A 72089-nucleotide genomic window follows, 5' to 3' on the forward strand; every position below is an offset into this window, starting at 1 on the left:
TGGTGGTGGTGGTGGTGTTTTTTTTTAAAGAATCAGTTTGGTGTACAAATCTTGAAAGTTTATGTGTGGGTTTACACTTCTAAGCTTGATTTTCCTCATCTGTTTAAAAACAAAGAAGATAACATTATCTCCCTAAACCCAGAGAAAGTATTATATACCTGAACTTTATTAACAATATAGTATTAACTGACTCAAACTCCTTTTAAAAAAATATTGAAAGCCATATAGTTTAATAATACGTTGAAGTGTTAACAAGCTTAGAATTAAAGGAAGAGACCTTCAGTATTAGGTACAAATTAGTGGGCTATAAATTGTTTCTATTAGGATTTTTTCTATTTGCCATTTTTTCTTGATATTTTCTAGTTGTCATAGTCCCAAGATATTCTTAAAAGTACACCGTTTCGATATGCTTAAAAGTGATGGTGTTTCATTCTCTCTGTGGCATAACGTAATTTTCAGGTGAACTCTTCATTACTCTGGGTTATAACCTCACCAGATAGCGCAGGATTCTGAGAGGGGAGAAAACTATAGTTTCCTTTCGTAAGCCAGTTTATTGTGGCTAGGATGTCTTCCCCGTTCTTACACCAAAGAAGGGATTTGCGTCCAATCCGGAAAGGGCAGAGCTGAGTCGTATTATCCCACTCCTTTTCCCAGGACCGTCCTTCGTGCTTTCCCTCCTACCGCAGTCTCACCTCCTCCACACCCGGTGAGCTCCCGCCGCTGCGCCTCCGGGGCCCCGCCCCCCCGCGTCTGCGCTCTCGCGAAGGGGTGGGGCGGCGGCGCTCTGACACCTGGCGGCCGCGGGGGGCGGGCCGAAGGCGAGCGTGGGCTGGGATTGGCTGGGGCGGCGCGAGGAGGGCGGGGTGGAAAGCGGGGAGACGGTTGTAGGGCTCGTGTTGGTGCGGGAGCCTGGGCGGCCTTAGGGGCGCGGAGACTCGGCGGGGGAGGGAGGCGGCAGCAGCATGGCGGCCGGGCACGAGCCGCCCAGCCCTCCTCTTTCCGGCTGTCGTCGCCGCCACCGCCGCCGCCGGAGTCGCTGGGACCCTTTAGTCTGCGTGTGTTAGTTGTAAGCCCGCTGCCTCCCCGTCAGTCCTCCGGTCTACCCTCACTCCTTCCTTTCACCGCCACTGCCAGCCCGAGTGTCGGGCCGGCGGGTAACTCCCACTCCCACCCCACCCCACCCACAAGCCCGCGGGCCGGGACCATGGAGGACGTGAAGCTGGAGTTCCCCTCGCTCCCACAGTGCAAAGAAGACGCCGAGGTGAGTCTGTCAGTGACTGCCCCGCACAGGCCTCCCCCTGTGGCTCCTCGGCCGAGGGGCGACCCCAGGCCCCAACCGTCGAAGCCTCCGGCTCCCCGGAGTCCTGTTGCCTCTTGAGGGCGTCCCGGGACCCAGGGGCGGAGCCTCGCACTCCGGTGCTGTCAGCCCAGACCCCGGTCACTGAGTTCCTCTTCCCCTCCTGAGTCTCCGGCGCCGGAGCCGGGTCTGGTCAACTGCATTCAATGAGATGAGCAAAAGCAGCCCTTTCCCCCCAGGTTTGGCGTCGAGGCCTTACTTGGAGTAAGGTTCCCCTTTTATTGCCAAAGCAATGCGAGGGTAATGTTTTTAATCTCCTTTTGAGGGGTAATCTTTGGTGTCGTCGATTCACTTGTGGGACACACGGCCCCACGTGTGGAATAGGCGTGGGCCCTGAACTTGCTAAGTGTGCCTTCAGAAAGTTTCCCGAAGTAGTTGGTTTGTTTTGTTTTGGTTTGGTTTTTGGTGTTTTTGAGGCAAGCCGTGACCAGCAGAGTAAATGTCACAAAGCTAGCTCGTTCGAATCTGAAAACTTCAATCCAAAACCTTGCCCTTTGGAGGGAAGTTAATATGGGGAATAAAATTCTTTATAACTTGTTCTCCTGATTTCTAATTTGGGGTTCTTTTTACCCCACCTTACTTCTTCCTTCCCTAACGTTTGTACTGAGTTTTCTCCCATCTATTCCTAATTTAGAATACTTTATGGTATTGCAGAATACTAAATTAGAATTTTTCTGAAGACTCAGTTATAACAGGACAATGATATTCAGATATGCTTTAGTAGGATCGAGAAAGAAAGAAATCTAAAATCGCTATTTTTAAGAGATCATTCAATTTATACCAAATATTCTATTGAGTGTCTTCATTTGCGGTTCACGTTTTTTATTGGGGGCGGATCTTTTGCTTGTGATAATAATCCTTGAGAATTTCATGTTTTAAGAGTAGACTCTTAAATAGGAAAAAAAGTAGAATTTAGGTTAAAAATGAATTTACACTTTTTTCTTTGTTTCATATGGAATAACGGGAATGAGGAGTATGCTTTTATATCCTCAAAATGATTCAGAAATTTCATCACTGGAAGCAACCTTAGGAATAATGTAGAGCATTCCTACTTTTAAGGTGAAGAAATTGTGGCTTACTAAGAATAAATGATATGCTTAGCACAAGACACAAGTGAGGACCTTGGTCTCCTCATTCTTAATTCATTGTCCTTTTTACTACACCTCAATTCTTCCCTGTTCTAATCTTAATAGTTCTAGTTTAAAATGTTTACAGACTTTGTATTTCATCTTTTATTGTGTAAATAATATAGCTTATCTTTGCAAAGATTATAAAATCTTACGAGGAATATAGCTTACTTCTTTCCTGTGTCGGACAGAAGTAATGCTTAAACCTAGTACATAATGATATTATCTACTGAAAGCCAGTTCATTCCTTATTTCATAGCATTGGATGTTTGTTATCTCTCAGTTACAAGTGACAAAAACCAGAGGAGCTTAAGCAAAAAAGAAAAGAAGTAACTAAATCCAGAAAGTTTGGAGTGCATCTGGTCTCAGGGACTTGACTAGATGGTATTATAATGCATCAGAGCTGCCCCTGCCTTTCATTAGTGCTTGTCTCTACTTTCTGTCAGGATCTGTTCTTTTTCTTGGGCTTCTGCACAGGTATGGAGTTTGGCCATCAGTTGCTCGAGGGTCATATGCTTACAGCATACACATTGAGGAACAAAAGTGCCTTTCTCTAACCTTCAGTGTTTAAAATCTAGAAGATTGGCCCAATTTAGGTCATATGCCCATCCTTTGGATCAGTCAGTAGAGCCAGGAAGGGGTGAATACAGTGAGGGGTCCAGTCTAGGTCAGATACTCACTTTCTGGGCTAGGGGAGTGAAGCTTATCATTAGTAGCCCTCCCACCAAAACCAGAGGAGCATTTCACGAAAGATGGAGGATGCTTTCTGGACACACAAAACTGTAAATAACCATTAAATAGGGCATATAGTTACTCATGATAAACTGACTAATAAAACAGAATGTAATTTTCTAATTTGCAGTGAGATACATAAAGTGGCAAACAGTTTTACATGGTTATGGTGACCAGCCAGCATACTTCCTTCCACATAGGAAGCACTACCAATCACAATCCAAATCTTGCTTAAGTAAAAAAAAATTCAAGTACAGAGATTTCAGTGAAGGCTCTTAATGATTGTTGTGATCAGGCTATGGTAGCTTGATGACCCTGTCACTTCTATAAAAATATTACTTCCAAGTTTCGTGAAACACTGGTTAGAGCACTCTTTACAGGATAGTTGTTAGCAGAAACTTAGCTGTGTTTAGATGGGTTTGCAAAAAGATCATCATTCCTTTAAAACTGCTGTGATTTCCCATTGTTTTTTGTTTTTTTTTTAAACATCTTTACTGGAGTATAATTGCTTTACAATGGTGTGTTAGTTTCTGCTGTATAACAAAGTGAATCAGCTATACATATACATATATCCCCATATCCCCTCCCTCTTGCGTCTCCCTCCCACCCTCCCTATCCCACCCCTCTAGGTGGTCACAAAGCACCGAGCTGATCTCCCTGTGCTATGTGGCTGCTTCCCACTAGCTATCTATTTTACATTTGGTAATGTATATATGTCCATGCCACTCTCTCACTTCGTCCCAGCTTACCCTTCCCCCTCCCTGTGTCCTCAAGTCCATTCTCTACGTCCGCATCTTTATTCCTGTCCTGCCCCTAGGTTCTTCAGAACCATTGTTTTGAGGATGAAGTTCAAACCCTTAATGTCATCAGCATGGTCCCGTGTGAACTGGCATCACCTGCCTCTCTAATCTCATTATGAGCTACTCTTCCCCTTGCTCCATTCTCTGTGTGCCCTATCCATAGTCATCTTCTCCCAATTTCTGGAATGCTTCAGTTGTTTCCCCCTATCTCAGAACCTTTACGTTACTATTTTCCCCTACCACAACTGCCAGCATTCCCCTTGCCCTCTCCTCATTAACTGTTTGCTCTTAGGTTAGATCTCACTTGAGGCATCATTTCTTCAGAGAAACTTTCCCTGATTTTGCCAATTCCTCCTGTCCCCTCTCCCATTCTCCAGACTAGTTCAACCCCCCAGGTTTATAAACCTCTGTAGCACTTGGTACTTTTACTTTTATAACTACCTTTGTAACAGTTATCATACTTATAATTTTGATCAATGTCTGTTTTCCACTATAGCCTAAAAGTTTCATAAGGAGGCTTGGTCACCAATAAATTTGTCTTATTTGCCACTGTTTCTTTCATTTAACAGTGTCTGATATATATCATAAGCTTGACGAATGTTTTTTGACTTAATGAAAGAATCTTGATTAGTTTTGATAGTAGAGTCTTACTTGTGGCAAGATTACAGTAGTTTTTTTACATGTGAAGAAAAAAAGCAGCTTACAGTAACAATTTTTAAACAAATCAGTTACATAGTTAGGGCTGTTGCTTTTACAATTCAAGATTAATGTTTTATCTTCTTTTCAGTTAGAAAATGAGATATTTATTTCAGCTGCAGTTTGGCAACTTAAATGTCACCCTTTCCATTTTTTTTTCTCTTTTGATTCTCTTAGTACAGAAACAAAACTAGGAGTTGCTTAATGTGTCTGACTGAGGATCCCTCTCCTAGCTCCTTTAAGTTTAGAATGGTGCTTTTTTAACCTGACTGTAGAGTAGAATCACCCAAGGAACTTTTAAAATAACCATGCCTGGGCCCCTATTCTGATTTAATTGGGAGCTAGATGATTCTAATGGCAGCCAGGTTTAGGAATAACTGACTTAGAAGCATCTTACTTTAAGGCTCCTCTGTTTCTCCATATCCCCCCAACCCTCTCATTTTTGAGTAAAAATCTCTTTTGGTCCTTTGGTTTAAGTAAAGCTTGAGTTAGGCATGGGAACTAAAGGAAAGAGCTTATTCTGAAGAGGACTATTTTTTTTGGAGGAGAGAAACTGTAATACTACTTTTTCTGTTGTGTGAAGTGTACCAGCTCAGGTATAGTATTCTGATGTTTTGTGTTTTTTTTTTTTCCTAACTCCCCCAACCTGTATAAAAAAAAAAATCCTCTTGGTATTTCTAAAAGTTACATGTTTCAACCACCCTAATCCATCTGATGATAAGAATTTTTTATATGTTACAGCCCGTGTCCTTTGGTGAATTTATTTATTTGTTTATTGGTCTTTGAACATTTTTGTAGCATTTTTTCCTGTCTCCTAAGTGTGATTTTATAGATTATGTAACTGCATTTGCTTGAGAAGATTTTATAGATCATGTAACTGCATTTGCCTGAAAGGTGCTTTAATATGTGGTACCTTCTGTCTCATATTGATGATTGAAGGATTTTCACTTGTGAATTTCTGTCAGAAGCATGGTGTATTTCACAATTAAGGATATTTTAGCTTAGCAGGCTTGCTTTGGTTTGAGAAATATAGTTGGACTGCTTTGCTAATCATCGAATTTTGGGAAGTTGATTCTACTAATTATCTACAATAGTAATTCAACATAGATCATTGGCAGTTATAATGGGAGTCTGACCCATTAATACTCCCATCTCTAAATTGATGGATTTTAGGAACTGTGGGCAGGTTGAGATTAAGATTGAGTGTGAAAACCCAAGACTTGGTTATTAGAGACATGTTCAGACAGATGTGTGTCTGGTAGAGCACGACTGTAAGCATGAATGACTTTCAAAATCTTGATGTAGTACACTAAAGGCAGAATTGGTAGACAAGGCAGGTTTAAGATTTGTTCTGTAGGTAGTAATCAGAACTAGATAAACAAAGAGGGTAAACTCCTGAGATCAGGAGTATTGCCTATTACAGCAAGTCATGCTCACTAAAGAAGGCTGCATGCTTCTCTGTCCTGTGAATAGGAGTAATTTTTCATTCTCTTCTATACAGCTTGCTTTTTACTCTTGTAATATTTCTTCTATAAAGAACAACATACATGTTCTATTGAATACAACCTTATGAGAAGCTCAAAATTTATTTGAAGCCTGTTTCACTTAAAAATTCATGTAAATTTTGCATTCTATTCCATATGTTCATGTTTGTTTTAATGTTTTAAATTGGTGGTCAGTGAAAATATTTTTTTTCTCCAGGGAAAACAAAAAACAAAAAACAAAACTTCTGATAAAATTGATACACCAGAAAGAAGCACATGTTTATCCTGTGGCTTTAAGTGCCATCTGGCATATTGCGTAGTATTCCCTGGAATATATGTACACCATTTCCCTATATATGTTCCTCTGTTTTTCTTCTTTCATCACACATAATATAGAGATTTCATTTTAGGTAAACTCAAAAGTACACATTTCTTTAATCGCTTTCTTCTTTCTCACAGCTCTGACGAGTTTTTTCCAGAAGATAAGGCTGACTGTTAGACTACTAGAGAATCTTTAAAAAAAAAAAAAAAAGAAAAGAAAGAAAAAGAAAAGAAAAGAGAAAGAAATAAGATCCATAGAATCTAGTACCGTGGATCTCCTCAGTGCTTATTCTCTGGAAGGCACTGTGCTCAATGGTTAGCGGTTCTGTGACTAAAATGACAAGAATCTTTGACCTAACTTCTTTAACAGTTTTTCAATATAAAAAAGTTATTACATATTGGTAAGTTAAAAAAGCAGGTAAACATTCAGTCTGTACAGTTTGATTACATTTCCCCCTCTACTGGCTTGTAAATTACATACTTTTTTCTATTCTATTAATCGCTATAAACTAATCATTATTATTATTTTATGTAGTCAGTATTTGTTTAAATATAGCTATATGTTTGCCTTATAGTTCATTCTTACATTGAGAAGCTGTATAGTGTCGCGATTAAGAGAATGGACTCTAGAGTCAGACTACATGAACTTGAAGTCAGGTTATGTAGGCTCTCTGGACCTAAAATAGAAATGTAAAATAGAGACAGTAGTAGCTTTTCTTCAAAAAAACATCTTTTAGAAGTTCCTTTAATAAGAGTCTGCTGGTAGTAAACTCTTTTGTTTGTTTGTTTTTATGGAATTGTCTTTTATTTCACTCTTGTTCTTGAAAGACAGTTTTCTCAATATATATTCTAAACTAACAGTTATTTATTTCACCACTTTGAATGTATTATTCCTCTGTCTTCTGCCTTTCCATTCTTGTAGTTAAGAAGTCAGGGTCAGTCAAATTGTCTTTCCTTTATATGTAATCTGTCTTTTTTGTCTGGATGCTCTCTCTTTTTTTAATAGAGATAAAATTTACATAGAGTGTAATGCACAGATAATAAGTGTACAATTTAGTGAGTTTTGTTAAATATATACACCAGTGTAACTACTGCTTGTATCAAGATGTAGACCACTTCTCCCAACATAGAAAGTTACCTCATATCCATTTCCAGGCAACCCCTACCCCACCCCACATTAGGCAACGAATATGATGATTTCTGTGACCATAGTTTAGTTTTGTCTGTTCTTGAACTTCATGTAAATTGAATCATGCAAAATGGACTGTTTTGTTTATGGCTTCTTTCACTGAACATAATACGTGTGAAATTCATCTATATTGTGTTTATGGGTAGTTGATTGTTTTTCATTGCTGAGTACTGTTTCACTGTATGAGTATACCATGGATAGACATTTGGGTTATTTGGGGTTATGATGAATAAAGCTGCTTTGAATATTTTTGTACAAGTCTTTTTGTGGACGTATGTCTTCATTTCTCTTTGGTTAATCTTAGTAGTGGAATTGCTAGATTAATAGGGTAAGTGTATTATTAACATTTCATTTTATACTCAGCAATGTTTGAAAGTCCCAGTTGCTCCACGTCATTACTAACATTTGGTGTTGTCACTTTTTAACTTTAGTCAATCATGAGTATGTAATGGTATCTTGTGCTTTGAATTTGAATTTGTTGTTTTAATATAATTTGAATTTCCCTAATGTTGAGCACATTTTCATGTGATATTGGCCATTTAGCTATCTTCCATAATGAGATGTCTGTCCACTTCTTTGCCCATTTTAAAAATTATGTTTTCACTTTATTGTTGGTGTGTATTTTTGTATTTTGGATACAAGTCTTTTGTTGGATATATGTATTACAAATGTTTTCTTTCAGTCTGTGGCTTGATCTTTCATTTTCTTAGCAGTGTATATCCTTGAGCAGAAGTTTTTAATTTTCATGAAATTGAGTTTACTAAATTGTTTTTTCCCTTTGTGCTTAGTACCTTTTGTGCCCTCTTTAAGACATCTTTCCTTTTCCCAAGGTTGCAAAGATATTCTCCTATGTTTTCTTCTAGAAGTTATATCATTTTTGCACTTATGTTTATACACACACACACATTTTTCTGTCATTCAACAATTATTTATTGCGTGCCTACTATGTGCCAGGCACTGTCATCAAGTGCTGGAAATAGATACAGCAATGAAGACAGATGAGTTGTTTGTGTGTGTGTGTGTGTGTGCGCGCATGCACGTGCATGCGCGCACACACGTGTGGTCAGGATCAAGATACATTTTATTTTCCAGACATTTATCCAGTTGTTCCAGCACCACTTGTTGAAAGACTTTTCTTTTTGCATTGAATTGCCTTGATGTCTTTCAGGAAAAGTGACTGCATATATGTAGGTCTTCTGGCCTCTATTCTTTTCCAGTCTTCTATTGGCTTTTAGTCTGGAAAAAGAAATTCTCCTTTCTGGGTTTGCTGTGCTGCTGTTTCACTGTTTACCTGTGCATTTCTTTCCTTTATCCTGCTTGGGATTTACTGGGCCGCCTATTCCTGAGGTATCTTTAACTATTGGAAAATATCTCTCCTTTATTTTCTCACCCCTCCTTCTGGAACTTAGATTCTGTGGATTTAGACCATTTAATTCTATCTTATATGTCTATTAACTGCTCATATTTTCCATCTCTGAATTTAGGTCATTTCATTAGTTCTATTTTCCAGTTCACAGATTCTCTCTCTAACTGTGTCCTTCTGTTTAGCCTATCTGTTGACTTTTCATTTCAGTTGTACATTTTCAGTTCTACATATTCCTTTTGGCTCCCTTAAAAATTAGTTTCTTAATTTTTGGTCATACTTATGGTATTCTTATTTCTTTAAATATATTAAATGTGTTGTATTTTTCATTGTAATAAATATCTGCCGTCATTGTGGCTGTGATTCAGTTGTATCGCTTTTCATGGTGATTCGCTTCCTCTTTTTTTTTTTTAATGAATTTTATATTGCGAGTTCATTGGAACCTATCTGTTTGAATTATTTCTGATCTAGGTTTAGGGTATGTTCCTCCAGAGAGAAAATGCATTTGCTTCTCCCAGGAACCCATGGACACTATTTACCCAGGACCACTTGACATTAAATTTTCACTTGGCCTCACAAAGATAATTGCATTCTAATGCCAAACCTTAGTGAAGACCAGATTGGTTAGGAAGACCCCACCCCACTACTACCACCACCACCACCTACTCAGAACCAAAGCTGGGAAAGGCAAGAGTACTCATTTTTATGGGGATGAAGTGAGGCCCCACTCCCTCCACTTTATCTTTCACTGAGGGTGTTGCCCTTTGGGGGTCCCAGCTTTTTGGTCATGATCTGACTTTGAGCAGGTCCTAGGCTTTGTCTCATGTGCTGTGCTATTTAAAATTAAGGCCATCATGAGGATGGGGAACAACTAGAACTCCCATACATTCCTGGTGGGAGTGTAAATTGCTCTTCTAAAACTTTTGACAGTGTCTAGTAAAGCCAAATATAGGCCTACTCTGTGATTTAGTCATTCCATTGCCACTTATATATCCAAGAGCAATAAATGCATATGTCCACCAAAGAGCATATAAAAGAGTTTTCATTGCACCTTTATTCATAATTGCCCAAACCTGGAAGCTACTTAAATCTCCACCAACAGGAGAATGAGTAACTTGTAGAATATTTATACAATAGTATACTGCACAGCAGTGAAAAGAAACAAACTACTGGCATACACAACAACATGGATGAATCTCACGGACATTAGGTTGAGTGAGATAAACCAGACATAAAATAGTACTGCTGTATGATTCTATTTACATGAAGTTCCAGAACAGACAAAACTAAAATCTGTAGTGATGGAAGTCAGTGGAGATACTGACTGAGAAGAAGAGTGAGGGAACTTTCTGGGATGATGGAAATCTTCATCTGAGTGGTGATCATATGGGTATGTATGTTTGTAAAAACCGATTGGGCTCTACATTCAGATTTGGGCATTTTAGCACCTCATTATAAGTTCTTTTATACCTACGTTTTAAAAGAACAGAAAGAAATAGAAGGCCATGAAGAGACTAGCAGATCTTCTCAGTATGCTCCGTTTCAGCGCTTACTACCCTTGCTGGTTTTGTGCTTTCTTGTGTTTATGAGTGTGGGTCTCTCTGGGGATTTCCCTCACTTCTTAGTTCAGCTATGCATTTAAAGATACTTTTAAAAATATATTTTAACAGTCATTTCATAGATGGTTTCTCAGGGTTTATAGTCCACTTCTACTACATTGCTGAGACCAGTTTTCAAGATTGGAAACGAAAAATGTATTTTGTTTCTCTATTTAAAAAAAAAATGCTGACTGTCTTTGTAGGAGTACTAGTCTCTCTTTCCATTACAGAGATACAACACTTCTACCTTATATGTTAAAAATACTTTTCTGACTTGAGGAATCTGGATGGAGGGTAAAGGGAATTCCTTATACTATTTTTTCAACTTTTCTGTAATTCTAAAATTATTTGAAAATAAAAAGTTTTTTTTTTTTTTTTTTTTACTTTTTGCAGTTTTAACTTTAGAAGCCTAATTACTGTTTATAATTCTGAGTTTTAAGCAACCAAGCTAGAAACTTTTGGAATATAGTCCATTTACAAATGAGGACTATCTGTACTATATTTGATTCTTCATTTCAATTCACTGTAATTGCTTTTTTCTTTTTCTTTTAAAATATTTTCTGTCTTTTGCCATTTTGCATTGGCATTTTGCATTATTTTCCAACTTCTTTATCTTGGTCTGCATTCCAAGAATGAACTCTGTACTTCGGTGAAGTGTATCTGTAAAGGAACTTGAACTAGACAGAATCTTAAGCCCAAGTGAGATATGGGAAAGGCTGTTGGATGAGCATCTGGCAGTTTAGATCAGGAATGGCAAATACATACTTATCACATTCTGTTCTTCTTTCATCATTGCAGATATCGCTCAATGACCACAGCACTCTTTCCTTCCTTGAGTCTTTCTCCACACAGGGTTTTAGCTATCTACTGCCAGTTGATTAGAGTTGGCACGAATGACAAAAAGTCTATTTGACATCTCTGATTTAGAGGATCATTTTTGAGAGAAACTTCTGGAATACCTATCCTTATAATTATTGAACTATTCCGTCCATTATAAAGTAACATAATCATAATTTTGGAAGCTCAGTTATTTAAAGAATTACCTTAATCATTGTTTCCTGTCACTTAGTTTTAGGTGTTTGTGAAGCCAATTGAATCTGCTATTTTTATAGAACATTCTATAAGTATAATGTATTTTTTAAAAATCCATACACTTGGGCCTCCCTGGTGGCGCAGTGGTTGAGAGTCCGCCTGCGGATGCAGGGGATACGGGTTCGTGCCCCGGTCTGGGAGGATCCCATATGCAGCGGAGCGGCTGGGCCCGTGAGCCATGGCCGCTGGGCCTGCGCGTCCGGAGCCTGTGCTCCGCAACGGGAGAGGCCACAACAGTGAGAGGCCCGCATACTGCAAAAAGAAAAAAAAAAAAAAAAAGAAAAAAAAAAAATCCATACACTTGTATATCACATCTTTAACCTTTAATTGGGTGACATTTTTCATAATGTTATTTACTTTTCTTATGTTTTCCTTCCATTTTTAAGGAGTGGACCTACCCTATGAGACGAGAGATGCAGGTATGACAACCTTCTCATTTATTCCAGCCAGCCCGTGTTACTGTTACTATCATTGTTAAATAATTTAACCTCATTTCACAAAGGATTTGAGTCCTGTTGACTCATGATCTGTAGGTTCATCACTGAGTATTTTAAATATTAACATATTTAAAGTTAATCGTGGCTCTTAAAAAGATGGGAGATGAAATTTCTTTCTTAGATTAGAACCATGGACATGGTAATATATGTTTGTGCTTAATGAGTCACTTTGTTTTTCTTCATCTGAAAAATTGGGTACAATATTTGTATTATTTCTGTAAGCAGTTTACTTTCTGTGTTTGTCTAGCTTAGATAAACTCAGGAGAGTTGACTGTAAAGCACATCACCCTTTTGACTAATTGCTCATCTTTGTGTCTGATTCCCAGTCAGCTTTCATAGTGAAGTTCTCCAGAAGATTGAGTTGAATACTCACAGTATGGAATGAATGAATTAGTGATAGCTAACCCACATAGCAGTACTTTTTTTGTTTTGCATTTCAACTTTGCTACTCCCAAGATCAAGCAATGTCTCCCCTTCTCAGGAATCCCTTGACTTTTAAAAATCTGTTTCCTTTCTCTCTGTGAAAATTCACTTTTAAAAAATATGTGATTACCCATGGGGCATTTTACTTGGGGCTATGGAGAATGCAAATATGAGTAAAATTTAGTTTCTGCCCACAAGAAGCTATTAGAAGAAGTCACACCTATACACAAATAATTCTGATGTCCCATAGAACCGAACTACAAAATTATATTAGTGTATAGAGTATGATATATACTCTATATACTAAAAACTTTTTATATTGAATTCACATAGAATTCACACTGAAAGCTTTCTATATTGAATTCACATAGAATAAATTTTAATTCACCATTCAGAAGTTATTTATTTAAATTGCTGAAGCTCTGTCAATAGTCTTTTTTTTAAGCTTTGCAATAATACTTTACATAGGTAAAAGTTGTCATTGTTTTATCCTGTACTACTTTTGATTTGACTGAATAAGGTTTTGTGTAATTCCAAAGGGATGATTTTCTTTATACCTATTTTATTTCTGAACTATAGCAGAGAACAGAAGTAAAATTAGGGGTGTTTTAGTAATCTAAAAGACAACAATACAATATAGTAATTCTACTCAAACTGCGTATAAAAAGCACTGTGGAAGTTCAAATATCTGACTTTTCAGAACTACATTTCAACTTTAAATGTGTCATTTGATTATATAAAGCACATCTGCATTTCTCTTCCCAATCATTTGCTCAGTGTGGCTAGAAAATACTCCCTAAATAACAAGCTTTTTAGCAAATTATTATAACAGCTATGAAAACACTCAGCTAATCCACTTATATGGTACATATTTTGTATAGATTTAAATTGCTGATGGTAAATAGCTCAATTTTTTTTCCTAGGAAATTTTGCCTGGATTGTTTTTAGGCCCATATTCTTCTGCCATGAAAAGCAAGGTAAGAACTTTAGATTCATCAAGAGACCTTATTAACCAACTATTTAGAGTAAATTTTTTTAGTAGAAAGAGTTTTATTTGAGGAAGGGTGCACCGATATTGCATATTAACAGTAGTTGTCACTCTGGAGCACCTACTTCTTTCCAAATTTTACTGGACCAGTGATTCTCATGTTTAACCACAAATCACAAATGAGTTTTTGTATTTTTTTCCTCATGAAATCCATATATTTAAAAGACTTACCGAAAACTGACCTTTAATAATTTATTTACCCTCTAAGATACTAGACATCTGTAATTGCTAATCATAGTTTCTGAAAAATATGAGATACAATTAAATCCCAAAATAAGGTTATTTAACATTTTAGTTAAAGGGTAAGAGAGTGTGCATGCACGAGTGTATACGAATGCACTCATACACACCCACATATTTTAATTGAAGTGACTCAAATCTTACTTCTCTTCTTCCAGACTTTAGAGGTCTGGATGTTCCAGGTTGTAAAGTATTGTACTATATATCTAGATGTCCTATATAGTTAAACTGAAATGTATTTCTTCAGTTACACAGTAAAAAGGGTAGATCTCATTCAAATATATGTAACAGTGTTATTGTCACTTCTAGAGGATTCAGCCCTATGAATTATAACAGTGCTAATTCTCTTTGAATTATAATGTGAAACATTGTATGATACTTACCTGCAGTAGGTTTTATAAAAACTTTAGAATTTAAAGCTTTTATGAAATAATTTGATGTATTTATGAATTTTAGGTGATTGGGAGTTTTTAAAAGTTAATGTCATTCCTTTTGGTACTGGAAGGCTTTTTGACTGTTGAGGACTATCTAAGAGTAACCCTAGTCATTTTGATGGCCTACAGCTAAGTTGGAAAGGTGGGATGTTGATTAAAAAATATCTATATAAATAAATACTAAGGAAAGAATATGGTAGATAACTATAGAATTAACTGTGACTTACTTTGTAAAAACGAAGTTCTGCCCAAATAATGTAATATTCACAAATACTGGCTTTCAGGATGATTTTAGACTATTTGCTTTTTGTATTCTCACTGCACTTTATAAATATACCTGTTATACTCTTTCTCACATTAATTTATAAGTGTTTGTTTATAGATATATCGTCTCAAAATCTCTCCCCCCTAATTTCACCATAAGTCGCATTGGACTGAAGAAAAGCTTCTGTGGCAAAATTTGATTATTTCGCACCATGAGTCATTATAGTACAGCCCATATTTCTTTTCATTTCATCATCCAAAAAAATAACAAAAGAATAACAGAGATAAAGAAACCTTAGGGAATAAACTCCTGTTCTAATAAACTCACTTAGTTTAGCCTATCTTTTATTACATTCAAATACAGTTTTAATAAAAGGGACATATTTAGGCTCTTTGTAAGTAGTGAACCATTTCTTTTTCTAAAATTTTTCTGTTGTTTGTAGGTATGAGATAAGGTCATAATTTGCTTTGTATAAATGAAAGTCTGTTGAAAAGTAAAAACTATTTTGTGTGCTATTACTTTTGGGTTCTATCTTAAGGTTTGTTTTTCACTTAGTAATCTAATGTGCCTTCCAGGCTTGTTAAAACATGTTTTTATCCCTAATTTTATATATGTCTTCTTGTAGTTTCCCACATTAATAGAGTAGATATGAAAACGTCACATATCATAGATCAATCATAAACAAAGGAATGAATATTGAATTTACTTTGGAGTTTCCGTAAATGTGAATATGGAACAATTGATTTTTTTTTTAAGATTATTTTTTGATGTGGCCCATTTTTTTTTTAAGTTTTTATTGAATTTGTTACAGTATTGTTTCTTGTTTTATGTTTTTTGGCTTTTTGGCCATGAGGCATGTGGGATCTTAGCTCCCCGACCAGGGATCGAACCTGCACCCCCTGCATCGGAAGGTGAAGTCTTAACCATTGGACCACCAGGGAAGTCCTCATTGATTCATTGTTAATCCTACCAAATGCTTACCTCCTTTCCCCTGTCTCAGGATATACTCAGAAAATACAAAGATAATTTAACTCTAATCTATGCCAGACATAGGAAACCTAGCTGCAAAAATTAACATTGAAAAACCACATTTTCTTAGCTTAGGCTGCTATAATAAATACCATAGACTGGATGGCTTCAAAAACCGACATTTTTTTCTCACAGTTCTGGAGGCTGGGAAGTTTGAGATGAGAGTGCCAGCATGGTTAGGTTCTGGTGAGGGCCCTCTTCATAGTTTGCTGCCTTCTTGCTGTATCCTCACATGGCAGAGAGACGAAGCTCTGATGTCTCTTCCTTTTCTTATAAGGGCACTAATTCCATCATGGGTGCTCCACCCTCATGGCCTCATCTATATCTAATTACCTCCCAAAGGCCCCACCAACTAATACTGTTACCTTGGAGGTTAGGGCTTCAACATAGGAATTTTAGGGAGACACAAACATTCAGTCTATAACAAATAGAAATTATTCTTTGACTTCTTTCATGAATTATTAGTATTGCTGTTCTGGACTGTTTATTACAGAAAGGGAATTAAATATATAGGATTATAAACTGAAAATAGAAAACTCGAGGTTCTTAATTCTGATTCTTCATGATTTGTTCATTCATTTCTTGAACATATAATTATTGAACAAGTTCTATGTTCCAGGCACTGTTTTATACATACTTAGCATGAATCAGTGAACAAAGTCCTTATTCTCATGGAATTTATATTTTAACTATTAAAATAACATGTTAGGGGCTTCCCTGGTGGCACAGTGGTTTCAAGTCCGCCTGCCGATGCAGGGGACACGGGTTCGTGCCCCGGTCTGGGAAGATCCCACATGGCGCAGAGTGGCTGGGCCCGTGAGCCATGGCCACTGAGCCTGTGCATCCGGAGCCTGTTCTCCACAATGGGAGAGGCCACAACAGTGAGAGGCCCGCGTACCGCAAAAAGAAACACAAAAAAACATGTCACTTGTAAATTTCACTGAAACCTATAGTCACTTGCAAATAAAAATTTATTTGATAGTTCTTAGAGTTGTCATGTTAAATTGTTTTAAATGTAGAGCCCCAAAGCACCACAGAATATAATATCCTTTGGAGTTGCCAGTTTTAACTTTAGGAAAATTTTTAAACCCTAAAAGGTTAATTAGATTTTGTGAATTGTATAACTTAATTCTGGCTTATAGTAGAAAAAGTGTACTGGTAGAGGCAGGGAGTAGTCTAGAGATCAGTGATGTTGAACAACTGTTTATGTCATAGTAGTCCTCTCTAAAAAATAAAAATTGTAGTCAATATATGTAACTGCCATTTACTGAAAACCCTTGCTGTGTGTCCCAGGCAGTATGCCAAACATATTTTCTTTTTTATTATTATTATTATTATTTTTTTCTGTACGCGGGCCTCTCACTGTTGTGGCCTCTCCCGTTGTGGAGCACAGGCTCCGGACGCGCAGGCCCAGCGGCCATGGCTCACAGGCCCAGCCGCTCCGCGGCATGTGGGATCCTCCCAGACCGGGGCACGAACCCGTGCCCCCTGCATCGGCATGCGGACTCTCAACCACTGCGCCACCAGGGAAGCCCTAAACATATTTTCTTATATAATTCTCACAACCACTCAAGTGAATAGGTAGGGTTTTCCTTATTTTCATGTGAGAAAATTGAGCCACAGTGCTCAGGTCATGAGCAGAGCTGGTATCTAGAGCTTGGGCTCTCATGACTCCAAAGCCCATGCCTTTAACCACTATATAGTATTATAAATAAATAATAAATAGTATATAAATGTAAATAATAAATAATAAAGCATATTACACATGATACAAAGGTCAAAGTGACAATAAGGTATATAATGAAGGTGTAGTATTATTTCCCAAATAAATTATCTTTAAGGTCATATCAAGCTCTAAAATTATAGATATAAAATAATCCTGTTAGCCTTTTGAGGACATGTGGTGTATTAACCTTGAATCATTGAAATATTTTGATCACTTCAGGTATGTTATTATGAAATTAGCTTTGATCCCCTGTACTTAAAGCTCAGATGTGGCTACATTAGTTCTAAAGTTGAGTCCTGTGTATTTTCAATATCTGTTTTACAATAAGGTGATGTTTTGTATTTTAAACTATTTCTCTCCCTTTTTTTTATAGCTACCTATACTACAGAAACATGGAATAACTCATATAATATGTATAAGACAAAATATTGAAGCAAACTTTATTAAACCCAACTTTCAACAATTATTTAGGTAAGAATTGTTGCTATAATTTATAAAAACATTAAGGGTAGCAAACATGTAATGTTTTTATTTCAAGTTGATTTTATTATATCAGATTTTTCTCCTGTATATATATGTTTTATAAAGATGGGTCATACAGTACATCATTTAAAGAATAAACTTCCTTTAAAATATTTTTAAAAAGTAATTCATGCACAGAATGTGGAATTCTAAATGTTCAAAAACATGTATACTGAAAAGTAGGTTTCCCTATTCCTGTCCCCTAGATACTCAATTCTCCTCCCTGCAGGTATCCGTTGTTTTTGAGTATGTTTCCAGAGGTATGTTACATATATAAACATATTCTTACAGATCAAGTTAGCCTTTTTTAAAAATTATGTATTTTAAAGATGGCTTCATATTATTTCTTAGCTGCGTTCTTCTTCTTTCCCCCACCCCCCACACTGCAAAGCTTGTGGGATCTCAGTTCCCCGACCAGTGAGGGCCCAGAATCCTAACCACAAGGCTACCAGGGAACTCCCGCATTATTCTTTTTAAGTTGCACAGTAATCCATTGTATTACTGTTCTAAAATTTATTCAACTCATCTCCTCTTTTTGGACATTCAGATTGTTTCCAGGCTTTTGCTAATGTAGTGAGTATCCCTGTATATATCATTTAATTCATATGTGAATACATCAATAGGATAAATTTGTAGAGGTGGAATTGCTGGATTAAAGAATGTGAGCATTTAAGTGTTAATAGATGTTACAAATTGCCCTCCAGTGAGTTGTATCAGTTTACATTCCCACTGTGAAGTAAATGAGAGGTACTCTTTCCTTGGTATCTCTCTACGACAAAATTATGAAACATTTTTAATTTTTCCCAATCTCAAGGTGTCTTGTGTAGTTTTAATTTGCCTTTCTCATTTATCTTAAAATGATGAGGTTGAGCATCTGATGGTTTTTAATGTTCTTTGTTTTAGCTTCATTTAAAAAAATAAAGCATATATTACACATGATACAAAGGCCAAAGGGTCAAAAAGGTATATAAGGAAAATGTCTCTTTCCTCCCCTAAACCCAACTACCTAGTCTATCTCTAGCTAGGAGGCAACTACTATTAACTCTTTTTTTGATATCATTCTAGAAATATTTGTATAAAAGCATATATGTTAAAACTGTTTTAATGTTCTGCTTTATTGTTTGTAAAAATGAAAGCAACCTGAATGTCCATCAGTATGAGAGACTATAAAATATATTGTGTGAATACACAATAGAATACTATAACCATGAAAAAGAATGAAGTATTTCTATGTGTGCTGATATGGACTAATCTTCAAGATTTATTAAATGAAAACAGCAAGGTGCAGAGCCATGTGTTTAAAAATATATGCAGTACATTAGGCATATATTCTTATATATGCATAGAAAATTTCTAGACTGACAAACTAGAAACTTGATAGTAGTTACTTCTGAGAAGGGAAATTTAGGGTCTGGGATGGTAGAGAGACCTAGGTTTCATTGCAGATGTCTTTATACTGTTAGAATTTTTTACTGTGTGTACACATTTTTCAGTTAATAAAAACTAGTTTTAAAAAGGGAATATCTGTAATCTAAAATAAACTAGATCGAATTTTTTCTAATTGCAGAAGAAATACTTGTTCTTTATAGATATGTTGGAAAATACAGAATGACACCAAGAAAAATATTTAAAAAGTCATCCATAAATCCACAACCCAGAGGAACATAACTTTAACATTTTGGTATATTTCCTTCTAAACTTTTTCTACTGTATATGTGTATTATGTATACACACATATAGACTTGTGTATATTAAAGAAAATGAAAATGTTGTATTTTAAAATGCCATACTATATAGCTTTCTAATTTGTATAGAATTTTTGTTTTTAGTGCCAGAATGTCCTGGATACAGCTTCTGTGTGATAAGCCCTGAATTTATTGAAGTTTCTGCCACCAAAATGATCATTAAAGCAATATTGACTTTAAATTTTATAACTTAATTACTTAACTAAGTTGTGTTAATAAACAGGTGGTGTTGGATAGGTTAGAAATTGAAGTTTTTATTTTTGGCCGTACCACGCGGCTTGCGGGATCTTAGTTTCCTGACCAGGGTTCGAACCTAGGGCCCCAGCAGTGAACGCACCGAGTCCGAACCACTGAACCACCAGGGAATTTCCAGAAATAGAAGTTTTTCACAAAATAAGGCTAGTATATTAAAATGACTTATTTTAAATGTTTTTGAAGGTGTAAAATTCCAGGACAGGTGGTCTTTTGTTGCTTGTTGTTCTACTGAAGTTTAGTTCAAACAATGAATGTTTGACTCACGGCTCTGTCAGACTGCTGCTTTCTATTTTGGTTAGTTTCTTCTCTCTCAGACTTTGGGCCTCCTCTGAATGGTCCTCTCTAGGGTTGTGAGGAAAGGTGGCAGGGCCATCCAGAGAAAAATCTTTTAGTCCTAGGGAAGTTGGTAGAAATAGAAGAATAACAGTAAGGAAAACAGGCAATTTTTGTCTTTATTTTCCAGGTCCACTGTGATCTAGAGGAAAGTTTCTTCCTACTTGTGATTTTTCTATTTTAAGCAGATAGATTTTTTTTTATAATAAGATATCAGAGAAATGTTAACGTGTTATTTAAGGCTTTAAATGCTATCTATGCCTTCAAGCAGTATAAAATCTATGGCTCGGTTCTTGGGAATATGATATTTTGAAAGTTGTTTTGCATTATTTTCATGGTTGCCAAGAAATTTTCATATTTTTTTATATATAAAGAGAGTTTTATCTGAAAATGTGCTTATCACAAAATATTCTATTTTCAGATATTTAGTCTTGGATATTGCAGATAATCCAGTTGAAAATATAATACGTTTTTTCCCCATGGTAGGTATCAATATTTTAATATCATTTTAAATTTATTTATGATTTGACCTCTTAATTGTGGTTCTAAAACTTAATGAAACATGATTTTCTCCTATACTACTTTTACTTTGTTATGTCTGAAAATTGTGGGATTATATTTTTTAAAAATTTATTATTTTTAAAACCTTTTTATGATCTCCAAATATTTGAGAAATCACACTTCGAATTTCTTAAATTCAAACTAATATTTAAACTTGTAATAGTTGTATTTGTAGCATTTTGGAGATTTTTGACATAAGGTAATTTTTATTCATATAAATAATCAGGAAATTACTTTCAGTATATTTTGTTTCACTGTATGTATGTATGTATGTATTTTATGCTTATGTTACTCCACACGTTTTATTATAACACATTGCCTTTTGCCTTCAGACTAAAGAATTTATTGATGGGAGCTTACAAAGTGGAGGTAAATAATATTCCTTTACTTTGCTTACATTTATTTTTAGGAGATTATTTATGATAGTTAATTTTTTAGTTAGTATTTGTCTTAATTACAACTTTCATATTCTGCATTTATGTATAATAGACTTCCCAAATTTGTATATTTTCCCAACTTCTTGTTTCATTTGGATAGGCTTTCTTAAATATCTCTATAGAACTATTTTTCATGTTCTGGATCAGCTTTAAATCTCTTTAACCTAAAAGTCTACTGTAATCTCCACACAGTTAATATAAATAAATTCAAGGATTTTAAATTTAATAAGTATCCAAGTTGTATACATAAAATACATAAAATGCTTAAGAAAAGATTTATTGTAGTATGATACATAGTTTCAGTATATTTTAGCTGCTGAATCAGGTATCTTTCTATCAGACTAACTATTTCTTGTTTTTCAGGAAAAGTTCTTGTCCATGGGAATGCAGGGATCTCCAGGAGGTATGAAGTTAGAGATAATCTTTCTTTCTCTTGCATTTAATTAATGAGTTGTGTTTTCTGTTTTTTTCTAAAAATGTTTTCCCCCTCTTCAGTGCTGCCTTTGTTATTGCATACGTTATGGAAACATTTGGAATGAAGTACAGGTAAGAAAGTACTCTGAAACCTAGCCACAATTTAGATCCTCATTAAAATAAAGCTTAATGGAGATGGTTTAGGAGCTTTAAGTTAATAATCTCCTGATTTTGTCATCTAGTCATGTTTGATTAGGCAGGCCCTTTTATCCTGTGGTTAAGTCTCTTAATCCTTGTAGCTTGTCTACCTTGTATAGATCCACTTAGGCTAATGTTTGTTACTTTATGGAGCTAGTGCTAACTCTTGTTATTTTAAAAATCAAAGATAATTATAGTTGGAATAACCCATGGAAGACTGCTTGCTTACTACTAGGGAATTGGTTAATCTGAGTTTAAAAACTCTTAGACAAAGACGTAATTGCTTGCTTTGTTTGAAAGATTAATTTATTATGTTTTCCTTTAACAGTAGTTGGATGAAAAATTACCTAAGAATTGTTTTAGTGTCTATTCACAACTCATTGTTTGTCTTATCCAAAATCATCTTTTCCAAGCATATTGCGTAGACAAAAAGAGAGAGACAGGCTGATGAACTTTTCACCCTAAAACAAACCAGAAAAGCTGGCCAGTGTACAGTATTTTCTTTCTTAGTGTGTCTTGTACAAGTTAGAAATCTGTTGTAATCATTGATCCCTCCTTCTCTTTCACTCCTCATGTCCCAAACTGATCCTTTACCAAATCCTGTCTGTTTTTGTCCTAAAATATTCCTTGAATCTGGCTCTTCCTCTTTATCATTATTTAATCTCCCTAATCCAAGCTCTAGTCATGTTTTCTTTGGACTCTTCCAGTAGTCACCTTCTTAGTGGTCTCATGTTTTCTTTCCTTCTCTAGTCTGTTCTGTTCTCCACACCACAGTGAGAATTTTCTTAAAAGATAAATCTGATCATATGTTACCTTACCCTAAAAAGCTTTCAAAGGTTTCTGATCATTAATAATTCTTAACATGGCCAATGAAACTTCACATGGCATGCCCCTATCAATCTCTCCATTCTAATGCTATGTTCCCCATTAACCCTCTCCATTTGAGCTATGTTCAGCATTGGATCCACATGCCTCACATATAGTAGACATTCAGATGCTTTCTTTTTTTTCCCCCAAGTTATCTTTAATTAATTAATTAATTAATTAATTAATTAATTTATGGCTGCGTTGGGTCTTCTTTGCTGCACGTGGGCTTTCTAGTTGCGGCGAGCGGGGGCTACTCTTTGTTGCAGTGCGTGGACTTCTCATTGCGGTGGCTTCTCTTGTTGCGGAGCACAGACTCTAGGTGCGCGGGCTTCAGTAGTTGTGGCTTGCGGGCTCTAGAGTGCAGGCTCAGTAGTTGTGGCGCATGGACTTAGTTGCTCCACAGCATGTGGGATCTTCCCGGACCAGGGATGGAACCCGTGTCCCCTGCATTGGCAGGCAGATTCTTAACCACTGTGCCACGAGGGAAGTCCCAAATGCTTTAGTTTATTTGGTATTTTTTAATCTTAAAATTATAATGGAAAAGTTTGTTTAAAAGTGTTAATTCTTAAATATTATTTTAATACAAATGCTTTTATTTAACTGAAAATGATTAATGCCTGGTAGATTTTGTTTTATATATTCTCTTTATTATTTGGTGATGTGTCAATAATAATATTACTAGTGAAAATAACTTCCATTTATTGGGTTTCTGCCATGTGCCAGATACTATTCTAGGCACTTTTATCTCAACAACACACGGAAGTCCCTATACTTCTCATTTATTAACCAGTAATAATATCTGAGCATGTACTGTGTGACAGATGCTGTACACGATGTGTTATACTTATTATCTTCCATCTTTACAGTAGTGCTCCAAGATAGGAATTATTATAATGCCTAATTTACAGATGAGAAAAACAAAGCTTAGAGAAGCTGAGAAGTGTCCCCTAGGACACACAGCTGGGAAGCAAACGAATTGTGATACTTAGTCTGACCATGCTTTCGGTTTTTCCACTACAATTCACTACCTCTCTGTAGTACAAGCTGTATGATTATGATTTTCTATTTTAGGTAAATTGTTAGGTAAGTTCCTATTTTAGATAAATTCTGGAAAAATTGAGATTAATTCATGAAATAATATTATCGCCTTAGTTTTCTTTTTTTGTTTTCAGAGATGCATTTGCTTACGTTCAAGAAAGAAGATTTTGTATTAATCCTAATGCTGGATTTGTCCATCAGCTTCAGGTAACTTCTCTCTTCTTCCTCTTTAAGGCAGTCAGAAAGTAGGATAATTAAAATCTTATGTTCGTGTAATTTAGTTGTAGTATTTACTTTGTAAATACTTAAAAATTGCCATAACCTGATTAATTTGATTCTTTGTTCAAGTTTACATCTGTATTTAAAATTATCAATATTTTCTTAAAAGCTACCGTTAACAAGAAAAAAAGAGTTAAAGGCACATTTTTCAACCTAAAGTAAAATAATTGATGTTAGAAATGTCTTCAGTTACTTCTTTATTTTAATCACACATACAGAGCATAAGAGAGTTTTGATTCTAAACGTATTACGTACAGCAGCTTTTTCTGTTTTATATGCTTTATCTTTTCCATATTCTTTCACATTTTGATGATGCCTAGAAGATGCACTAAAAAGACAGTAAAGTAAACCTGTGAATTTATCTGATTAATTTATTTAATTTTTTTCCAAGAAGGAAAATCATAGGTTGAAGAATGTGCTCTGGCTGATTCCATCCAGTTATGCAGGAATAAATCTCACATTGAGACATCAAGAGCACTACAAAATGGGTTGTCTCAGTTACCAAACTTTAAATTTTACTTCATTTTTATTTTTAATTCACTTTTAGTTTTTACTTCATTTAAAAGAGAAAAAAATACGGTTAAAAAAATAAAAATTCAATAATGCCTAAGAAGAATACTTGAAAAGTAAGTCTTCTTAATAGTATATCTTGAAGATCATATATAGCTCTACCTGCATAATATTTTAATGTGTATATGTACATAGACGTATGTATGTATCGCAGTTTTACATGGTCAGTTGCTTATACATGGACCTTTAGATTGTTTCCAGCCTTTCATGATTTTAAACAACATTGGAAAGAATATCCTGGTAGGTACATCTTTGTTTACATGTGTGAATGAACCTGTATGATAATTGATCAGAGTAGAATTGCTGGGTCAGAAGACATTTGAAATTTGATGTTGCCAAATTGCCTCTAAAAAGGCTTCAGGAAACAAGGGGTACTTGTTTACCCATACCTAATCAATACCAATAGTGAAAGTGTTGTATGAAACTTCTTGATCATTGTTATCATGTTGGTAAAAGTGGCAACTCCTTATGATGTGCCTATTTTTCTATCAGGTTGTTGGTCTTTTTCTCATTGGCTTGTAAGGACTCTGTATATTAAGAAAATCTGTCTTTATCCAACTGATTTGAAATGCCATTTTTATTATATACCAAATTCTGATCTATACTTGAGTCTGTTTCTGACCTCGTATTTTGTTCCATTGATCTGCTTATTGCTGCACTTGTATCAAACAGTTTTAAATACTATAATACTATGTAAGTAATTTATATTACTTATATCAAGTAATTTAATCAAGATCCCCTCATTAACGTTTTTCTGGAATTTTCCTGTTATGTTCTGAACACTTATTTTTTGGTGTGAACTTTACTGGAAAGAGTCCTGTAGTTGTTTTTAATAACATTATCTCTACATTCACAGTTCAGAAGGAATTGATACCTTTACATTTTTCTCAGTATGTTCCTCTCTAAGAGTATGTTCCATTTATTCAAGTCAATTTCTATGTCTTTTAGTGTTTTAAAGTTTTCTTTATATAGAATATATGCACTTCTTATGAAATTTATTCCTATTTTCTTTTATTCCCATTGTAAATAAAATGTTTTTTTTCTCCAGTATGTTTTCTGATTGCTTACTTATGTATAGGAAAGCTATTGATTTTTATTGTTTTCAGTTGGCAATCTTATTAAACTCTAAACAATTCTGAAAAATTTTCTAGTTGATTGTCATAGATTTTCATCTTCAAATCATAATAATTTTGCAACTTTTCTAATTTTTTTTTCTTTCTCATTGGATGGTCATTGTATCAGAAGCATGATAAGTAATAGTGGTATAGTACTTGTGCTTTATTCTTGATTTCAATGTCAGTGCTTTTGTATTGCACTGTGTGTGTGTGTGTGTGTGTGTGTATTTGTGCCTATGTAAAGAGTTTTTACCAGGAATAGATGTTGATTTTTAGCTTAAAAACATTTTTTTTATGGAATGATTGTAGTTTTACTCCTTTAAGCCATTAATATGGTGAGTTGAATTATTGGATCACATTATGCTAGATTTCTTAATTTTGAATCATCATTTTGGTTCACAAATGGATCTCACTTGGTTATGGTACACTATGTTCCATGAATGTGTTGCTAGATTCTATTTGTCAGTATTTTTTTTAAGATTTTGGAATTAGTTGAATAAGTGATATTGGTTTGTAATTTTTTTCTGTACTATCCTCTTCTGGTTTGGATGTTTATCACATGATTCTCATTTTTAAAATGGAAACTTGCTTTCTCTTTATGTGCTCTAGAACAATGTAAATTAGATTGGAGTTACGGGCTTCTTGGTGTTCTGATATATGGTACCTGTGGAATCATTGGACCTTAATTTTTTAATTTAATTCAGTTATTCATTATTTCATTCATTTGTATATTTTGAGGGTGGACCAATTCTTGGACAGCTTTTCTTCATTTGGTAGGTTAAGTCTGATTTTCATATACTCCTCAGGTCACTTTGGATGGTTTCATAATCTCCTATATAATCATTCATTTCATAGGATTTGAGATAAAATTGAGGAAAATATTTTTCCATTTTTTCAATTTTGTGTATCTGTGCTTTCTTTTTTCCTTGATCTGGTTAGTTTATATAACTTTTCTGTATTTGAATTTCTGCTTGCTTTCTGCTTTCCTTAGGTTTTTCTTGTTCGTGCTGCTGCTGCTGTTATTCTTTAGTGAATTTCCTGAGTTGAAAGCTTAGTTTTTCATTCTTTCAAGAATTCAAGACTATGAATTATCCTCTTAGCATTGCTTTAGCCATATTCTACATATCATACATAGATTCTGCTATGCAATATTTTTATTATTGTTATAGCTTGATATTCTGTGATTTCACTTTTGATTTTATTTTTTACTTAACATTTGTTTGAGAGGTTTATTTTTTTAAAAAACTAACTATATAGGTGACAAGGTTTATTTTCTATTTTTGTTCATTTCTAATACTATTTACTTCTTGAATTTTTTAATGTTTTCTTCATGGCCTAATATATAGTTGTTATTACGACTGTCTCCTGGGCACTTGAAAAGAAGAAATATATTCTCTGTTTTCAGGGCATAAAGCTCAATATACAGTCGTCCCTCAGTATCCGTGGAGGATTGGTTTCAGGACACCCACCCCCCTGCCCCCACTGCCCCGTGAATTCCAAATCTTACATAAAATGGCATAGTACAGTCAGTCCTCTGTATCTGTGGGTTCTGCATCCGTGCATAGAGGGCTGATAGTATTTGTTTGCTTTGTCTGTCTTGGGCTGAGAGGTGAATTGAAACTCCTTTACTTTATTATGTTTCTGTTTATTTTTTCTTTAGTTCTTCTAGTTTCTTTGCCAATTTTGGTACTGTGTTATTTGGTAGATAAAATTCAAGTTAGATCTTCATTGTAGTTATATATTTATTATTCCTCCATTCAATTATTTTACTTTGAAATTAACCTTGTGTAATATTGTTTGCATTTGCCTTGTGAGTTTCTTCATTACTTTTCTTTCCACCTTTCTAAATCACTTTGTTTTAGATGCATTTCCTATATATGGTCTATGGCTGGATTTTGCTATTTGATTTGTTATCAGTATTTTTCTTTAATAGGTGAATTTATCCCACTTTCTTGCACTAAAAATGATATATACTTTTGTCTGTCATTTTATTTCATGTCACGCTTTCTCTTTTAAATGCATCTTTTTTAAACTTTTCACTATAAAGTTTATGAATTTTTTGTATGTTTGTATTTTGATAATTTTTAAGTTTATTTTTAGTTCTAAGGGGCACAATTGTAACTTTATAGTATATACATATGTTTCTTGAGTTACCACTTTTAAATAACTGTCAGTTGATTTCCACTATAAAAGATAAAAACTTATATACCTCTACTTCTTTCCTCCTTCCCCTCCACTACCTGTTTTGTTATTAGTCTTAGTTCTTCTAGGAGTTACCTCTTATACCTTTAAAAATATTTAAATATTATACCTCTTGTTACTTAGCAATATAAGATCATCTACTTAAACTACCTCCTGTTATATGTCCTCCCACCTCCTTTTTTTAAAAAAAAGATTATACTTTTTCTGCATTGTTACAGATTATAATATTTATATTCTGTCCTATAACCGCATTTTCTAGTTGTTCATCCTTAGTTCTACATTTAAATAGGATTCTAGCTTCTTTATTCAACTACTGGAGTTTGTCTTTGAGCATTATTTTCAAGAAGAGTTCTTGGAAACTATATTCCCTAAGTCCTGGCATTTTGGAAAATATTTTTCTGTTGCTCTTATGTTTGAATGACAATTGGCTAGATAAAAATTTTTTGTTTAATACTTTTTCCCTTATGGGTTTGTACACAGACCTGACATTGAATATTGCTCCAGAGAAGTCTGAGGGGAGACTAATTAAAAAAAATTTTCCCCCTGAAAAGACTTGATTGGGAGGAGGAGGTGTTGTCTGGATGAACATAGGATGCTTTATCAAGGTATATCTTGTTGATTGTTCTATATTAACTTCTCAGTCTTAGTATGCCCTTAGCACTTACAGATTCACACCTTCCCCTATTTCAGAAAGTTTTCTTCTACTATGTATTTGGCTTCTGATTTTGTTGTTCTGTTTCATTTGCCTGGTTTTTTCTCCCAGAGACATATTTTATGTTGGTTCCCTTTTTCTTCCATATCTGCCATTTTCTCTGTAATTATTTTCAACTTTGTTCTTTTCTCTTTTGGCTTGATTTTTCTCAAGCTTTTCTTCCCTTTCCCATACTTCATTGTTTCATCAGATGTTTATTTGGCATTGTTCTAGGCAATGGCAGTAAAGCAGAGAACAAAATAGACAGAAATCTCTGACCTCATAAAACCTATTCTAATGAGAGAATTAAACAGTAAACAAAGTAAAATGTAGTAGGTCAGATGGTAATGGGTCACAGAGAAAAATAAGGGAGGGAGAAATAAGGCCATATAAGGAGATGCGACATGAATTGCATTTTTAAACGGTGATCAGTAAAGGCCTTATTGCAAAAATGATATTTGAGCAGAGACCTGGAGAAATTAGGAGAACAAGCTGTGCTGATATTGGGGGTAAGGCATTCTAGGTAGCAGGAATATACGTGCAAGTGCCTTGAAATGGGAGTATGCACCGTATTTTCGAGATGTGCAAGAAGGTCAGTGTGGCTGCAACAGAGTAAGCAAATAACGGTAGGAGATTAAAGCTGGGAGGTAAGGGGCCACATGACAGGCGTTTATAGGCCATTATAAGTAAGACCTTTGGCTTTCATTTTAAGTGAAAGAACAACTTCAGATTGCCTGCTGCTGTGTTGAATATAGTATACTGTGTATATACTGTAGGGGTTGTTGGGGTTTGGGCAGAAGCAGGTGCTCGAGTTAAGAGGCTGTTGCAGTGATGGAGTCAAGAGAGTGTTGGTTTGAATCAAAGTGGTTGCAGGGGGAGAGGTGAGAAGAGATCAGATGCTGGATTTATTTGACAGTAGAGCTGACGGAATTTGCTGATGGATTGGATGTGAAGAGAGATTGGGATGAATCTAAGCCTTGTAGCCTGAACACTGGAAGAGGAACTGCTACTTGCTTATATGGGAGAAACTGCATGAAATTTGAAGGGAGTAAAATCAAGAGTCGGTTTTGGTCATGTTAAGGTTGAGAGAGCTATTAGATAGTGGGCAGGTATACATAGAAGCCTGGATTTCATGAGAAAGAACTGTATTTCTAGGGGTTATCAATATGTAGATGCTATTGAAAGCTTTGAAACTGGATGAGGTCACTAGAGAAGTGAGTGTGGATAGAGAAGGATTTCAAAAACAGAACGTTAATGTATTCCCAGCATGTAGAGATTGTGGAGATGGGGAATCAGCAGAGGAGGCTGAAAAGAGTGGCCAGTGAGTTGGGAAGAAAATCAGGATGGTCTGGTGTTTGGGAAGTCAAGTGAAGAAGGTGTTAGAAGAGTGGAGAATGACCCTCTGTTTCAAAGGTTGATAACAGGTTAAATAAGATAAGGGCTGAGAATTGACATTAGGTTAGGAACATGATGTCATTGGTGCCCTTGACAGTTTTTGTGGAAGGGGAAAGATAAGCATAATTGCTCAGAGTTGAAAGGAAAATGGGAAGAGAGGAATGTGAACAGCAGGAATAGATAATTCCAGGAATTATGCTTAGAAGGGGAAAACAGAAATGAAACAGTAGTTGGAGGGGAAACTAGGATTAAGAGGGGCGTTCTGTTTGTTTTCTGAAATGGTAGGAAATGGCATAGTCATCTCTTTTATTGTCCTATTTCTTCCATTAATCCTTTTATCTCTTCTTTAAACTCATTTCAGAAATGCCGTATTCTCATTGATTTCATGGAGAATTATAATTTTCACCTGCTCCATGGTGTAGTTTTCATGCAGTGTTCTTTATATATAGACTTTTGGTTATAATGTTGCTTTTCTTTCCCTTGCAAACATCTTTACATAAGACGTACATTGGTTCCTTTTTGATATTGGTCATCTTTGAACTGGAGACATTCTTCTTAGATAAGCTATTTGCCCAACAATAAAGTTGTGGGAAAGGGACCAGGGCAGTGGTGGGGAAAGGTAGGCAGCTTAAATTTTCCCAGTTGTCTTGGAAGACTTTCTCACCAACACTTTTCTCCAGTGGTATGACTCTACTTAGTGAGTGGAAAAAAAAAGAGCCCCTTTTGTCACAGGTTCTTCTTGTTTAGATTGATAACCACTGCATGCACATTAGAATCACCTGGGGAACGTTACCCATACCAGTTAAATGAGAATCTCTGGGGTGGGGGAGAGGAGCTGACTATATACCTACAGGTTTTAAAGGCTCCTCAGGTGATTCTCAGGTATAGCCAGGCTTGAGAATCAATGGTTTAGCCTTTACTTTCAGCTGACCAAGATCAGCAGATGCTTGGCAACATGCAACCCAGTTTCTCCTCCACGTTGCTTGCATCTTGCAGAAATGCCAGGTGTAGATGTTCATATTTTCCTTAATATGCCCTTCCTCCTCCCACAGCCCACGCACACTTCCTGGCTGTATCATACTAGGCAGGGGCTTGTTAGGTTTGTCAGCTGTACCCACTCTGTCTGATATCGGCAGTCAGGCGTCTTTTGTGCATAGCTTAGTCTGGTTCCATTTTTTTTTAATGTTACTGTGAAATATAATACACATATATAAAAATGCATAAAGTGCAAATAAACATCCATGTAACTGCCATCCAGGTAAAGAAACTGAACGTTTGCCAGAATCCCAAAAGCCCTCTTGAGGCCTCCTTCTAATCAAAATTCTCTTTCTCCCATCATAAAGGTAGCCAGTATCCTGACTTATTTGATAATTAATTCCTTACTTTTCATTCTTCTCATATTCCGGGTTATGGATGTTTCCTAGTTTCTTCGAATAAGGAGTTCTCTATTTCTTGTTTTCAGAAAGGGGAGAGGGATAGGAATGCCTTTATTTCTCCATCTTTAACTGGAAGTAGAGGACTATTGATTTTAAGAAATTAGAACCAAATATATACTTGAAGCAATTAAGTGCCTTATATTAATCTGATTTTTAAAAATATTTTATTTCTGGGCTTCCCTGGTGGCGCAGTGGTTGAGAGTCCACCTGCCGATGCAGGGGACACGGGTTCGGGACATGGGTTTGTGCCCCGGTCCGGGAAGATCCCACATGCCGCGGAGCGGCTGGGCCCGTGAGCCATGGCTGCTGAGCCTGCGCGTCCGGAGCCTGTGCTCTGCAACGGGAGAGGCCACAACAGTGAGAGGCCCGTGTACCGCAAAAAAAAAACCAAAAAAAAAAATTTTATTTCTTTTTATTCTTATAATCATTCTATGAGATTGCCAGTTTGGGTTTTGGGGGTATGTATGTGTTTTAACAGATGAAGTCAGAGATCATATAGCTTATGCCTGGTGGCAGAGAATACATACTGACTGGCAGTTCAGTGTACAGTGCCTTAGTGCAAGCTATTTGCTTGACTTGATTTATAGTCTCATCAATAAACGTGAAATTATAAGACAGGAATTTTAAGCCTTTCTCTTACAGCAGTATGGCACCAGAGTTTTCAGTATAAACTAAGAATACCAATAATGTACGTATTAACCACTTTTTAAATTTTGTTTTGTTTGGGGTATCCAAGAATTTAAATGTATATTCAAGTTAATTAAAATCTTTTCTAGGAATATGAAGCCATCTACCTAGCAAAATTAACAATACAGATGATGTCGCCACTTCAGATAGAAAGGTCGTTATCTGTTCATTCTGGCACTACAGGTAAGGATTTTTTCATTTTGGAGAAATTTGGGAAGAAAGATGATGGTAGTGAAGAATAGAAGAGAAGAAGCATCTTTTGCTCATTAACAAGTTACACTGAACAATTTAAATTGTTTAGAAAATTTTTGGATGGACTATTGAATTAAAATAAGATAATTTCAAATTTTAACTTTATAATTAAATATGTATTATATTGAGCTTCTGTGTGTACACCACTAGTTAATTAGAACGTGTTGATTGGAAGATCAGATTTCTACTTTGTTGAGTTTTAAATCTTTAAGTAGTATAACTGTGTTGCAAAGATTAAAATAATAAGAGGGGTCTGGAGATGAGGCCCTAAACACACTTAGGTGATCTTATTAAAAATGAAAGGTGGTTAGTAAGTAAAAGCAGGGTGACTAAATGTAAGCTACCTCAGTTTTTCTCTTGCCGTAAGTATTTGAATCCTTTCTCCTTTCCCTGTTGCAGTGTCCCCTCCCCCATTTTAAAAGTTAATGATCCAGGCATGCTCTCAAAATCCTAACTTTTGCCATCCTCTCCAAGACCTTGCTACCCTTTTTTGTCTCCTTTCTTTTTATTAGAGCATTCATGGAATTTTTTTAGTTTATGGTTTTTCTCTCCCAGAGTTCCTTTCAGTCTTATTTGAACCTACAACCTTGTAAGTTAGGAGAAACAGGTTACATACCTGGTTAGTGTTGAACCTGGAAATTTAACACTGGCTGCTCCACAAGTGCAGCACTATATTGCACTTCCTTAGTGATAATACTATATACCCATCCTTCAGGCTCAACTTCCCAGTTGTCACTGACTCTTTGCAACTTCTATCTAATCATTTTCCAAAATGGGATGGTCTGTTTCCTCAGTACCTAGAATTCCCTCCCTCTTTTATAGTACCCTTAATTTCGGTCAAGTTCAGGTCCACATTGGCCTCCTATTCCAACTCTTGTTATTTAGTCTGTTCTGTACATTGTGGCCAGACTTATTTTCATGAAAGATAGTTCTAATAGTGATATTCTTCCTGTATAAAAGTCTTCATTGGCATAATTTTTTTTAATATTTACTTATTTATTTGGTTGCACCAGGTTGTAGTTGCAGCAGGTGGGCTCCTTAGTTGTGGCTCGCGTGCTCCTTAGTTGTGGCGTGCGAACTCTTAGTTACAGCATGCATGTGGGATCTAGTTCCCTGACCAGGGATCGAACCCGGGCCCCCTGCATTGGGAGTGCAGAGTCTTAACCACTGGACCACCAGGGAAGTCCCCATTGGCATAATTTCTACTGAAGAAAACACATCATAGGTAGTAATTAAAGGCCCTTTTGACCTTTATTTGTATCTCTCACTGTACCTCTATATATGCACTCCAGAAAATGGGACTACTAGTGGTTTCCTGTGCGTGTCTACTGTTCTCCACCTAGAAAGCATCACCTTCAGTCTCTCTGTCCATAAAAACTTGGTTCAGATGTCATCGCCTCAAGAAAACATGATGATTAACTTACTCTTCCTTTAATCTCTAGTTATTCAAAACTGCCATAGAGCTTTATCTGTACCTCCTCACTTTCTGCCTTATATTAGTTACCTGTGTCTCTTACCTCACTTCGTAGAATGCAGGTGCAACACTGCATCTGAAACTGTTACAACCACTGTATTTAGACTTATGGCTAGCATATTTTCTTCTCTATTCCATCAATACTATATTTCTATCCTTAATTTTAATCTTTCAGTGAAACATTAGTTTTCTGTTGGAATCCACCCTCTGTATTAACATTATTACCATGATTTAGCACAAACTTTAGGGCATAAGTTTAAGGTCCTGCGATTGATAGGCAGATAACACAGCAAATCCTCTACCAGTTCAGTTGTTCCCTAAAGTTTTCCTCCATTGAGACTCAAATTTCTTGATTATAACTGTTGGGCATATGGGGATAGCTCTGATTCTGTGTGGGAGATTTCTGTACTAGCAGACTCTGATGTGAAGAGTAGATAAAAGAAAATCTCTTATCTGCTGCTACATGCTTCCTTTCTCCCAACTCTAGACTTGTTGGTAATAAAATCATAGTTTCAGTGGAAAAAATATTTTTGGCAGCATCTGTGGAAGCTAAAGGATAATTACATCTACAAAATAAATTGTACAAATGTACAGTGTCCTAAGTCACATGTTTATGGAGCCTAAAAAACTCAGTAACCAAACAATTATGAACCGTTATCCCTTTAAAAATTCTACTTTCAAACTGTTTTAAAAATGTTCATTATATAAAATACCTTAATACTTAAGAGGGAAAATGTCATGAAGATATAAAGTTCTTTGGGTAGTTTATAACAAAAGAATTTACAACAGTTTACTAAAAATTCAGTCATAGAATTTTCATAGTCATATATATGGTAACACTTCATGACAAATGAAGCTTTTGCTAGTTGTAACATTCTAATGAATGAATTTATTTAAGTTCCCATTATATGTTATGTTCATGCAATAACTTTTAGGCAGTTTGAAGAGAACACATGAAGAAGAAGATGATTTTGGAAACATGCAAGTGGCGACTGCGCAGAATGGCTGATTAAAGAGCAGCAGTATAGAGGATGTGAATTTCTATTTGGGAAGGAGAAAATACTACAGACAGTAATAATGTAAAATGGTAAAAACACAAGTAGTTTCTTTTCAATTATATGTTGCTTCCAGACGTGTTTTTCTGCAACTTGTTGAGCAACATTTTAAGATGTCGGACTTCTGCAATAGATGGCACTGATGGTTTTATTCCTTTTTTTTTTTTTTTCTTTACAGTTTTATTATAAACCAAGAATTTTGGACTTGCAAAGAGGTATTATTGCAATAATGCACTTTTCATACTTGAAGTTTATTTGTATGATATAAAGTTGTTACTTTAAACAAAATGCAAGTTAGGGGGGACTTGTTTATAAAATCTGGGTAATTTATAACAAAAGAATTTCCTAAAGTTTGCTAAAAATTCATTTTGTGTTTTACGTATTACATTTAAAAAATAATTTTACAGTTCAATTTTATGATGGAGCCTCTTACAGAAACATAAACAAATGCAGGAATCTGCCACATTTCTTTTTAATATAGCTCAATAGCTTAATTATCTTTTAATTTTTTTAAACTTCTTGATCCCATCTTAATAATCTTTAAATCATGACATTAGCCAACTGTCCTTACTTTAACATGATCCAAGTATTGCTTCTTTTCCTACTACCTTCCTAATTTTATCCTATAGAAAAAAAAGTTTAATGAACAAAGGAAAATGTTTTGCTTTATCATACCAGATGCTCAAAAACAAGGAGAGTTTTAAACTCAAGTGACTTTCCTTTAGCATTCTTAAAAGCCAAATGTTGTGTTTGTTCTTTTGAGTTGTGTAGCCTGTTTTTTCTTTGTCCAAAATGGTTCTAAATAGAATATAACAAACCAGTGTAGCACTATTTTTTTTCTAAACAAAGCCCAAAAAAGAAAAGTGCCTTGCCTCATTAGAAAATATAAAAAATAAATCCTCATGTCCTCTAAATTAGTATGTAGAACAGTGAAAAGTTTTGAACGTTTTTCTGTAATTTTTTTTAAACCATAAATTAGTTCAAACTGAAAGTCTTAAGGCTTGAAGAAACCTTAGTAAATTATTTGGAATATGGAGCATTTACTCCATTTTTATGTTGTCTTAATGATTCTGTGAGATTGTTCTGGCTCAGAGAAATGCTTTTCTTTGAGGATGCATTTATTGGGGAAAAGTGATTGTGGGAGACTTCAGTGTATTATAAATTAGTGTTGTAATCAGTTCTTGGCATTGCGTTAATCCAAATTTCCCCCATAATTTGCATTAGCAAAGTCACTTTATGGATCCTAGGTTCTCCATGTTTTTATTTATACATATAAAAATTGTTCTAAGAAAAACATTTTTGCTATTTTAAGTACGATGTTGGGGAGGAGAGGAGTGTTTTTAACTTTTTATAGTTGGTGATTTAGGGTAGCACAAACAAAACTCCTTTGTATCTCACTTTTCTCAGTCCTCTCTTGAGGTGCTTTACTGATGGGACTTGTAAGGTAGCAAGTTACCTACTTCGCTTTCCTCCCTAACGTGTAATAATACAGTAAAAGCTTTTTTATCCAGCATAGCAGGAGAGCGGCAGTGAATCAAAACTGCTTTGTTAATTAAGCGTTAATTCTGCTGCCCCAGGTGGTATTCCTCTTCTGATTTCCCTTCCCTTCCCTATTTTACCACCCTAAAATAACAGCATATTGTCAATCCCATTGTAGTCTTGTATTCTGTTGTGTGATTAGGTCATTGGGTGTGGTGGTCTAGTATAGTCAGGATTTGCATTGAGTGTTCAGAAATTCCAGCTGGTGAAGTGCCAGATAATACAACTTTCCTGTATATAGATCACTATTGGTTAGGTCAGCAAAGATCTCTTTTGCAAATTAATAATCTGTGATGCTTCATTCCACAAAAACGGCTTAAAAGAATCTTTGTAATAGTCCATTTAGGTTTTAAAAATGAGGCAGTTAAGATTTTCTAAATTAATTTCTTAAATACACATATCCTCTCTAGTAGTCTGGCCAAGAGTACAGGTTTGGTTATTAATTTACAGTTGGTAATTTTCCACTTTTTCTAACCACTGTAATTTTTATGTTGGCACTAAAGTGCCTGCCCGGCACTGTATATTAAAGACTCACAAACACTAGAAAACAGGACTGTCATCTTCTTGAGTACAAATTAATATGGACAAAAAGTTTATTCTTTCTATAAGAATACTGCAAGTTTGTTTTATCTTGGTTTCATTCTTCCACCCAGTGTTCAACTAGTTCTTCTGGTAGCTCTTCCTATTCTTCTGTTTGGTTCCATTTCTATAATTCCTCTGTTTCCACTGATGTTTTGTGATAGCTAACTATAGTACATTTAACCATTTATTTCCTAGAATATTTGAATAATGTATGAGTGACCCAGCACCCAATTTTAAACATTAAATATTAACCTGGGCACAGAATTTAAAATGATATTGCATCAAAACATAGGATAACTGCTTTATTGTCCACTTTGAAAATATGAAACTTGAATATTGAAAATATTCAAACTGGAATGGCAGTATTCTTACCTTGTAATTTCAGTCCATTGGTTCCTGTTAATTTCTTATCAGATGTTTAAACAGCAGTTACCTTTGTTTATTTGTATCTACTCTGGGGTGGAAGTATTAAACCATGATACCCTTTGCTACCAACTCTCAACCACCTAACTTTCAGAGCAGACTATTTGTTTTGGGAGGATTTTGTGCTTCATCTGAGTTTAGAAGTAATGTCAGAAAATGTTAAGCATGTCCTTTTAAAGAAAATATAAGGTTTATAATTGTCTTATTACCATGGTAATTTAAAGGCATTAGAAGTATTTAACTGCAATCTTAAATTATAAAGTTGGGATGCATATATAGAGATATATATCAAAATCTCAACTTGATGTAAAGTAAATGAGCAGTTACCTGGCAGACTTTTTTTTTTTTTCAGATAACTGTTTAATCCATAATTCCATAACAAACTTAGCTTCACTTCAATATTTATTTTGTCCATTCATCAGTGCTCCAATAAGTAAATGATAGGAAATAGCTGAAAATTACTAAAAGATTTTATTTTTTTTTATTGATTAGAAAAATAAGTTTCTAGGGTCTTTGAATGCTGGATTTTTTTTTTTTTGTCTTATCCATCCATGGCAGCTAAAAAAAAAAAAAATCACTCAAAATATTCAGGTTTACATGCTAGCTCTCTCATAGGGAGTTGCCATACCTCACAGTTCAAAGTGTATTTTGTAGATCAGTAACATTATACTGACATGTAATTGCAATTTACTATGCAGCAAAAATGATTCAAAAAGAAAAATAACCTACAGTGTCTATTTACCTTTGTATAGACAATTGCTTAAGTTACTCTGCTTTTAACATCTGTACTTGGATCAAATGCTTATGTATGTATAGGAATGTCACAGTGCAAGATGCTGCTAGCTCAGGCACAAAGTATTAAAATTATTTTGTGAAGATTGGTGGTTGTATTAAAACTGGTGTGCCATTATACCTCAAAAAGATTGAAAAGCTCATTTATACTGCTTATGCCTCAAAACCTCTTTACTTAGATTGTTGTCTTCTAGGTAAAAGTAACGCAATTTTAGTCCCACACAGATTAAGAAGGATGAATGAACATTGGATACTGAGAAGCACTTAAAGAGTATTTTGTAAAACATTGTGGTCACACATAAAAATTATGGTCAGTACAGGGAAGGCCCAAGTTTCAGCTCAGGTATATTTTAAACAATTAGTTGAACAAGTTTGGAGTTGAAAGTGAGGAAATTTGTGACTGAAGGAAAGGGTAAGGCCATCCATAGAACAGCTTCCAGCTCATTAAAAAATACTTTTTGCTTTTAGTTTTCCCTTTGTTAGCCTACCTACATAATATTCTTCATTAAATCTAAGACATCATCATTAGCATCACTACACCATCTTTTTGATCCTACTAAAAGGCAAAAAATATTGCTGAATAAACTAAGACAAGCCACTGATCATAAAATGCATCCAGATTTCCAAATGTTACATGTAAAAAAGAAAAAAAAGTGCTTGAGAGTCAGTGAAATACAAATATATAAAATACATGGAGCAAAATAAAAATCACAATTGCCACTTCGTTATACCTTTTCAAAAGTAAACAATGCTCAGGGGCTTCCCTGGTGGCGCACTGGTTGACAGTCCGCCTGCCGTTGCAGGGGACACGGGTTCGTGCCCCGGTCCGGGAAGATCCCACGTGCCGCGGAGCGGCTGGGCCCGTGAGCCATGGCCGCTGGGCCTGCGCGCCCGGAGCCTGTGCTCCGCAACGGGAGAGGCCACAGCAGTGAGAGGCCCGCGTACCGCAAAAAAAAAAAAAAAAAAAAAGTAAACAATGCTCAAAAATGTATATATTGAAATGTTCTATGCAGTTTTTTTCATACTCAATTTTACCCACAAAATGGCTTAGAAAAATCGTTATTTCTCTGGTTAACTAAAGCTAAATACAGATCATCAGTTTCCTCAATGGCACAATTTTTATGTATTTCACCTTACCTACAACTCTATTTCCTGTAGGGGGGGATTTAAGATAAGACCTTAAGAACACTATTTAGGGGCTTCCCTGGTGGCGCAGTGGTTGAGAGTCCGCTTGCCGGTGCAGGGGATACGGGTTCGTGCCCCGGTCCGGGAAGATCCCACATGCCGCAGAGCGGCTAGGACCGTGAGCTATGGCTGCTGAGCCTGCGCGTCTGGAGCCTGTGCTCCGCAACGGGAGAGGCCACAACAGTGAGAGGCCTGCGTACCGCAAAATAAAAAAAGAACACTATTTAAAGGGATTTATTGAAATAGCCACCTTATAGTTTTACTTCAAATTGTTCAGTAAAGCATTTAATTTTACCTTTTATTAGGGGTTTTTTTGGTGGTGTTTTTTTCCTGGCCATGCAGCACAGCATGCGGGATCTTAGTTCCCCAACCAGGGATCGAACCCATGCCCCCTGCAGTGGGAGCGCAGAGTCTTAACCACTGGACCACCAGGGAAATCCCTATTAGGTTTATTTGTTAACAGAGGTTTTAAATTACCAGACTGTACCTAGTAAAGCTGCTGTTACCAAGGTTATAGGACTCCTAAAAAAGCAAAACTTAGCTTTGTTGCTTTCACTAGGGACAGATCAATTCATCTGCCTATGTCATCAGCAGGTGAGTAGTACACCCTCTGTTGGTGAAGAATTTCTGTTGTTTTAGAAAGCCAACTTTAGCTTTACTGCAAGGAGGGAAATCTGAAATCTAGTTGAGGTAGGTGTGGATCAAAGGGATGAGAAACAGGTGGTCTTTACTTTCTAAGCTCCTTTTACAAAGGGTACACAAAACTAAGATTTTATGAACCATGACTTGACCTAATAATTCAATAGACAACTCAAGAAAAGCACAGAAAACATTTGGATTCTAACAAAAGACTATTCATATGAACAGGTTTAATGTAACATGAAACGTAAAAGATTCGAACCAGTAGTGAAGTATCTAATTCTTATTTCAACTTAAAAAAATAATTAAAATAAAATCAAAATAGGATAGTGACCAGAATAATAGTACCATTATAATCATATTAAATAGAAAAACTTCCATCAACATTTTAAGAATGTAATAAATGCAGTATGATACATTTTAAAATACTCCACTCAATTTTGTAATCCATTTTCATAAAAATGTTACTCAGAAGAGAGGCTCGGACACCCCTGGAAAAATGAGAAATCAGAAATACATAATATGCCAGGATTTACTAATTCACTGTTAAAAAGTACCTTATATTTCTCTTAGATATTTTAAACAAATGAATAATTATTATATTTCACATATAAGACAGATGGTACTTCAGCTACATTAGAATTATATCAACTTTTAGATGTACATTTAAATTGTCACATTTTATAAGAAGTTAATTTTCATTTCTCCTTATTTTAAAGGCTCACCAGGTTTGCCAGTATAGTATTAGGATCAGCAAATGTTGGACTGAACTACATTTAGTTATAATATGTCTAACATCCAATTTCACGTAATATATGTGAAATGATACACCCCTAAGTGGTATTTAGATATATTTCTTTGAAAAAAATATTAATTTTATGAACGTGATAAGAAACAGCCTTATTCACTGTATGCTTTTTTTTTTTAATGAGCAGTACAGATAGCAGACATATAACTTCTTACTACCTATACTGACTACTATGAAATAAAGCCAAACTTTAGAAAAATACAATGCAAGAAAAGATTCAAGTTAAAAATATAATCCTTTGGTTAAAAATCATCCCCTTAATAATTTCATCTGTAATCTAAATTCAGCATGTCTCACCAGCCCAAAGCAATCTTCTAAATATCATTATACTTGTATTACAGTGTTTTCTTCAATCCAGTATTTATGGAGGTCACTGGGTTGCAGCAACAAAATATTTTAACTCTAGGAAGAGAGTGTAGCCTTGTTGCATCAGCTCCTTTGACAGATGTCTTTCTTAAAAGGTTTTACTTTAGAAACCTCTGACACATGTAGTTTTCTTCAGATACTGTATATCCAAACTTTTTATAGAAACCAGCGTTTTGTGGTAGACATTCAAGGGTAATCTTATAACAGTTCAGTTTCTTGCTTAGCAAAGTAAGGGTTGATAATAACCTGAAATTAAAGGAAAAAAAAGGTAGGCAAGGCATAGAGCATTTGTTAATAAAAATGGATTTTAGTAACAATGTGAGTGAATATCACATAAAACTTCAAGTTTGTATTACAAACAGGTTTATTAGATCATGGCCTTTCCCACTATATTCATTTAAATATTCAGATTGTAAGTGGTTAAACATTTAAATCACCCAAAGCATTTGATTTTGTTTCAAATATACTTTAGTAATCTCCAGCCTATTAATAAATAGAACAAATATTACCCTAAACCCTCTTTAAAAATAGGTTTTAATATTAACACCAAAGACTAGAAACCTTTTAAAAAATATGGCCAAAATTAATCTTTTTCTCTAGATCTATTCAAACTATTTAGGAATAGCCAACATAAAATGGGTAAATAATTGCTTTGTTCTTTATCATTTTTAAAGTTACTTAAATATTTGTGAAAGAATGTATTAGGTTAACTCTGGATTGGTCTAACTAATATGAAGTGTAAACAAAGCAAAAATGTATACATCTTTATAAAAACTAGGAAAGATCTACAAAAATACCTGAAGGGTTTTCTCATGTTGTATAGATTGAAAAATCTTATTCTGAAGACAGAACCTCTTGATTGAAGTTACACAATTATAAAAGTCATGACTAAGTTACATGGACTAGAAATACTAGAAATTGGTCTCTTTCGTTCACTGATGTATACCAAATACATTGAATAGTATCTGGCATATAGCAGGTGCTTAATATTTACTGAGTGAATTCCTTAAAACTCAGAAGGGATAATATTAAAAAGCAAGTTCTATTTTATAAATAAGCAATAAACCTATGAAACTTACTTTAAAAGATATAGATAAATGTATAGAGGATTACATTGTGAAGGCTGTTTCAGTACATGGTTCTAAAACTTCCGTAACTGAAACATTTCCTTTGTTTTTAAATATGACAGAGAAACGGACAAATTACTTGGCTCACCAAAAGTTTCTGTTTCCTACTACTATAAGAGTACTACTGGGGCTTCCCTGGTGGCGCAGTGGTTGAGAGTCCGCCTGCCGATGCAGGGGACGTGGGTTTGTGCCCCCATCTGGGAAGATCCCACATGCCGCGGAGCGGCTGGGCCCGTGAGCCATGGCCAATGAGCCTGTGCATTCGGAGCCTGTGCTCCGCAACGGGAGAGGCCACAACAGTGAGAGGCCCGCGTACTGCAAAAAAAAAAAAAAAAAAAGTACTACTATTAAAAGTTAATAGCTAAGGTGTTGCTGTTTTAACAGTACACTTCCAATTTCCAAACTTTATGGTAAAAATTATATAAAAATACCTTATTTCTTCATTAAATTCAGTCTAAGCTATGGAGTGAGAATGAGTTCATAATTAATGATGCTTAAAAAACTTCAAACAGGAAAACATTTTTTAAAAAGTATCTTGCAAGGCACTGTAAACTGAAACACAAAGAGTATCTAATTTATCCAGGGTTACCTTGTTTCTGCCTACTTACAATTTGCCAAGCTGCTTTCCTCTGCATTCATCACTAACAACAACATCTTCTACTCTTCCTCTCTGAAAATATTTACAATGTTTAAAGGACTAAGCATGTAGTTTTGTTTTAGTTAAATCAACAAGTGACGGTAAGAATTAATTGATAAATGTTTTGTAAACCTGAACTTTGCAAAATGCAAAAATTTTTAACTTACTATTATAGAGGAGATAATACAATCAATTTGTGGCCTAATTTTGCTCTGTCTGTATCTTAAACCCTCCCACCCATTTTAAAGCAAGTCTCAGAATCCACATCACCAAAATGTAATCTTGTCATGAATGTACTACATCCATCATCCTACTCCTTGCATAACTGCAATTTATTTCAGACATCCAAATACAGTTTATTAATTTCTAGTACAGAAACCACACCAAAATTCATACTTCACAGAATAATTCCAAGTGTTTTCTATCATATTCCCATTGGATTACCTAGGTTTTGTTTTCTTTACTATTTCATGTGAGTCATGAGGAGTGAAGGAAATCTACAGGCATTAGAAGTGTCACAATTAGAACAGAATAGATTATTCTGAACCCTTTACCACTGGGAAACGGATGGGAATTTGTGTTAATGTAGTGTATTCAAAGTATTGTTTTTGAATAAAAATTAGCATTAGAGATTCCAAACATTACTGCCAAATTCCACGATGCTGACTTGATTTCTCTATGTCTATACCAATTCTAACACCTTACAGAACAATTTTTAGCAGAGAATTCATATTATTAACACATTTTCTTCCTCATAACTCTTAGAAGACAATGGGAAATTGACTGTTACTAAGTGATTTCTAAGAAGCAAAAATTTTATTCTAGCCAATATTTAGCTCTCTCATTTTACAATAAAAAGCAGTGGGAAAACAGACTTGTCTAATGGTAACTCAGTCGATTTTGCTAGAAAACACATATCCATTTTACTCATAAGCATTAATGAACACATACCTTAGCACAGGAATGGATGAATTTATGTTCTATTATCAGAGTTGCTGTAGCAACTATCTGTCCTAAAGTTACATCTTCCACAACTGTAACATAATAATCCCCAGATTTCTTCATGTGCTCAAAAGATTCTGTGGAAATTGGAAAATAGTGTTATGTGGTAGACATTAAACTTTATTAGGTGCCAGAAAAATACTAGAATTAGCTTACTTCAATAAATATTATTGAATATTTGTAGCTATTTTACCACAGTAATTTTAAAGAAAATATCAATTATTAAAAATGACCATGTAGTTGAAATATCAGCAATCAATATCAACTGGAAAATAGTCCATACATTTAAAAAATCTTCTAGCAAAATAAAGTAAGACTAATATAGCTATTTTAGATGAACAGCATTTAAAATACAAATAAATTGTACATGTTGCCATTTCTGTGACTAGTGAATGAAAACTTTCATATCTTCATTACTAGTTAACTTTAAATTGATTCCTTTAACCTTTTCACTTAACAGATATTCACACAGAACTCTTTGCAAATTTTAATAAGAGAATGTTTATGTGTCTCCATTTAATTTTTAGTCTTTTGATTTTAAAATAACTTGACAAAGTAGTTTTCAATTTTCCCTTTGTGCTCTCAAGTGTTCCATGATTACATGACCTGTTTTAGAAATAGAATCATTTTTGTTTGCTTTGAAAGCACCTTGTGAAGTAGATAAAAAAAAATAAGCCTTGGGGCTTCCCTGGTGGCGCAGTGGTTGAGAGTCTACCTGCCGATGCAGGGGACGCGGGTTCGTGCCCCGGTCCTGGAGGATCCCACATGCTGCGGAGCGGCTGGGCCCGTGAGCCATGGCCGCTGAGCCTGCGTGTCCGGAGCCTGTGCTCCGCAATGGGAGAGGCCACAACAGTGAGAGGCCCGCGTACCGCAAAAAAAAAAAAAATAAGTCTTCATTTCCCAGATTTTTCCAAAGCCACATAGCAAACAGGAGCAAAAGTGGAATAAATATCTTCCCCTCAAATTGACTTTTAGTACTTATATTGATGAAATAACATGATTTCTCATCTAATCTGATATGCCTGCAAAGAAGAATTCAGGAATAAAAACTGAGCCTAACAGTCTCAACATACTGTTTATTTCCACAGTCTTGTTCTAGTAATGGGTCTGGAGTGGGAAGAAATAAATTCAATGAAGGAAAAGAAACAATGAGAATCAGGAAATAATAATCTTCACCTCAGGAAGGTCATATAGAGTACAAAATAAAATTACCTACTGAAGGAAATGAAGAAAATAGGAAGACACTGTTAACAGCATTGGATGGAGTCAGGAAGGTTGTAGTTCTTTTCTTACCAATAACTACCTGTGATCTTGGGTAAGTCATTTGACCTCTCTTTTAATTTCCATCCTCTCATATGTATTAAAAAGGGGGAGGGATGAACTAAAAGATACCAGCCAACCTTAAAATTCAATATAAATGAACCAAAAAATAAATTTAGAACGTATTTTCTTACATTTTTGATTGGGTGATGAAATTTCCGTGAAATGACCTAACCACATGAAAGGTAAACACTACAATAAAACACAGTCTCTAAGGCTGCCACACAGGCTCTGTGCTACAGTAATTATCTAAAAGTAGCCAGGTATTTTGTAAAACATGGTAGTTGCTACATTTGGATTCTAAAACAGTTAGCCACATTAAACATTTAAATAAGAAAATAGCTAATTTGTTATTTGAATAATTTCGAGCTATTTGAACAAAACCACAAGTAGACACTGAACAGAGCTCTAAACAAAAATAAAATCTTGTTTCCCTTTATTTCTTTTCCTTCAGGAAAAAGAGACTGTAGGACTTACTCATAAATTGTTCCGGGCTGACAACTCCAGTCTCTGTCAGCTGACCTAGTACCTTAAAAAAACCTAGTTTTGAAAAACAGATTTCAAGTCATGAGAACAGCAAATGAAATATATATCAAAAGAAGTAATGTGTCAAGCTGGTGGGCAATTATTTTTTCAAAACTTTATGTAATGAACTATTTGAAAAGATTAAACTGAAACCCATTATTCTTTCTATTATCACTACGTAAAACAAATAGTAATAGGTTTTACCAATGTTTTTGCCTGCATAACATTTTTGGAATAGTGCTGACCTTAATACTCAATATTTACAGAACCAGCATGTACAGTTTTCAATGTAATTTGCGTTACATTCAATGCAAGGGATGCCGAATTTTCCCAAATATGTGCTTTGGTTTTACTTAAAAATGCAAGATTCTCATTATGACCAAATATACTATTTGTAAAATAAAATTAAATAACATTGTTGAGACTACAGTTTTTAAAGATTCCTGATTAATTTCATTAATGTCACGTTAAATTAATGTGAATAGCATAGAATGTTGAGAATCTTAACTTCTATACACCCAATAATTAATTTGACCAAAATATAATAGTTTCTTAAGATTTCCTACCAAGAAGAAAACTGTAAAAAGTTGATTTTTGATTACTGAAATTTAAGGAAATCATTTTGGAGAATTTAGATGTTAAAAAAAGGAATACACGTAGACAAAACTTTTTGCAACTTATCCAAGGCAAATTATCTTTATCCTCATTCCCCATCCAGCTTCTTAGAGAAGATTCTTCCTATGTGTCATTATACAAGATAATTTCCCCTTTTTGGCTGCTTAATTAGGAAGGAACACTGTTGTACTTAAGTCATTTGAAATACTGTAATACAGTACTGTAATACAGTAACATCTGGTCTGTACACATTGGAATTGAGTTCTCAGTCACTTTAAAATTTAAGCACAAAAAATAATATAAAAGTCCTATAGTATTTTTAAAAATTATAGGCATCATCATGTTTGTGGAGAACACATAATGCTAACTATAAGTCTAACCAGATTTTGTAAACTGAATCCATACCTCTATTTAAATCAGCAGTACAAAGAGGCCTCAAAACCAAACCTTCTCCAGGATGTGTTGGGGAAATGGCTGGAGAAAATGTAGCCGTATTCTGACTCCAATCCACTTCTTTGAGTAGACTTGGGTCAAACATAGGCGTTTCATCAGGTTTCATCTTTGCAGTAAGGTCTAAAATAAAATTTTAAATGTTAAGGCATTTTGTTTAATAGAAAATTGTTGATTGTCAAGAATGTCAATTTCTTTATAAAAATTAATGCAATTAGAAAAATTCTTTAACAGGTATGCAAGATATTTTATTTTAGCCTATCCTGACTCTAACATCAAATGCCACAGCTAGAGCTCTATAGAAAACTCACAGATTCTATCAGACAGTAAACAAGTGACTAAATTTAGAAGTTTTACACTTGAAAACTCCATTTTCTAGTAGGACTTTTAAAGCATTTTTTCCTCTGGGTCAGTGCTACTAGTGTAGCACTGTGAATAGCTGACTTTTCAGGAGCTCGCTCTTTTTTTTTTTTTTTTTTTTTACATTATTTGAATTTTATTATTGGGCTAAGGAGTAACTCATCAGTTTTACCTGACACTAAAGAAGACTTACTGGGCGTGTAACTTTTTTAAAAATTATGAACCATGAACAGAAAATTCTCTGCATTCACTGGAATATTTGGTCTCAGCTATGATAGATTCACAACAAGACTACTGGATTTTGTTTTCACAGCAGTCTTTCTAAAAATCTGTAAGTTTCTCAGCTGCATCTAAGCAGCTTAAGAATAGCCAGTGTGGGCTTCCCTGGTGGCGCAGTGGTTGAGAGTCCGCCTGCCGATGCAGGGGATGCGGGTTCGTGCCCCGGTCTGGGAAGATCCCACATGCCGCGGAGCGGCTGGGCCCGTGAGCCATGGCTGCTGAGCCTGCACGTCCGGAGCCTGTGCTCCGCAACGGGAGAAGCCACAACAGTGAGAGGCCCGCGTACCGCAAAAAAAAAAAAAAAAAAAAAAAAAAGAATAGCCAGTGTCACAAAAACAGAAATATAGATCAATGGAACAGGATAGAAAGCCCAGAGATAAACCCATGCACATATGGTCACCTTATCTTTGATAAAGGAGGCAAGAATATACAATGGAGAAAAGACAGCCTCTTCAATAAGTGGTGCTGGGAAAACTGGACAGCTACATGTAAAAGAAAGAAATTAGAACACTCCCTGACACCACACACAAAAATAAGCTCAAAATGGATTAAAGACCTAAATGTAAGGCCAGATGCTATCAAACTCTTAGAGGAAAACACAGGCAGAACACTCTATGACATAAATCCCAGCAAGATCCTTTTTGACCCACCTCCTAGAGAAATGGAAATAAAAACAAAAATAAACAAATGGGACCTAATTAAACTTAAAACCTTTTGCACAGCAAAGGAAACCAGAAACAAGACGAAAAGACAACCCTCAGAATGGGAGAAAATATTTGCAAATGAAGCAACTGACAAAGGATTAATCTCCAAATTTTACAAGCAGCTCATGCAGCTCAATAGCAAAAAAACAACCCAATCCAAAAATGGGCAGAAGACATAACAGATGTTTCTCCAAAGAAGATAAACAGATTGCCAACAAACACAAGAAAGAATGCTCAACATCATTAATCATTAGAGAAATGCAAATCAAAACTACAATGAGATATCTCACACAGGTCAGAATGGCCATCATCAAAAAATCTAGAAACAATAAATGCTGGAGAGGGTGTGGAGAAAAGGGAACACTCTTGCAGTGTTGGTGGGAACGTAAATTGATACAGCCACTATGGAGAACAGTATGGAGGTTCCTTAAAAAACTAAAAATAGAACACCATATGACCCAGCAATCCCACTACCAGGCATGTACCCTGAGAAAACCATAATTCAGAAAGAGTCATGTACCACAATGTTCACTGCAGCTCTATTTACAATAGTCAGGACATGGAAGCAACGTAAGTGTCCATCACTGGATGAATGGATAAAGAAGATGTGGCACATGTATACAATGGAATATTACTCAGCCATATAAAGAAACGAAATTGAGTTATTTGTAGTGAGGTGGATGGACCTAGAGTCTGTCATACAGAGTGAAGTAAGTCAGAAAGAGAAAAACAAATACTGTATGCTAACACATATATGGAATCTAAAAAACAAAAAAAAAGGTCATGAAGAACCTAGGGGCAAGATGGGAATAAAGATGCAGACCTACTAGAGAATGGATTTGAGGACATGGGGAGGGGGAAGGGTAAGCTGAGACAAAGAGAGTGGCATGGACATATATACACTACCAAATGTAAAATAGATAGCTAGTAGGAAGCAGGTGCATAGCACAGGGAGATAAGCTCGGTGTTTTGTGACCACCTAGAGGGGTGGGATAGGGAGAGTGGGAGGGAGGGAGATGCAAGAGGGAAGAGATATGGGGATATATGTATATGTATAACTGATTCACTCTGTTATAAAGCAGAAACTAATACACCATTGTAAAGCAATTATACTCCAATAAAGATGTTAAAAAAAATAGCCAGTGATTTTCATGCTATTGAAAAACGATCAATTACGGTATTTTCCTCTCTTCTGAACATTCAGAAATGGTCAGGTTCTTATTAGGTGTGGTCTAATAAAAGTGAGACTTAAATAAGATATAATGATAGAAAGAATGAAAAACATATGAAGCATAAAAATGGCTGGTGTGGGGGGGGTGCTTCCCTGGTGGCGCAGTGGTTAAGAATCTGCCTGCCAATGCAGGGGACACAGGTTTAAGCCCTGGTCCGGGAAGATTCCACATGCCACGAAGCAACTAAGCCCATATGCCACAACTACTGAGCCTGCGCTCTAGAGCACGCGAGCCACACCTACTGAAGCCCGTGCGCCTAGAGCCCGTGCTCCACAACAAGAGAAGCCACTGCAATGAGAAGCCTGCACACCACAACGAAGAGTAGCCCCCGCTCGCCGCAACAAGAGAAAGACCGCGTGCAGCAACGAAGACCCAACGCAGACAAAAAAAAAATAGTCTGGTGGGGCACACTTCTGTGGAACAGAGCTGCTGGAGGAAAGTCTTCCTAACAATTATTAGGAGATTGTAAGGCAACACTGAACTTTGATTTGTAAGCCCATGCCCAGCTACAAAAACCACAGTTGACCCTTGAACAACATGGGTTTAGGGTGCCAGTCCTCCACACAGTCAAAAATGCGCAGTTGAAAAACCATGTATAACTTATAGTCGGCCCTCTGTATCTGCAGTTCCATATCCGTGGATTTAACCAACCTTGGAATGTGTAGTACTGTAATATTTACTGTTGAAAAAAATCCGTATATAAGTGGATCCTTGCAGTTCAAACCTGTGTTGTTCAGGATCAGCTGTATTCTATTTGATACCTGCCTGTACTTCTTTGAAACAAAGAATTTAAAGATATATATCCATAACATACTACCATAAAACAAGAAAGCAATGCCAGAAAAATTAAAGCCCACTTAATAACAGAACAATTTCCCCAATAACCCAACTCCCAGATGTTCCCTATTTCATAAGTCACAATATGCTTAAGGGCAACTATTCTTAAGTTTTCCGTAAAGGTCGACTGAACTGTATAACCCTATGTAACTATTATATATAGGTAATATATATATAATATATATATATACTCTGCTGCAGTATAGCAGAGGCTTTGGGAAGGTACTGTGATGTAATAATAGAAGTTAACATTTGTTTGGCACTTATGTGCCAGCATTGTTCAAAGAACTTTACACATTACTAATTCACTTACTATAACAATCCTACAGGGTAGGGATGATTATTATCTCCATTTCAACAGATGAGGAAATGCAGGTATAGACAAGTAACTTGCCCAAGGTCACAGGATTAGCAAAGCTGAAATTGAAACCTAGACATGGAAAGAGCATGAGCTCTGGAGTCAGACCTGGTGTTCAAACCTCAACTGTGTGATGATGGCTAAGGAAGTTAAACTGAGAATGTTGCCTCATTTGTAAAATGGAGATGAAATTGTTGGAAGAAATGAATTACTGTATACAAGTACCTAACAGTGCCTGGCACAGGGCAAGTTTTCAACAAGATACATTGATACTTAAGTTAGCAACTAATTTAAAATTTATTTTTATACATTCTTGTTAACTTTGTTCACCTTTAAATTAATTCGTGAGTTAGGCACTGTGCTGGGTACAGGACCTACAGAAAGATTATCTATTATGTTTATGTTAAACAAAGCATTCTTGGAAAGGAAAGAAAGAACTTTAAAAATAATAGTTACTATGTAGAATACTGAGAGGTTTGTTTTCTTTCCTTCAAAAAGGACTCAGATCATGTTATGCTGTAAAAACTATGCCTGGATCTAAGAATAGTAAGGAAAGGAAACTGTGATGATTAAAACAATCATTCATAAAATTTAACAAGCTTATGGTCCACTTGAAACAGATTTTTTTTGTAGATTAATTTTAGTGCATGCGCTTTAGTATTTGTCCCTGATAATTGGACCCCTGAGGCTTTTGAGAGTACTCTAATCTGAAAGATGGATAACAAAATTGTTTTTCAGGTATACAGATAAACAGGCTAAATATCAATAAAGTAAAATGTGTACATTAAGTGCAGAAGTCAGAAAGTATTACAAATTTAAGTTCTTCAAGACAACATACCATTTAAACATTTTGATGTTCATGCTATTTAACATATAGTTGTAAGCATGAAGTTTAAAGAAAGCTCAAAATGAAATGTGGATGGACATTAACATAATTTAAAGTTAACTAGATTTCTTCTTCCTATAAAGTTGCCTGAGTTTACAATGAAATGTGCCTAGAAAACTCGCAAAATAGGGTTAATAATTTCTGAGAGAGAGGGGAGAAGTACACAGAAGAATTAGGATTTGAAGGCTTTAAAGAATTTTAAACACTAGTATTAGTAAATACTAATATTTTCCTGTGCTTTTCTTTAATCGATGGTCTTATTCCATGAATGATTAAAAATAAATGATACTGGCTAATATTTATTGAGTACTTTATATACAAATGAAAATACAATGAAAGATGTATCAGACCAGAAAGCAGGCACAGTAACTAGTTCAAGATAACAGAGCAAATAAGGAACAGTGAGGATTCACAACCAGGTAGCAGGGCCAGCTTCAAGGACACAGGGCCCCGCACTTAGTTCTCTGCTGCCACTGTCGAAATTGTTAATAATTTTTAAACAAAGAGCCCTGCATTTTCATTTTTCACGAGTTGCCACAAATTATGCAACCATTTCTGCATGACTCCAGACTCTATACTCTGTAGTATTGAAGAGGCACTAGTGAAGGTGAATTCTCTACTTTATTGTGCAAGAGTTTAAAATTTAGTCAAAGCAGCACTTATATTTGGAAAGTAAGAATTTCAGGCTAGTTAAAGTACTTAATGCGTTCTGGATAGAAATAAGAATCCATATTCTTATGGCAATAAAAAATTAATATCAAGGGACTTCCCTGGCAGTCCAGCGGTTAAGACTTAGCCTCCCATCGCAGGGGGTGCAGGTTTGATCCCTGGTCGGGGAGCTAAGATCCCACATGCCTCGTGGCCAAAAAGCCAGAACATAGAACAGAAGCAATACTGTAACAAATTCAATAAAGACTTTAAAAATGGTCCACATCAAAAAAATCTTTAAAAAAATTAATATCAAAATGTTTATATGAGCTATTTTACAAAACAGAGCCATACTTAAGGTTACCTTCTTTTATCTTATTCTGTCCCCATACAGTAAATTCTGCTGGTGCCCAATTAATATGCTGGGCAAGTTAAAGTAAGATGTGATTTGATACTAAATTTCAAAAGCATTTATAAAAGAGCAAAACAGGTAAATTTATTTGGTTTACAAAAGAAATAATTTTCAGCATCTTAAAGTGCCCCCAGGTACCACAATATAGGAAATTTCAGTAAACAGAACCGCACAGTTGTTTGAAGCTGAATTTCACCATTATCATTGAGGTCTTATTTTGTTCTGTTTCTTTTGGTTTTGGTTTTTTTTGGGTTTTTTGGCCACGCTGCTTGTGAGATCTTAGTTCCCCAATGAGGGATCTAACCTGGGCCTACAGCAGTGAAAGTGCCGAGTCTTAACCACTGGACCGCCAGGGAATTCCCTCATTGGGGTCTTATTTTGAAGATTTTAGATTAATTTAAAAAAGTAAACCCTAACCCTTCTTAAGTATTTCTCAAGTACCTTTTCTGTTTAACTACTAAGTTAACAAGCATTTAAAGGCCCATATATGCCTAACCTTAGCCCAATAAATGCCTAGTGAATGAATAACGAATGGTATAAGACTTATCTGGAGATCACATTTCAGAAAATCTAGAAGAAAAAAAAGATTACTAAACTGCTACAAGTGATATCACAAAAACCATACACCAAATTCATTTTTACTAAGACCACATCAGGTTTTCAGTCGGTTGACCATTCTTTGGACACAGTTTCAACAGGTTTCTCAGCATCTATAGTGCACTAGAATACACATGGGGAGGAGCTGCTGCTAGAATCAAGCAACTGAGAGCAACAAGTAATAAGACACTGGGAATGAAGATTTCAAAAGTTGATATAAAAATTAAACAATCTAAGGTCAAATCTAAATGGGCTTTATATACCTCAAGAGCTTTCGGGGCATTACTGTATGACTTCAGTACATGGTTAAAGCAGGAAGGGGGCCCGTGTGCTGTTTGAGACTTTGGGGTTCGTCTACATACATTTTATAACTATTTCAATAGTAATTTGACAGAAGTGTGAATCTAAAGAACACTTCATTCGGTGATGATTTTAATAGGCCTAGCTATATTTATTAAATTATGCAGTTACACTTCAGTTGAGAATTTTAAAATTTCCTGATAGTTTATTTGATCCCTGTGATTTAGGCATTATTCTCAGTCTACCCATGAGCAAGCTGGAGCACGTGGAGCTTTCAGTACTTGACCCCAAGGTAACACAGCCAATGAGTGAATTGGGACTAAATCCTCCGATGTTGTTCCCCCGTCTTGAGCTCTACAGTACCATACTCAATAGAAGCCAATATTATACATCATCATGCCAGACAGGGAGGTGTCTCCCCTATTCTAAAAAATGTCAGTGAATCCTGCCTAATGAAGCTGACCTAAATGATTTCTTGAGGTCCCTTCTAGGATTTATTCACGAGTGTATATCCTAACAAAACTATAGTCGCCCTTCTATTTTTTAGGAAATTTTAAGAGTTCCATTTACATAAGCAGCTCCTATAAGAGAAATCACAGTACTCAGTGTTTCTAGGGGTAGAAGCCCCCGGAAGACACAAAGGATGTCCGTCTTTCCTGCGGTGAAAACCCCGATTTAGTCAGTGCAGGTGATCTTCGGAGCAGAATCATGTCCTCAAGTGGCTCCTGACCGCCGTGGGGTGCTACTCGGAAAGGAACGGTGGAAAACAGGGCCAGAGGCGTTCGTGCCCATTTCAAACCCGATGGCGGCAGAGACTGTGAACAACTGTCTCAATACCCCACGCTAAAGCCTGACGAACGAAGAATTAGTTTCGACCCCAGTCTCTGTTCCTGCCTGCTAGGGCCACCTCCTGCACGGCTGGACCACTGGCCATCATCCCTAACCTCTGCTCCACGCGTGTGTCCGCTCAACTTGCTCCAAACTGCCCTCTACGCCCTCATACGCACCCAGCTGGCGAAGATAAATGCCCGGCTCCCCGAACGGAACCTCCCCCCGCCCCGGACCGGGCCTAGCTCGCCTCGCCCGGGGGTAGCAGTCACACCTGTTTGGTAAACCTGAAGGGCAGGCCCAAGCCAGAACCCAGGGCATCCGGCCGGGCCCCGCTCTCTCCCCACGACCCCCGGTCCCCCTCACCCGTAGAGACCTGCAGTCGGCGCTCCTCTCCAGGCCCGCTGGATTCTAACCCACCCGGGTACACAGCACTAGATCCACATCCGGCTTCAGCGGCAGCCCCACCTCCTCCACCTCCGGGTCTACAGTCTCCCGCAAGGCCGCCGCTCCGCGAGCCGCCGCCAGGACGTGGCAGCACCGACACCTCCAGCCCGCCCCTGCCCGCTTACGCAGGGCCGCTCGCAGGCGGAGGAGGCAACGGCGGGCGGAGGCGGGGTCGAGAGCCTGGGGGCCGGGCGGGGGCGGGGCCTGCTGCTGGCGTCAGCACAAGAGGCGGTGGCGAAGACGTCGCGGGGACTTCACCAGGCAGGCGTGCCGGCAACGAATCCCGGCCCCGCGCGGCACCCGCTCCTCGCTCCCTAAGGCTTCCCCCACGGCCTCAGCGTCTCGGTTTAACTGGACATAATTCTGCCTCGGAGTCATCTAAGCACTGTAAGTCGTGTCTAGTTTGTGCATCTTTGGTTCCCAGAGACCAGAGTCTCGACCTCTGCCCTCTTCGTTTGCCCCTCGTTGCACCTTTCCTTCGTAGTCAGTTCATTCATTGATTAGGACTTCGGCTACTCGCTGGAGGCTCGAATCTCCTCATCCCCAGTTTTCTGAGTCACACATCCTGCCTCTGTGAGGTGGGACCCCTGCATTCTACTTCGAGACTATTTTATTTCTCGCTCAGATCCTTTTTGGATGAACACGGGGGTTAGGACAATGATTCTCAGCTGCGGCGATTTTGCCTCCCAGGAGGCAGTTGGCAATGTGTGGTCATTTTCAACCTCAAGTCTGGGAGAGAGGTGTTACTGGCATCTCTCCAGATGATAGAGGGTAGATATGGGTAGAGATCAGGCACGCCGCGACATGTTTTACAATACAAAGAACAGCTCCCCACAATAAAGAATTACCTGGGCTGAAATGTCAGTATTGCTGAAGTTGAGAAAACCTGGGTTAGGAGAAGAAAACTGACTTTTCTCTGAACTCCCACTTACAAAGCGTCTTACCTAACTAGCAGGTGCCCTCAATTTACAGATTGGGAAAGAGTTTCAGAGATGTTAAGTAATTTGCCGAAGTTACGTAGCTAGTAGCTCCCATTCCTTGCCTTGTACCATAAATTTCAACTTACTGAAATTGTTCTTAATACGGTTCAAAGAATTAACACCATATATAGTCTGCCAGAAATAATATTTTCTGCTTATTTGTGAGACTTAAATTTCAGATAACTCTTTTGCTGATTGATGTATTCTCATAATTTCAAATTTCTCTGTATCTATCCTTGTTTTTACCCTTAAACATACAAAAGAATTAAGACATAAACAAAAATAAACACCACTAATCTTAAGAAACATAGAGCCTTGTTTTCTTTCAGACTTCTGGCCCTATGTTTACAATGAGCTCCTCCTGAGCAAAAGAACCCTGTAAATTTTATCATTTATCAGAGTGAAACAATTAATTATAAAATGTATCAGAGACCACAGGAGTTCTAAGAGGCACCCCTAAAAGATGTGCATTTGAGACATACTACTCCTTACCCTCAATGTGCCCTAGGAACCCAATTCCTCTTCAACAAAGTCAGTCACCTTGACCAGACAGTGACCCTCTTTCTTTGACTGTTGCAATGAGCAGCCCAAGGTAGCCAGGTGACAGTGTCCCCTTCTAGTTTAATAGAACCGTTGGTGTGTCCTCTGGTGATTTTTATTTATTTTATGGATTCTTTTTTTTAATAGAGATATAATTGGCATATAACATTATATTAGGTTTAGGTGTACAACATAATGATTTGATATATGTATATATTGGGAAATGATCACAATCAGTTTAGTTAACATCTATCACCACACATAGTTACAGATTTTTTTCTTGTGATGAGAACTTTTAGGATTTATTCTCTTAGCAACTTTCAGATATATAGTACAGTATTGTTAACTATAGTCACCATAGATCACATTATATCCCTGGGCCTTATTTATCTTATAAGTGGAAATTTGTATCTTTTGACCACCTTCCTCTCATTTCACCCCCCATCCCCCTACTCTGGCAACCACCAATTTGTTCTCTGTATGTATGAATTAGTCTTTTGTTTAGATTCTACATATAAATGAAATTATATAGTATTTGTCTTTCTCTGTCTGACTTTTTTCACTTGGCATAATGCTTTCAGGGTCCAACCATGTTTTCACAAATGGCAATATTTTCTTCTTTTTTATTGCTGAGTAATATTCCACCATGTGCGTGCGTGCCTAAACTTCTTTATCTACTCACCTGTCAGTGGATGCACAGGTTTTTTCCATGTCTTGGCTATTGTCAGTAATGCTGCTATGAATATGAGGGTGCATATATCTTTTGATGTATAAGATAGAGATTTTGTTTCCTTCGGATAAATACCCACAGTGGGATTGCTGGATCATATGGTAGTTCTATTTTTAAATTTTTGAGGAACCTCCACACTGTTTTCCATAGTGACTGCACCAATTTACATTCTCACCTGTAGAACACAAGGGTTCCCCTTTCTCCAAACCCTTGCCAATGCTTGTTATCTGTCTTTTTGATGACGCCGTTCTAACAGGTGTGAGGTGATATCTCGTTATGGTTTTGATTTGCATTTCCCTAATGATTAGTGACAATTGAGCACGTTTTCATACACCTGTTGGCTTTACATATGTCTACACTGGAAGCTGTCTATTCAGCTCCTCTGCCCATTTTTTAATCAAATTGGGGTTTTATTTTTGGGGTGGGGGGTGTTTGTTTTGTATTGTGGGGGATTGCTATTGAGTTGTATGAGTTCTTTATATATTTTGGATATTAACCTCTTGTCAGATATATAGTTTGCAAATGTTTTCTGCCATTTGGTAGGTTGCCTTTTCATTTTGTTTATGGTTTCCTTTGCTGTACAGAAGCTTCTTAGTTTGATGTAGTCCCACTTGTTTATTTTTGCTTTTGGTATCAAATCTAAAAAATCACTGCCAAGACTGATGTCAGGGAGCTTACCCCATGTTTTCGTCTAGGAGTTTTATGGTTTCAGGTCTTATGTTTGAGCATTTAATCCAGTTTGAGTTGATATTTGTGTAGGATGTAAGATAGGGGTCCAGTTTCGTTCTTTTGCATGTAGTTGTAGCTTTTTCTAACACTGTTTATTGAAGAGACCATCCTTTACCCACTGCATATTCTTGTCTGTTTGTTGTAAATTAATTTATCATACATGTATGGGTTTATTTCTGGGTTCTTTGCTTTGTTCTGTTGATCTAGGTGTCTGTTTTCAATGCCAATATCATATTGTTTTTTAAAAAATTTATTTATTTATTTATTTGTTTGTTTATTTATGGTGGTGTTGGGTCTTCGTTGCTGTGTGCGGGCTCTCTCCAGTTGCAGTGAGCGGGGACTCCTCTTTTTTTTTTTTTTTGCGGTACGCGGGCCTCTCACTGTTATGGCCTCTCCTGCTGCGGAGCACAGGCTCAGTGGCCATAGCTTACGGGCCCAGCCGCTCCATGGCATGTGGGATCTTCCCGGACCGGGGCACGAACCTGCGTCCCCTGCATCGGCAGGTGGACTCTCAACCACTGCGCCACCAGGGAAGCCCTGAGGGCTACTCTTCGTTGCAGTGTGTGGGCTTCTCATTGCAATGGCTTCTCTTGTTGTGGACCACAGGCTCTAGGCATGCGGGCTTCAGTAGTTGCAGCATGTGGGCTTAGTAGTTGTGGCACATGGGCCCTAGAGCGTGTGGGCTTCAGTAGTTGTGGCTCGTGGGCTCTAGAGCACAGGCTCAGTAGTTGTGGTATATAGGCTTAGTCGCTCCACAGCATGTGGGATCTTCCCAGACCAGGGATCAAACCCCTGTCTCCTGAGTTGGCAGGCAGATTCCTAACCACTGTGCCACCAGGGAAGTCACTACCATATTATTTTGATACTACTGCTTTGTAATATATTTTGAAATCAGGAAGTGTGATGCCTGAAACTTTGTTCTTCTTTCTCAGGATTGCTTTGGCTATTCAGGGTCAGATTTTAGAATTATTTGTTCTATGTCTGTGAAAAATGCCATTGGAATTTTGATAGGGATTGCATTTAATCTGTAGATTGCTTTGGTTAGTATGAACATCTTAACAGTATGAATTCTTCTGATCCATGAACACAGAATATCTTTCCATTTATTTGTGACTTCTTCAGTTTCTTTCATCAGTGTCTTGTAGTATTCAGTGCACAGGTCTTTCACATCCTTGGAGATATAGATAGATTACAGATAGATAGAGAGATAGATTTGTAGGCATTTTGTTCTTTTGATGCAATTGTAAATAAGACTGTTTTTTAAATTTCTCTTTCTGGTAGTTTGTTGTTAGTGTAGAAAAACACAACTGATTCTTGTACATTGATTTTGTATCCTGAACTTTACTGAATTTATTGGTTCTAACAGTTTTTTTTGTGAAGTCTTTAGGCTTTAGGGTTTCCTATGTATAATACCATGTCATTTGAAATTAAAGACAGTCTTACTCTTCCTTTCTGATTTGGGTGCCCTTTATTTTTCTTGCCTAACTGCTCTGGGTAGGACTCCCAGGACTATGTTAAATAAAAATGGCAAGCGTGGGCATCCTTGTCTTGTTCCTCATCTTAGAGGAAAAGCTTTCAGTTTTTCACCATTGAGAATGATGTTTGCTGTGGGCTTGTCATATATGGCCTTTCTTATGTTGAGGTATGTTCCCTCTATACCCACTTTGTTGAGTGTTTTTATCAAGAATGGATGTTGAATTTTGTCAAATGCTTTTTCTGCATCTTAGATGATCATATGATTCTTATCCTTAATTTTGTTAATGTTGTGTATCAAGTTGATTGACTTGTAGATTTTGAACCATTCTTGCATCCCTGAAATAAATCCCACTGGATCATGGTGTATGATCCTTTTAATGTATTGTTGAATTCAGTTTGTTAATATTTTGTTGAGGATTTTTGTGTCTATGTTTATTAAGGATATTGGCCTATAATTTTCTTTTTTCGTGGTGCCCTTTGTCTGGTTTTGGTATCATGGTAATGCTGGCCTTGTAAAATTTGTTTGGAAGCATTCCATCTTCTTCAATTTTTTGGAAGCATTTGAGAAGTATAGGTATTAAATTGTTGAATTTGGAAAAACTCACCAGTGAAGCCATCTTGGTCCTGGACTTTCATTGTTGGGAGGTTTTTGATTACTGATTCAATCTCCTTACTAGTAATTGGTCTAGTCAGGTTTTCTGTTTCTTCATGATTCAATCTTCATAGATTGTGTGTTTCTAGGAATTGGTCCATTTCTTCTAGGTTGTCCGATTTGTTGGCATATAATTGTTCATCATATTCTCCTATAAACCTTTGTATTTCTGTGGTATCAGTTATAATTTCTCCTCGTTCCGTTCTGACCTTATTTGAGCCCTCTCCCCTTTTTTTCTTGGTTAGTCTAGCTAAAGTTGTTGATTTAATTTATCCTCTCAAAGAACCAGCTTAGTTTCATCAGTCTTTTCTGTTGTCTTTTTAGTCTCTATTTCATTCATTTCCACTCTGATCTTTATTATTTCTTTCCTTCTACTAACTAAGGGCTTAGTTTGTTCTTCTTTTTGTAGTTCCTTAAGATGTAAAGTTAGGTTGTTTATTTGAGATCATTCTTGTTTCTTGATGTAGGCATTTATCACTATGAACTTCCCTCTTAGAACTGCTTTTGCTATAGCCCATGAATTTTTGTATGTTGTATATCCATTTTCATTTGTCTCAAGATATTTTTTGAGTTCTCTTTTTATTTCTTCTTTGGCACATTGATTGTTTGGTAGCATGTTGTTTCATCTGCATGTATTTGTGGATTTTTCAGTTTTCTTCTTGTAATTGATTTCTAGTTTCATACCATAGTTGAGAAAAATGCTCGGTATGACTTCAGTCTTCTTAGATCTATTGAGACTTGTTTTGTGACCTAACATATGATCTATCCTGGAGAATGTTTTAGGTGTGCTTGAGAAAAATGTGTATTCTGCTACTTTGGGATGGTATGTTCTATAAATATGTGTTAAGTTCATCTGTTCTAATGTGTTGTTGAAGTCCAATGTTTCCTTATTGATTTTCTGTCTAGTTGATTTTTCCATTGATGAAAGTGAGTATTGAAGTGCCCTACTATTATTGTATTGCTATCTGTTTCTCCCTTTAAGTCTATTAATATTTGCTTTATATATTTAGGTGTTCTTACGTTGGGTGCATGTAAATCTAAAAATGCTATATCCTCTTGTTGGATTGACCCCTTTATAATTATATAAAGACCTTCTTCATCTCCTATTACAGGTTTGTATTTAAGTCTGTTTTGTCTGATGTAAGTATAGCTACCACAGCTTTCTCTTGGTTTCTGTTTGCATAGACTATTTTTTCCCATATCTTCACATTCTTTCTGTGTGTGTCCTTAAAGCTGATGTGAGTCTCTTGTAGGCAGCGTATATTTGGGTCTTATTTTTCGTTGTTGTTGTTGTTGTTTTCAATCCATCAGCCATTCTATATCTTACAATTGGAGAATTTTCTGAAGTCCGTTTACATATAAAGTAATTATCAATAGGTATGAACTTATTACCATTTTGTTGATTGTTTTCTGGATGTTTTGTAATTCCTTTGTTCCTTTCTTCTTCTCTTGCTCTCTTCTGTGTGATTGGATGATTTTCTATAGTAGTAACCTTAAATGTCTTTATCTTTTTTTTTGATATTTTTTTAAAAGATTTATTTATTATTAATTTATTTATTTTTGGCTGCATCAGGTCTTAGTTGTGGCACACAGGATCTTCGTTGAGGCATGCGGTGCGCAGGATTCTCTCCAGTTGTGGCATGTGGGTTTTCTCTTCTCTAGTTGAAGTGCACAAGCTCAGTAGTTGTGGTGTGTGGGCTCAGTTGCCCCATGGCATGTGGGATCCCAGCCCCCTGACCAGGTTTTGAACCTGCCTTCCCTGCACTGTAAGGCGGATTCTTCACCACTGGACCACCAGGGAAGTCCCAATGTCTTTATCTTTTGTGTATCTAGTATAGGTTTTTGTTTTGTGATTATCATGAGGCTTACATGAAATATCTTTTAAGTCTATTTTAAGTTGATAATAACTTAAGTTTGAACACATTGTAAAGCTCTACATTTTTACCCCCCCACCCACATTTTATATTTTTGATTTCACAATTTACATCTTTTTATCTTGTGTACACATTAACAAATTATAGTAGCTGTAGTTATTTTCTAGGTTTATAAGTGATTAACCTACCACCATTACAACATTAGACTATTCTGAGTTTAACTGCATTTCATTAAGGTCTTTTTCTGGGAGTTTATCTTGTTCCTTCGTTTGGAACGTATTTCTCTATGTCTTCCATTTTCTTTGACTCTCTGTGCTGGCTCTAATGCCACCTCTCAGTCTTGAAGGAGTGGTCTCATTTAGGAGATGCACCTTATCATTCAGCCCTGCCCTAGCTCATGCTTTTCTCTTAAACCTTTGTGGTTATCCAGGCAGCCTTCCATGTTCTTGTAGGCTCCTGTGTTCTTATAGGCTCCCGGTAGCTGAGGGTGTGCCAAGCCCTCAGTCAGCACCTGGACGCAGACTGAATGGAAGCCAGACCCTGAGGCAGCACCTTTTAAAGGTGTAAATACACCTCCTCGGGGAAAGTCTAGGAGATGTATCTGTCTGCGCCCTCAGCGCTGAGCCCTGGTGGGGATATCCCGTTTAAAACTGTTTCTTTATTTGCTATCATCCTATTGAACCCATGAACACAAGGCCCGCTGGTCACCAGTGCCAGGCTAGCAGGAGGTGTGTCCTCTCCGCGGCAGTCCCAGAACCCCGGGTGGCAGAAGTGTGCATAAGCTCCTTTCTCACAGGCACCAGCAGTCTGGAGCGGGGCAGAGAGAGAGCGTGAAGGTGGCCCCCATGGGCCTCCCTGGTCTCTGGAGAGGAGTGCAGCCAGCCCGTCAGGCCGCAACTATTAACAAGCTGATAGTCCTCTCTCCTGGAGAGACTGGGCCTTTCAGCCTGCTGCCTCTGCACTGGGCCCAGGAGGGCTAACTGGTGAAGAACTGTTGCTCTGTTTGTTACAGTCCTATGGTACCCTTGAACAGAAGCCTCAGTGGCCACCAGAGCCAGGAGCTCAAGTGGCATCTTCTGGGTAGCAGCCACTAAAATCGGGGCATCAGCAATGTACATGAGCTCCTTTCTGGGAGATACTGGTGACCTGGAGCGAGGCAGAGGGAGAGCGGAAAGATGCACCCACCAGCCTCTGTGGTTTCTGGAGAGCGTTACAGTCGCCCCCCTAGAAGCGTTTTAAATTAGAAGCCTGCCCCTCAGGCTTTTAAGGTAAGCGACTAGCCTCTTTCCTGGAAAGACTGGGTGCATTTCAGTCTGCTGCCTCTGCACTGGGCCCTGGAGGATTAGCCACCGAGAATCCACGTACTCTAAGAACTGTCTATTCGATTAGTTCACTATAGCCATGTGGGTCTCATGAATGCAAGCTCTGTTGGCTTTCAGAGCTAGATGTTTTGGGGTCCATTTCTGAGGTGGAAGTCTCAAAAGTTGTAGCACCAGCTGTGGGGTCCACCCTTCGCTCCTCAGGGAGAAGCTGGGAGTTTTGAGTTCTCTTCCGGTTTTATGTCACTGCATGGGGGTGAGGTCTATGGTGAGGTGGCGTCTCACCTACCCATTTTGATGTGGGTTTTTTGGTTCCTCTAATGTGTAAGAGCTGTTCAGCTAGTTTCTGGATATCTTTCGAAGGAAATTGTTCTGTGTGTAGGGGTAGATTCAGTGTGTCTGTGAGAGGTGAGTTCAGGATTCTCCTGTGTTGCCATTTTGAACCAGAAAAACATTTGACAGATTCTTACAAGAAATGCTGCATCGCCAACATTCTTGATGGAATAGGTATTGATATTGTGTGGGAAAACATGAATATCCGTGATTGAATTGAGAAATAATTCAGGAATGTTGGACTCAATGAGAAGTTTTAAGACTACCTAAACCAATTTATTTCATTCATATTTTTCTCTCAGTGTGTGTGCAAGAACTAGATATTACAACCTGTGTCTAGTAAGGTATAAAGGGCTCTTTTACTAAGTGGTAATGTTCAAGTGATAAGAAAGTATGTGTTACAGTTTTGTTTTTTTTTTGCGTTACGCGGGCCTCTCACTGTTGTGGCCTCTCCCGTTGCGGAGCACAGGCTCCGGACGCGCAGGCTCAGCGGCCATGGCTCACAGGCCCAGCCGCTCCGCGGCACGTGGGATCTTCCCGGACCGGGGCACGAACCCATGTCCCCTGCATCGGCAGGCGGACTCTCAACCACTGCGCCACCAGGGAAGCCCTGTGTTACAGTTTTTAATTGGCCATACTTTTCTTTCTTAGTGGTATATAATAAACTAACAGTGCATCTTTACAATAGGTGTATCTTAAGATTTAATGAAGTGTGGTTCATATCTTAAAATAATAATTCTCTAAAAATGATCATAAATTGTTTCATTTGATCCTCATATGAATACTGTGAGATAAGACAAATGAAACTCAGGTAATTTTCATTTTCTTATAAGTGAGGTGGTGTTTTATTTTATACTTTTGAACCTAACCTAAAAGAACAGTTCAGTGATTTGATTTCTGTAACATTCAACCACAAATTTAAAGTATTTTTACTGTTGAGTAGATCATGATCCATAATGACACCTTTTTGAAACTGGGATATTATAAATGAAAGGTGAAAGATGGGAGTTAAGCATAGGTGTTTTATGTGTGGAGTCAGGGAATACTCAGATACGACAGAAATTCCTGGAGAGGAAGCAAAAGATCAAGCCTAGGAGAAATGTGGTGACACGAAAGTATCTCAAATCTGGTCAGAGTGCTTTTATGGCATTTATTATCATATTATAGATTTCTGTCTCGTTCTTGAATCCTTCAAAGGTGGCTCATTTTCTCCTAATACTGTGCCTTCAGATTATATAGCTGTCAGTAGCTACTGCCTGGTTGGTAGTCAAGTTCTTGCTTCCATGCAAAAGAAACCAATTCTGGAAGAGTTGTTAGTTTACAGAATCGGTGCAAAGGCTGGCGAGAACCAGGCTCAGACAATGATAGAGGCCAAGAGAGTCCAGGTACCCAAGAACCTGGTTAGCTGCCCAGAGTCTGGGAGGACCAGTATTTTGGCCTTTCAGTTTCCTCCTGTCAAAAGTCATATGTTGTTCAATTCTCCAAATGAAGATTCAGAGCCTGGGCAGCCAGCACAACTACATGTATACTGGATTATTGTATATTATACCATAAATATTTTGTTTAAATATGGCTGAATAGAACATTTAAACTACACACTTAATAAAGCCATGTTTAACTATAAGGAATTATTTTATTATTATTGCTTTTCTTTTAAAGAGTGCTCTTAAGTACAGTTAGCCCTCCGTATCTACAGGTTCTGCATCCATGGATTCAACCAACTGTGGATCAAAAACTTAAAAAAAAAAATTCCAGAAAGTTCCAAAAAAGCCAAACTTGAATTTGCCATGCATCGGCAACGGTTTACATAGCATTTGCATTGTATTACGTATTATAAGTAATCTAGAGATCATTTAAAGTATATGGGGAGGATGTGCATAGGTTATATGCAAATAATATACCATTTTATATAAGTGACTTGAGCATCTGCAGATTTTGGTGTCCACAAGGGATGCTCGAACCAATCCCCTGCAGGTACTGAGGGACAGATAGCAATACGGGAAAAACCACACAACGTCCCCAAAACTACAACATTCATCCTGCTATGGGTGTGGCCATTTTATTAATTCCTTCCTTCCCAAAAGTTAAAATATATAGGGGTATTTCTCTCCTACGAAACGAGTCCAATTTTATTGTGAAATATAATATTATTCACTTTATTTGCTGAAATTCACCTATAAAACCAGGTATGCCTATAGATGGTAGAGGGCCATTTTTAGACATTTCTTAATTATGCCAAGCTCCAGTGGTCACTTGACTTCCATCTCTGAATTCATAGTCTTGAAATATCTAAACATAATTTATCTATTTGTTTATTGCCTACTGCAAAGGTAATGAATGATTAAAAATTTGCAACATTGCAGAAATGAAGAACAAAGAGTGATAAGTCCCCATAATCCTGCCCTCAGAGATAACTACTGGGTTTTTTTTTGGTTTGTGTATTTGTTTTTTATTGATGTGTAGTTGATTTACAGTGTTGTGCTAATCCCTGCTGTACAACAGAGTGACTCAGTTATACGCATACACACATTCTTTCTTTCATATTCTTTTCCATGATGGCTTATCCCAGGATCTTGAATATACTTCCCTGTGCTATAGAGTAGGACCTTGTTGTTTATCTATCCCGGATATAATAGTTTACATCTGTTAATCTCAAACTCCTAGTCCATCCCACCCCCTGCCCCCTCCCTCTTGGCAACCACAAGTCTGTTCTGTATGTCTGTGAGTCTGTTTCTGTTTTGTAAGGGAGAGCTACTGTTAACAGCTTGGTAGCTCTTACTCCAAACTGCCTGGGTTCCATTTCCAGCTGTTTCATTTAGCTGGCAGCCTTGGACCAGTTAGTTGTCCTCATGCTGCCTCAATTTCCTCATTGTAATAGTACTGGCTTACAGGGCTTTGTGAGGGGGTTGTGAGGGTTTAATAAGATGATACGTAAGATAATGGTTCCTGCTTAACTATTCATTAAGTGCTTAATGAATACAATTTTTTGTACATGTGTTCCTCCCGATAGGCTAGATTATGTTGCAGTAACAAACAAACCCCAAAGTCTCAGTGATTTAACACAACAAAAGTTTATTTCCTGCCAATGCTGCATGCTTTACACAGATTGGCAGGGTGGTTTCTCCATGCAGTCACTCAGGGGCCCAGGGTAGGGAGATTCCACCATGTTGTGGTCACACGCTGGAATACAAGGCCCCTTTAGTCACCACAGCAATAAAAATAGACTGTAAAATCTCACATGGACTTTTTGCTGCCTCAGCCCGTAATAATTCTCCACATCCAATTACAATTTATTGGTCATAGCTGCAAGTAAGCTGGGAAGTGTGGAGTGTGGAGTGAAGAATATCTGGTGAGTGCTACTACCTCTGTCACAATCTACTTCTTTCCCTTCAACGTGGTATAATATTATTCAAACTGTGTTGCAATTTTTCAGTTTCTTTAAACTTATCATAGACATCTCTCCATATCAATACATATTCATTCATTCATTCATTCATTCATTATTAGGCCCTTCCATGTGTCAGACATTGTTCTAGGTAGGGGATATACCAATGAAGAAAACATTTGATAATCCCTACTTTCATATAGTTTACTGCATTGTAAACAGATAGGAAATATAATATTTTTAAAGTATAATATGTTAGAAAGTAATAAATATTACGGTGTGAAATAGGGGAGATGTAGAGGGTGTTCTGAGGATACAGTTTTCAATAGAATGATCATGGAAGGCCTCTTTGAGGTGATTTGATTTAAATTCTGAAAGGTATGAAGAAGTCAGGCTTGTGATTATTTCTAGAGGATGAGTGTTTCAAGAAAATAAAATGATTAGTGTGGTTTGGTGATGTGTACATGAAAATGCATTTTTCTATTTTCGTATGTGTTTAAAATTTTCCATGAATAAAAGTTAAAACTGAAAAAGTAGCCCTGGTTGTAAAACCCACATCCAAATTTTATACCTGCATTTTGGAAAAACAAAATCATGACAGAAAATTTAATAGACCTTCTCAATTAAAAAAAAAAGATTTTATCAGTTTACTTCCTCAGAAACAATGTTTTAACTTGTTTATTTCTCTGCATCCTCACTAACTCTGGGTACTAAACAATCTAGCATTTGATTACATATTGCTGTTTATCCCTGCATACTTGTGTATGTTAGTCTTATTTTTCTTATTATTTGTTAAACTCTTAATCATTACCTTTTTATCTCCCTTTCTATCATTCCTTTAATGTGATTAGACATATTATACATTCTCTCTGAAAATTATAGATTGAGAAATAAAACTTAGTGATGACCTTGTTAAATACAACATCAGTCCCTAATCATTCTTACAGCATGTTGCTGTGTTGAGAATGTAAAAGAAAGAAAAAAGTAAGCTGCACAAAATAGTACATCCACAAGCAATTTAAAAGTTTTGAGGATTAGAGAGCTGGCTCAAAAATACTTTAGGTACTTTTTTCAAGTAATTGGCTGATGTGAGGTATAGTTTGAACAGAGACTTTTCTTAGTCACATCCTTATCATGATTCTTCCACTAAAAATTTTGTTCTTCCAGTGATTTACTTTCCGTTGCCATGGAACTAGGCTACACTGCACAGACATTTTGAGTAAATTCTGTCAGTTTTTCCTTAAAATGACCAAGTGTCTCAACAATTAGATGATAATGATTGATGCAAAAAAATGAAATCAGCCTGGTTCAGCCCAAAGAGTTTACTGGACTCTCTCTAACTTACTTGGCTAGCTTGTGAGGCCACACCCAGACCCCAAGGAGGAGTGTCTGAGAGATCACCGAACACCCTTGCATTTAAGGGAAGTTGTGACAGGCTTGGTCAAGCAGTGAGGAAGACTCTCGTGAAGGGCAAATTTGGTCAGTGTTAGTCATACAACCAGAACATCATGTTTAAAGGAAAATGCATGACGCTGCTAGGAAGCTATTTTGGAAGAGCTGGGGCCAAAGAAAAGAGAATTACAAATTTAGAGGGAATTGCACTTCGGTGACACAGATAACTTGGAAGTCTGATGCATAAAAAGTTTTGTTTTCATAATTCAGTTCACCCTAGTCATGATGTATTTTATGAGGTTTGTTTTGAGAACAGTGTTGTTACCTCAAGAAGGAAGGATTACTGCATTATACTGACATTCAGTTGGAAACATTTTTAGGATTTGGAATGACTAATTTTTCAGTATCAGACTGTCTACTCACAGGCCTTATTTAATCATAAAAACAGTTTTAGAATAGTGGCCGTACCTCAATGTCAAACACAGAAAACATATAGCATCATCTTAGTTCAAAGGTCACAAAATTTCTTTGAGACCATGAACAATAATTTTGATCTCTGAACTTAATTGCCTCATCTGAAAACTAGGGATACAGATTACCTTCCTTTTGTATTTTACGGGTATGGTTTGAGTATACCAAAATCCTGAGGCTGGTTCTTCCAGGCAGAAACCCGAACAAAGGGAAAAATAAAGAATCATAAAAGAACCATTCATGTGGCCCTTCAAAAGATTGTTCCCTATGTTAATTACTAATCCTTCTCTGAAGGGAGAATTTCCTTGGATTTCTACCTGAGGACTAGGGCTTTGCTTTACACTCCTTTACCATATCACAAATTCTCTATTCAATGATCATTTATTCTTTCTTTCTTTTCGTGTGTCCATCATTTGCTAAATACTAAGATGCTACCATGTGCCAAGTAATGCTAAGGACTGGTGATCCAAAGAGGAATGAGATAGAGAAGGTCCAGCCCTCATGGAACTGTTGAGAGAGCAAGGGACACCAACATTATACAAGTATCTATAAGTGCACTGAGATTGTGCAGTAGCAGAAAGCTCCCTGTGGGAGCTTTCAACAGGGGATTATGTAACCTATTTGGGAGGTCAGAATGGATTTTAGAGATATCAAAGCTAAAACAAGAAAAAATGAGGAGGAGTGGGCTGGGCGAAGAATAGAGGGGGAAGTGGTTTAGGCAGGGGGAACAGCACTGAACTGATTTTGAAGTACTGAAAGGAAAGCCAGCAGGGCTGCAGTGAGAGAGACAGGAGCCAGATCTCAGGCCTTATTGTAGGTTTGGTCTCTGTTCTGAGAGTAATAGGAGGGAAGCCATTGAAGTTTTCTGTTTGTTTATTTTTTTGTTTTATATGTTTAAGCAGGGAAGTGACATGGTCACTTGCATTTTTAAAAGATCATTCTAGGCACTATGTACAGAATGGAGGAGAGGATGCTGTACAAATATATGTGGAGAAACCAGTTAGGAAGGCAGTTAGGGGAAATGAGTTAGGAAGTTGGAAGAAAAGAGGAAGAAAAAGTGGACTGATTCAAGAGATACTTAAGAGACAGAATCAATAGGCTTTGATTGTGAGGAAAAGATGAATCAAGGCTACTTTCAGACTTCTGGGTTAACCAAACGGGGGGATGTCATTTATTTAAATAAGGAATAGTGGAAGAAGAGAAGGTTTGGGAAGGAGAGTCGTGAATCATAGTTGACCAGCACGTAGCATATACAATAAGCCATTTAGAATGCAAAAATCTCAGGTGCAGATTACATATAGATATGCAAGTACAGATTCTCATCAAAATTATGCTTATTACTTGATCTCCAAGTCTTGCTTTATAAGTTTTGGATATCCTTTTAGTGGTCTTTTACAGTCCTGTTCATGGGCATTTCAGATCCTTTTAGTCCAGGCATTGGGTGTTGTACTGGCTTTAGCTTGAAATTGCACTATTTAAAGCCTACCCTTTCTTACAGATTCTAAAACCATAATTTCTTGTTTCCTCTTATCCTTAATTCTCTCATGTAATGTCTGATTTCATCTGAAGATCACTCCCACAGTTTGAATTTTCTTCATTAATTATACTTTGTTTTCTCCGTGGCATTCTAATATACTCAGTCACTTTCTACCCTCCAGCTGCTAATCTTCCTTATGTTTTACCAATTTCCAAAACTGAACAAAAAGTGAGAAAACTATTATGAAGGAAGAAGCATATCTTTATGACAAACTAGTATTGCCAAATGTTGCTGGGGGACACCTGTTTCACAGTAATGAAACAGGATTGAACTGAATGTCTACAAATCTTCACAAAAACTATAGCTAAAAGTAAGAATATAGAAAGGTTGAAAACAAAAGCATGGAAAAGATATATCAGGCAAATAGAAAAGCTAGTATAAATCTATTAATATCAGAAAAAAGTAACAATTTAAAGCAAAGAGCATTACTAAAAATAAAGAGGTTGCTAGATATGATAAAAGAATCACCAGGAACAATACGGAATTGGAGACAAATCCCACAATCATAATGAAGGATTTTAACACCCATTTCTTAATTAAAGATCAAGCAGACAAAAAAAAAATCAACAAGAATATAGAAAATTTCAACAAAACAATGAATATATACTTGATTCAATGGACACATATAGAACATTCCACCCCAAAATCGCAGAATACACATTTTTCAAGCAGAATATTTGTGACCATATATTGGAAAATATAAATTTTCCAAAGAATGGTATCATATATATTGCTTTCTTTGATCATACGGGATTAAATAAGAAATATGCACTGAAAAAATATAAAAAGTTCATGTTTGGAGACTAAGAAACATACTTATGAACCACTAAGAGAATAATGGGAATTTGGAAATCTTTAAACTGAATGATAAAAATATTGCATATTAAAAAATGATGGGGGGCTTCCCTGGTGGCGCAGTGGTTGAGAGTCCGCCTGCCCATGCAGGGGACACGGGTTCATGCCCCGGTCCGGGAAGATCCCACATGCTGCGGAGCGGCTGGGCCCGTGAGCCGTGGCCACTGAGCCTTCATGTCCGGAGCCTGTGCTCCGCAACGGGAGAGGTCACAACAGTGAGAAGCCCGCGTACCGAAAAAAAAAAAAAAAAAATGATGGGGATTGCTGCTTCTAGACATGCTAGAGTAACTAATATTGGGCTTAGCTTTGTGCCACAAACAACTATGAAAGTAGCAAAAATATACAAAGCAAGTGTTCTCAGGCAGTGGACAGCAGCACAGGGCAATGATCCTTAACATAAGGGAAACATGTGAGGTGACCTGCTTGTTTGCCTTGCCTTTCTGAATGGGAGCGCATTTTGACGTGTGGTACAGGGAGGTGGGCCCAAGTGCAGAGCAGCAGCCTTGCTGAGTAGAAGAGGCAGAGGTCAGATCTGGGCTGCTGAGGTAGCTGTAATTTGTGGGTCAGTATACCCAAAATGACAGAGCTGTGAAGAGGGTAATCTCACAGGAGGTCATCTTCAGGACTATGGCTACGTGCTGGGCTGCCCATATGCAAGTCAAGACCATGTGAGGCCTGCCAATAGTGGCTGTTAGGGGACTAAGAACGTTAACAGAAATACCAGTGCTGAAAGAGTGTGGAATCCAATCCATTCAGACTGGAGGGATCTTACTGAGTACCTTGAACATTCAATTGAAACTCCAGTAAGGTCCATGCCCTACATTAAGGACAAAACCGGCATAGGATCAAGGTGAATCAGTGTAATCAACAACCTGCCAGAAAAAAAGCTCAACACACTTTAAAGAAAGACAGTATCATACAGTTCCTCACAGTGTGGCAGCCAAAATTGTTCCACATACAGGAAGAAACTC

The 72089-nt window shown here is 36.7% G+C and overlaps 2 protein-coding genes across 6 annotated transcripts; one reads left to right on the forward strand and one right to left on the reverse strand.

Annotated features, from left to right (window-relative positions):
• The first annotated feature begins 895 nt into the window (after window positions 1-895).
• Window positions 896-38426, forward strand: STYX (serine/threonine/tyrosine interacting protein). 4 transcript variants are annotated; one of them, XR_014015450.1, is made up of 12 exons: window positions 896-1261; window positions 12146-12178; window positions 13603-13656; window positions 17795-17892; window positions 20698-20758; window positions 21170-21206; window positions 21638-21677; window positions 21770-21820; window positions 23926-23998; window positions 32256-32349; window positions 34828-34979; window positions 35126-38426. XR_014015450.1 is itself a non-coding variant. In XM_081229726.1 (11 exons), the coding sequence occupies exons 1-11, from the start codon at window positions 1205-1207 to the stop codon at window positions 34899-34901; spliced, it is 672 nt and encodes a 223-aa protein (XP_081085852.1). In that variant the 5' UTR covers window positions 896-1204; the 3' UTR covers window positions 34902-38426. The 4 variants fall into 4 exon arrangements, 3 of the variants coding, with proteins under 3 accessions (XP_081085852.1, XP_081085853.1, XP_081085854.1); XM_081229726.1 differs by having other exon boundaries at window positions 34828-38426; XM_081229728.1 differs by lacking the exon at window positions 896-1261 and adding an exon at window positions 1441-1597 and having other exon boundaries at window positions 34828-38426.
• Window positions 38427-40306: 1880 nt separating this feature from the next.
• GNPNAT1 (glucosamine-phosphate N-acetyltransferase 1) lies at window positions 40307-54954 on the reverse strand. Of its 2 annotated transcripts, none has more exons than XM_081229730.1 (6): window positions 54765-54954; window positions 46913-47080; window positions 45845-45907; window positions 43997-44124; window positions 43017-43078; window positions 40307-41527 (listed from the first exon to the last, which is right to left on the reverse strand). In XM_081229730.1, the coding sequence occupies exons 2-6, from the start codon at window positions 47064-47066 to the stop codon at window positions 41380-41382; spliced, it is 555 nt and encodes a 184-aa protein (XP_081085856.1). In that variant the 5' UTR covers window positions 47067-47080; window positions 54765-54954; the 3' UTR covers window positions 40307-41379. The 2 variants fall into 2 exon arrangements, with proteins under 2 accessions (XP_081085856.1, XP_081085855.1); XM_081229729.1 differs by having other exon boundaries at window positions 54775-54865.
• Window positions 54955-72089: the final 17135 nt, after the last annotated feature.

Source organism: Mesoplodon bidens (genome assembly GCF_964165515.1).
Source record: "Mesoplodon bidens genome assembly, chromosome: 3".
Classification (NCBI taxonomy): Eukaryota; Metazoa; Chordata; class Mammalia; order Artiodactyla; family Ziphiidae; genus Mesoplodon; species Mesoplodon bidens.

Excerpts from the sequence above, each read along its gene's own strand:
- GNPNAT1 (XM_081229730.1), bottom strand. The coding sequence starts at position 47,066 with ATGAAACCTGATGAAACGCCTATGTTTGACCCAAGTCTACTCAAAGAA. Across the intron at positions 45,908-46,912 it reads TACTGCTGATTTAAATAGAG|GTTTTTTTAAGGTACTAGGT; the intron begins GTATGGATTCAG and ends TTTCAAAACTAG. Across the intron at positions 41,528-43,016 it reads GGAAAGCAGCTTGGCAAATT|GTTATTATCAACCCTTACTT; the intron begins GTAAGTAGGCAG and ends CTTTAATTTCAG.
- STYX (XM_081229726.1), top strand. The coding sequence starts at position 1,205 with ATGGAGGACGTGAAGCTGGAGTTCCCCTCGCTCCCACAGTGCAAAGAA. Across the intron at positions 17,893-20,697 it reads AACTTTCAACAATTATTTAG|ATATTTAGTCTTGGATATTG; the intron begins GTAAGAATTGTT and ends TTCTATTTTCAG. Across the intron at positions 32,350-34,827 it reads TGTTCATTCTGGCACTACAG|GCAGTTTGAAGAGAACACAT; the intron begins GTAAGGATTTTT and ends AATAACTTTTAG.